Here is a 71,320-nt window from a genome sequence, read left to right as displayed (position 1 = left end):
CTCTCTGTCTCTCTCTCAAATAAATAAATAAAATTAAACCAAAAAAAAAAAAAAAGAAGAAAAGAAAGAAATTCACACCAAAACACACTATAATCACACTTCTGAAAACTAAAGACAAAAAATCTTGAGGGGTGCCTGGGTGGCTCAGTTGGTTAAACGTCTGCCTTTGGCTCAGGTCATGATTGAGGCCCTGGGATCAAGCCCCAAGTCAGGCTCCCAGGTCACCAGGGAGCCTGCTTCTCCCTCTCCCTCTGCCTGCCGCTCCCCCTACTTGTTCTCATTCTCTTTCTCTGTCAAATAAATTAAAAAAATCTTTTTTAAAAAAAAATCTTGACAGCAGTGAGAGAAATGACATATTATCTATAAGGGAAAATTTGAATGATACATATATATAATGTAATAACCACCAAAAAGAGCTACTCAAAAAGATACACTCAAAAATACTATAGGGTGCCTGGGTGGCTCAGTTGGTTAAGCGACTGCCTTCGGCTCAGGTCATGATCCCGGGGTCCTGGGATCGAGTCCCGCATCAGGCTCCCTGCTCTGCAGGGAGCCTGCTTCTCCCTCTCCCACTCCCCCTGCTTGTGTTCCCTCTCTCACTGTGTCTCTCTCTGTCAAATAAATAAATAAAATCTTTAAAAAAAAATACTATAAATAAGTCAAAATATAATTCAAAAAATGTTCAAGCCACCAACAGAAAGGAAAGGAGACAGAGAAACAAAAAACAGAGACAGCAACAGAAAATAAAAATAAGATGGCAGATTCAACCCTAGCATATCAATAATTACATTAAATGTAAATGATCTAAATATACCAATTAAAAGACAGAAATTGGTGGAGTGGATCAAGAAACATGACCCAACTATATGCTATCTACGAAAAACAAGAAACAAAAAACAAAAAAACTCATTTCAAATATGATACAGGCAGAATGTAAGAGAATGGGAACAGATACATCAAAAGCCTCTCCCCACCCCTCAAAGTTACACTGGAAATGGTTAAAGAAATGGTAGTACATCCATACCATGGAATACTACTAAGCATGAACTATTGGTACAATTAATAACCAGGATGAATCCCCATTGTGTGATTCCATTTATGATTCCATTGTTGAAATGACAAAATTATAGAAATGGGTTAAGAAAGGAATGGCTGCAAGAGGCAAGTGGGTGTGCTTCCAGTAGTGCTACTAGAGAGATCCTCCTGGTGATAGAAGTGTTCTGTATCTTTTTTTATTTTATTTTATTTATTTATTTGACAGAGAGAGAGAGAGAGCTCACAAGTAGGCAGACAGGCAGGCAGAGGGAGAAGCAGGCTCCCTGCTGAGCAGAGAGGCCTATGTGGGGCTCGATCCCAGGACCCAGGGGTCATGACCTGAGCCGAAGGCAGATGCTTAACCATCTGAGCCACCCAGGCGTCCTGAAGTGCTCTGTATCTTAACTGTAACAATCTCAATGTCCTGACTGTGGTGTTGTACTATAGTTTTGCAAGACATCACCAATAGAGAGAGGGATAAAGGGTACACAAGATCTATCTGTATTATTTCTTACAACTACATGTGCATTTAATTGAAAAAAAAAATCCAATAGAAGCATTAGAGGATGAAGTTGATGACATTATCCAAAAATAGAACAGCAACAAAAAATGATAACCTGGAAACCAGGAAAGAAAACATAAGAAAAATACAGCATTAATTGAGATGGTCTGACATCCAGCTAAGAAGAGTTCCAGAAAAAGAACAGAGAAAACAGTGGGGGGAGGAAATTATACAGTGAAACTACCAGAATGGAAGGAAGTGATTTTTTTATACTGAAAGATTCATATAGGGCACCTGGGTGGCTCAGTCGTTAAGCGTCTGCCTTTGGCTCAGGTCATGATCCCAGGGTACTGGGATCGAGTCCCACATCAGGCTCCCTGCTCAGCGGGAAGCCTGCTTCTCCCTCTCCCACTCCCCCCTGCTTGTGTTCCCTCTCTCGCTGTCTCTCTCTCTCTCTGTTGAAAAAGAAATAAAATCTTTAAAAAAAAAAAAAGAAAGATTCATATAAAGGTAAATCATCATGAAATGTCACAACTCTTGGGTCAAAGAACCCGGAGAGGAGAAAATAAAAGAGACTTTTGGGGGTTCTGTGGTGTAAGTCGTGTAACTTTCCACTTCCCCACTGCCTCCTGTCTGCTAAGTCCATCAACAACTCCTCCATTAGCCTTCCAGCTCCATTCTTTCCTCTTTGTTGAATTTTGTTTCCCTTTACTGTCATTTGAGCCAAGATTCAGGAGGGAGCCAAAACTGAATACCTGTGCTCAATCTACCCTCATTTCAGAAGTCAGATGCTAGAGTTTTACTTTATGTTTGAATCTAAAATCCAGATTCTTTCTTCTGTCTCTGGTCACCTCACAGGGGGCCCATATGCAACCAACCAACTAGTCCCTCTCCCAACCTCTCAGGCTACAACTGGGGCCAGGGTGCCATCTTTTTTATGGGAGTTTGCCCTTCATACTTACCATTCAATTCATATTGCACCTGCAGAGCAGAGCGGATGGTGTGTTCCTCTCTTGGGAGGGAGGGAAGAGTTCCCAACATTTGGTTTCCAGTGTAACTTTGAGGGGTGGGGAGAGGCTTTTGCTTGCCTTAGATCAACCTTGCCTAGATGTTAAATTTGTTTTAATTATGCAAGTAATATTTAAATGCATTATTTTCATAAAAATTAAAACATGACAGGGGCGCCTGGGTGGCTCAGTCAGTTAAGTGTCTGCCTTTGGCTAGGGTCGTGATCCCGGGATCCTGGGATTGAGCCCCACGAGCTCCACGAGCCCCACGAGCTTCATGAGCCCACACTTCGAGCTCCCTGCTCAGCGGAAAACCTGCTTCTCCCTCTCCCTCTGCTTGTGCTCTCTCTCTCTGTCAAATAAATAAATAAGATCTTAAAAAAAATTCAACCTTACAAAAGATTCCCCTCTACCCACCGTTCCCAATACCAGAGGCATGCATTTCCAGTCCCTTTCTATTATTTTCATTCATATTTATGTACCTATAGAAAATATAGAGTGTTAAAAATATAGAGAGAGTGTTGTTTGTTGTTGTCTTTTCCCACTCAATAATGTGTGTCAGCCACCTTTCCATGTCAAGTTTCATGTCTTTATATTTTACTATTACATGGATTTTACAGTATGGACATAAAATGTTTATGTATTGATAAATATTTAGGTTCTTTCTGATTTTGTTTGTTTTGCAAGCAACACAGCAGAACAGCCCTACCCAAAGACTAGCACGTGGTGCTGGCCCATGAGCTGTTTATTAGCAGTCTATGCTGGGATACAAATAGAAACTGAAGTTAAGCACTGAGAAACTTTTTTTTCTTAAGATTTTATTTATTTATTTGACAGAGAGAGACAGAACGAGAGAGAGGGAACACAAGTGGGAGAGGGAGAAGGAGGCTTCCCGCAGAGCAGGGAGCCCGATGTGGGGCTCGATCCCAGGACCCTGGGATACGACTGAGCCATCCAGGTGTCCCGAGAAACTTTTTTTGTTAAGATTTGGTTTATTTATTTAACCAAGAGAGAGAGCACAAGCAGGAGGAGAAGCAGAGGAAGAAGGACAGGGAGAAGCAGGCTCCCCGCTGAGCAGGGAGCCCAAAGTGGGGGCTCGCGAGGCTCGTGGAGTTTGTGGAGCTCGTGGGATTCGATCCCAGGACTCCACGATCACGACCTGGGCCGAAGGCAGATACTTAACCGACTGAGCCACCCAGGCGCCCCAAGCACTGAGAAACTTCTATCTGACAGAGTGATGTTATGTTGAATCCCACAATAAAAATTGCAGGGTTGTATTTTGTAAGTCTTGAATTTAGAATTTCATTCTCTAGTAATTCATTCTTACTGTAAAATAAAAAATGTACATGTTGGGGTGCCTGGGTGGTTCAGTTGGTTAAGCGACTGCCTTCGGCTCAGGTCATGATCCTGGAGTCCCGGGATGGAGTCCCACATCGGGCTCCCTGCTCAGCAGGGAGTCTGCTTCTCCCTCTGACCCTCCCCCCTCTCATGCTCTCTCTATCTCATTCTCTCTCAAATAAATAAATAAAATCTTTAATAAAAAAAAATGTACATGTTTGTAACTGATCGGAAATTAAAAGCCTACAGATGGTTGAGAAGCACTGCTTTGGTGAACAGCCTCATGCATACCTACTTCCTTATGCTTGTGTGCAAGGAAGGGTCTCTCTGCAGTAAATGTGACGAAGTGATTCTCTGGGTTTTGGATATGAACACTTTTTATTGTACGGGCATACCTCAAAGGTATTACTGGTTTGGTTCCAGATCCTGCAGTGAAGTGAGTCAAATGAATTTTTTGGTTTCCCAATATATATAAAAGTTATGTTTACAATATTCTGTAGTCTCTGAAGTGTGCAATAGCATTATGTCTAAAAACACAATGTGCCTAGTTTAATTTAAAAATATTTTATTGCTAAAAAGTGCTAACCATCAGGGAGTTGGGTGGGGGTATGGGTAAAATAGACGATGGGGATTAAGGAGTCCTCTTGTGATGAGGAGCACCGGGTGATGTATGGAAGTGTTGAATCACTATTGTACACCTGAAACTAATATAACACTGTATGATAACTAAAATGTCAACACTTAAAAAAAATTAATAAAAATCGGGTGCCTGGGTGGCTCAGTTGGTTAAGGGACTGCCTTCGGCTCACGTCATGATCCCGGAGTCCTGGGATCGAGTCCCATATTGGGCTCCCGGCTCAGCGGGGAGCCTGCTTCTCCTTCTGACCCTCTCCCCTCTCATGCTGTTTCTCTCTTGCTCGCTCGCTCGCTAATAAATAAATAAATAAATAAATAAATGAAATCTTTAAAAAAATAAAATAATAAAAATTAAAAAATTAATAAAAATAAAATAAAAAATGCTAACCATCATCTGAGCTTTCAGCAAGTCATAACCACTGATCACAGATCACCATAACAAATATCATAATAATGAAAAAGTTTAAAATACTGCTCAAATTACCACAATGTAATACAGAGACACCAAGTGAGCAAACGCTGTTGGAAAAATGGTAACCATAGCCTTGCTTGATGCAGGGTTGACACAAACCTTTGGTAAAAAATACACTATCTGCCAAGTGTCATAAAGCAAAGCACAATAAAATGAAATATGCCTGTAATACCTAGTGTCAGCTTACTAGCTAGACACCCTCCCCTCATCCCTAGCATCTTGCTTTAATTCCCGTGTTCCTGAATACCCATGAGGTGGAGCCTCTTTTTATACGCTTATTGTCTGTTTATAGGTCTCTTGGAGCCTCAAGCCCAGGAAGTCAGCCAGGCTCTGGGTGGTAAAGATCCTTTTGTAACCTCATTGGCTTTGATGTTCCAGGCATTCCTAAGGTGGGCTGGGGAAGGGTAATTTCCCCTGCAACACTGCGATTCCTCCCTAGGGGAATGGAGGCTGGTGCTCCACACGTGTATCTGTTGGCAGAGCCCAGGCCCCCTGGCCCAGATGTCCCTCTCCCGACTCAGAAAGACGGCCCTGGTGCAAAAGTTCACCAGGAGAACAGGCTGGGAATATACGGAGGGTGAGGGAGGGCCAGGGAGGGTCAGGGAGTCAGAATAAGAACCAAGAAGTAGACCTGGGCGGGGCAAGGGGGGGAGGTGGAAAAGCGGGGGGACAGTGAGAAACCGGGACACACCCCAGGGCATCCCAGTGCTGGGAAACTGCAGCTCCTGGAGGTGTCAGAGGAACCTGGGACTAGAGATTAAAAAGGTTCTCTGTCTGGCCAGCAGTCTAAGCAAACAAAGAAGCCAGGAGTTTCTTCCGCCTATTTGCCTAATCTTTTAACTCAGCTTCTTGGTGGGTTGACATAACTCGAGCTTCCTGAAACAGGATAGGAGCGAGTCCCCATCCAAGTCAAACAATGAATGTACAATTACCAAGACATTAGGCTGAACCATCACTCATTCTGATGGGATGTGACATTGTGCAAATATGCACCCATTTCCGAGCCAGTCCACCTTGTGGCAAGTGAGCAGGCAGCGGAGGAGGAACTCGCCATGAGAAGCAGAGGCAAAGGGAGAAGATTTCAGGGTCGGATGGAGACTTAGAACCATTTAACGCAATCCTTACCCGAATCATAGCACTCAGTACCGTTTCGGTGAACCTGTTTCTTCATCTGTAAAATGGAGATATGCCTGTAGTGGGCGCTATTGGTGCCCCACCTGTGTCCTGTAGAAGACCCTTATCATCTCCAAGCACAACTTTGCCTGAGGACTTTCTCTAGTAGCAAAAGCCCACTCTTGCCTGCATGCTTAGAAGTGCTAGAGAATTAACATGCCCAGAAGGAACCCTCAACCGAAAACTGACAGGAGTTGGTATATAAATACCCCAGCTCATGAGGGACAGGAAAACTATTACATACGTGTTCTATACGGTCTCCCTCGAGGTTATCCAGCAGGATTGAGCTCCAGGGGCACGTAGTGATAATGTGCTTGATAATACGACAGCTGCCCTCCACTCCCTGTCTCACTTCCCCATTCCCCATTGAGATCACGTCCCAAAGCAAATACTTGCACTTGAATCCTTGTAACAAGGTCAGCTTCTAGGAGAACCCAAACTAAAAAACTTCCCAGCTTTCTCAGTTGTTGGTAAGATCAGGTGAAGCTCTTGGACAAGGGTCAAGGTTATCATCATGAAATCTTGGTGCTATTCTGTATGCCAGGCAAAGGGAGCTAAGGTGAATATGAGCTGGATATTCTGGGGCTTTTGAACTCTAGGTTTTCACTGAACAGACACTAAGGTAGAAGGAACATAATTTGTAGAAGACAGTAGACGTGGAGCCTACTGGGTTCTGCCTCGTTTTACCAGCTCCCAACACAACAATCATAACATCCAAACTCCAAATGGCGGGAATTTCTTCCAAAGAACCAGGTCTGCCAACACACCAGTCAACGAAGGAGTAGGTTTGGAGCACAATCTGGCCCATAATTGATATCAAACAGAAGATGCAATCTGTGACCACAATAGATCACAATCTATGCAGAACACAAAGGATACCTAACAGGGGCGCCTGGGTAGGGCAGTCGGTTAAGCACCAGACTCTTGGTTTCGGCTCAGGTCGTGATCTCAGGGTTGTGAGAATGACCCCCAAGCAGGGCTCCGCACTCCGTGCTCAGGGTTGTCAGAGATCACTTGACCACAAATCTAGGCCATCAGTGTGGAGTCTGATTAAAAGATTCTCTCTCCTGGGGCACCTGGGTGGCTCAGTCATTAAACATCTGCCTTCAGCTCAGGTCATGATCCCACGGTCCTGGGATCGAGCCCCACATCAGGCTCCCTGCTCCGCCGGGAGCCTGCTTCTCCCTCTCCCACTCCCCCTGCTTGTGTTCCCTCTCTCGCTGTGCCTCTCTCTGTCAAATAAATTAATTAAATATTAAAAAAATAAAATAAAAAATAAAAGATTCTCTCTCCCTCTCCTTCTGCCCCTCCCCCCACCCTGCACTCGTGCTCTCTCTCAAATAAAGTCTTAAAAAAAAAAAGGGGGGGGTATCTAACAGTTAGCTGAGTGAGGCCAGCAGCAAATTCTGGAACTTCATGTGAAACCATAAAAAGGGGGGGCCTGTTGAAAGAACATAGGAGCTCTGAGCAGCCAGGGTTGGAATCATCTGAACAATAAAATAAATAATGATGGTATTAGAGTATAACCCACAGAATAAAATATCCATGAGTCCACACTGATGTAAATAACTACTTGATTAAATAAATCGATGGAGCAGAAGTGACAGGTCTTTCTTGCAATGGAAATTCAGTGAATAAATGTGGAAGGAAGGAGAGAAGGAGAAAATCAGCACTGGGCAAACAGACACCTGCTATGGACCAGATCTGCTGATAGATGCTAGAATCTGTGGAAGGTTTAAGAAGAAAAGGGATTTGCATAGCCTCAAGGCATCTCTCCCAGTTTGTTAACTAGTCAGGGGGTAGTGAGTAGATATAATCCTACAGAAGAAAAACCCCTCAGAGACCACCTGACCACAGATCCAGGCCATCAGTGCAGAAGTAAGAGGCATCAATGCCATGACCCCGCAGCATGGCGCCTTGAGCAGTACGCTGCCCTTGCCTGCGATGCACGACCTCCACCCAGTCGTGAGAAGCCCCACACAGGCCTGCACTGAGGGGCATTCAGCAAAGTAACTGCTCAATAACTCTCTGTGGGCATCCAGGCCCTGAAAGACAAGGAATGACCCTTGCAGACAACAGCACACCAGAGAGAAAAAACCAAGTACATGCCAACATGGGGTCCCGAGGCTTTCCTGGAGCAAAAGAAGGATATTAGTGCAAAATCATGGGAGGTTCTTACAGGGGCTTTGGTTTGAGTAAGATGTTAATACCAAGGTTCATATCCCAGTTTTAATCACTATGCTATGGTTTTGTAAGATTGGGGGAGGTTGTGGGAAGGACAGAGGGAAACTTGGATTTTTTTTTTTAAGATTTTATTTATTTATTTGAGAGAGAGAGAAAGAGCACCAGCAGGGGAAGGGGAGGGGCAGAGGGAGAAGCAGACTCCACAATGAGCAGGGAGCTTGACTTAGGGCTCGATCTCAGGACCCTGGGATTGAGCCCCACATCGGGCTACTTGCTCAGTGGGGAGCCTGCTTCTCCCTCTGCCTGCCTCTCTCTCTCTCTGACAAATAAATAAATAAAATCTTAAAAAAAACAAAAAAAAGAATACAGTATATTATACATATAACCTACAAAATATGTGTTAATCGACTATGTATGTTATTGGTAAGGCTTCCAGTCAACAGTAAGCTATGAGTGGTTAAATTTTGGGGGAATCAAAAGTTATACGTGGTTTTTGACTGCACGGGGGTTGGAGCTCCTAATCCGCCACCTTGTCCAAGGGTCAACTGTATTTCAAAATCCAGGAGTGGGGAGGAAAGAGCCAAGGCATTCTCCCTCTGAAACATTCCCCTAAGGTTCGAAGGAGACAAAAATTAGATCTCAGCTGAACAGATTTGGAAAAAATAAATGTTCAGTGACCTGTGTGAGGGCTTCACACGTTTATCCATGGCTCTGTGGCTCCGTGGCTCCGTGGCTCCGTGGCTCCAGCTCGGGTCTTCCTGGCCTCTGCCAACACTGGGATCTGATTTCACAGAAAATGATGCTCACATCTGTCTCAAAGCACACAACCTTTCACCACAACAACCTCCCCAGGGCTTGTTCAGACTTGGATCTGGAGCCGTGCTGCAGCTAGGAGATTTGGGGAACATTTAGAATGTTCTGAGTTCTAGGCCCGTAGTGCAGACACGACGCGTATGAAACCAGAGGACAGGTTTGGGGGGGGTCTCTGAGGGGAAGTGGAGTCAAGGGTGATATGAGAAAGCTCTCCTCAGGCCTGGAGCCCCGTGCTGGAGCCAGGGGCAGAGGCGGGCTGCCCGGTGAGCGGAACGTGCCGAGGACCAGGCAACCCGCACAGAAACGCCAGGAAGTAGAGCGCAAGGTGTGCCGCGTCTGTTCCTGCCCTTTAAGCAAATACCGGGCTGTTGGAGGCTGGGGAAGAAGTAAATATTGACAAAGGTGAGGCCCGAGGCCTGGGGGCTGAGGCCGCAGAGAGAAGGTGGCCTAGAGAGGGTCCCCTGGAGGGAGCTCCCAGAAATCCCCAGGCCACTGAGCTCCCCTCCCCCTCCCTGAGGTCCCTGATGCCTTTCAGCTGATGCTCCAGGACCCTAGCAGACTCTGCATCAGGCCTCCAGGATGGGGAGCCGTGCCAGGGGCTCAGCAGCTTGTGTTTGGCAAAGGTGTAGCCTCAAGGGGCCACCTGTAATCTCTGGCAAGCGCCAGGGCTGGGAGGTCCTGGGCAAACGGTGCCCCTGCTGCAGCAGGGTACTTGGTGGATCCCGGGTCCAGAGGGCAGCTAGCAACCTCAGTGAGTCGGGAGGAGCTTCTCAAAGTGTGGGTACAGTGCTCTCATAGACGCCTCTGGGGTGCTAGGTAAGCAGGCACATTCCTAGGCTGCTTCTACCCCACATCATCCCTTGAGACAGTCAGGGATGAAGCCCAGGAATGTGCATTTTTAGCACCTTCCCTGGTGATTCTGATGCCCATTCAGCTGTGAGGCCCACCAGACCCATTTGACAGAAGAGTAAGCCAAGGCCCCGAGAGGGGGTGCAACTTTCTTTGGCCACACAGGGAGTGAGGGGCAGTGAGGGAGGACAGCCCCAGTGTCCTGGCTTCTTCCTCTCTCCACAGCCCCACCGAATGGAACAGTCAGACCTGCTTTTGTCACTTTGGCTGGGAATGCTTGCCCCTCCCTCCCACCCAAATTGTCCAGTAATCACCACCAAATAACCACTCCAAGCCATGAAAGTCTCAGCCCCTTCCCATAGGAAGGCTTCCCTGATCTGCTCCCCCCGCAACCCCTGGGCTTCCCTCTCTCGCTGGAGTGTGACAAGCCACCGACCCTTGGCTGCCCCACAGCAGCATGGTGCCTGGCAAGTGGACACAGGGGCAGAGGCGAGGTCACCAGGGTTCTCTCTGCAGTGGCCCACAGGAAAATCTGGGGTAAGGAGGTTTACTTGGGGTGGGAGGCGCATGGCCCGAAAGAGAGATGGCAGCTGGTAGGCAAAGCCCAGCACATATCCGCATCCAGCCCCACCTCCCCTCCTCCTCTCCTCCCCTCCCCCCACCAGGGAGCCTCATCATGAGAGCTGTGCTGGTGATCAAAATTCTTCAGGATTGAGTCCACTCCTGTCCCCCTGTCTCTCTTACTTCCTTCTGCCTTTTTAGGGCTGCCCAGAACAGCCTTTCCCTTTGTTGGCCTAATGGCCCTTCAAGGGTTTGCTGACAGCTCTCAAGTCTTCCACCAACCACCCAAATGTACTCCCCTCACATGGGTGATTCCCTGGCCCTGCACTCCCACTTCCTCTGCCCAAAATTCCAGACCCTTCCCATGCCAGCTGCCTGCCCAACCCTGGACACTTGCTGTTCATCACACACGGACCACTCCCCCTGCTCCAACCCTCAACGGTACCCCATTCCCTGCCATTCCAACCTTCACTCTAAAATCCATCTAAACCTGGCCCCCCCAAATAGAACTGGCAGTTAGTCATTATCCCATAAGCCTGTTCTGATTATTTATAATGAAAAAGGTAAATATCTCCAAATTCTCTGACCCTCCTGGAGATTGGACCCACTCATGGGCACTCTCTTCTTGGGCGAGCTCCCAAGATGGCAAGTGGAAGGTCCTGGGAGCTTGCCTGTCTGCTGAGAGCACAAGCCTGCTCAAGCCCGCTGGGGGGGGCAGGGGATCACATGGAGCCCGAGTGAGCCATCCCAGGTGGGACCATTCTAAACCATCAGCCCCAACCCACCTGGCAGGTGACCTCAGACAACCAAGGGACCCCAGCTACCAGGACTGCCCAGCTGGGCCCACCCATTCAAAATACACAGTGCTATTTTAAGCACTAGGATAGTTTGTTATGTAGCAATAGCTAACTGAGAGCACACTGGAAATGTTGGTCTATGGCATTGCCCCAAGGTCTCTGCTCAGTGAGGTCATCCTGGCAGGTCCATATAAACCACCCCCATTCACTCTCTCTAATAGATACCTCTTTGATAGCCCGCATTACTTCACCTCTTATATTGGCCTATTGTTTATTGTCTCTCCCGCCCCAGCACTCACAGTAGAGTCTAAGCTCCATGAGAGGAAAGATACGGTCTATCTTCTCTAGGCTAGCCCTGGTGCCCAGCACATAGCAGGGGCTCAGCTGCTTGTGGAATGAACGAAGGAGTTCGTCTCATACCCTGGTGATTCCTATCCCGCTGGGCACGGACCACCATTCTGGGCATCCCTGCACCTGCCCGCCTTGCTCTGGGCCCTCAGCTCCCCCCGAATCACAGTGGTCCTTGCATTTAGATAACCCTGTTAGCATGTAAAAGGGCCCTCCGCACTTATCTGTTTGGTTCCCCCTTTCCCTCAGTCTGCCAGTGGGGGACACTCTCACTCCTACGTCTCAGGTGAGAAACCAGAGGCTGAGTGGCTTGCATAAGGAATATTCTGAGGCCCATCTTGCCTGGAGCTCCCTCAGATCACCAGACAGAGGTACCTCCTGCTACCACCCCGGCGCCCCCACAAGACTCTCCACTCAGGAGACCTCGCTCTGAGCCTCTCTCCTCCTCCCAGCCTGTGCTGGGCCCTGGCCTGGCCCTCCAGTGCAGATGAAAGCCCGCCCCGGCCCACCGGCCCCGCCAGTAAGAAGCCGCTGACAACCCCAGCCCCTGATTAAATGGACTCTCTTGTTGTTTAATGCGAAGCAAGCAAAAGAAAAGGGAACAGCGGGCTACCAGGTCTTGGCTGTGGGCCCCTCCACTCAGAGCTTGACGGACTAAGAGAGAGGGGAAAGGAGGGGGCTCTCCTGCAGCCTCAGGCTGCTCCCACCTGCATCTCAACCTCCCTCACTCCCTTGTGGGCGCCTCGGGGAGAATGCTGGGAATTTGGGAGGGAAGCCAAGAGAGCAAGCGTCTGGAGTTTGCTGGTAACGTTTGCCTTAGTCTGGGCTCTTTCCAGAGCGGACACTTTGCTTGGGAGGTAGCCCCAGGAAGTCCTGGCAGCGGGGAGGGACTGTGGAGAATCCACGGCCAATTCATCCCACCGAAGGGCGGGGCGAGGACCCACCAGCTCCCGCCTCCAGCCAGGTGGGGTCGCTCCCGGGCGCTGCAGGCAGGCGTGCCCTGGGACAGAGAGCCGGGACCTGAGGTAGGGCCAGGCTGCGTGTGCAGCGACAGCTGAGGTGGCCGAGGTGGCCAAGGCCCGGGGGTGGGGGGTGGGGGCGACTGAAAACCCCGCTAATGTATCAAAGAATGGCTCCCTAGGGGTCTTTCTGCAGAGAAGGCCAAGGCTTAGCCTGGGAGGACTGGGGCAGGTGACTCTGCACCCTCAGGCTGGGTAGTAGTGCATTGTCCAAGCCCACCGGCCCACAGAGGCACGTGCGGGGTCCCGGCTGCTGCAGGAGCTGCCTGCCCAGCCATAGGAAGCCATGACCTGTTGCCTCCGGTTATATTCTGGAAACTCTTCTTGGGCAGAGCTGAAATTCCTAGAATTAGCCCCCAGGTAAATGGCTCCAAACCAATGGTATGAACAGCACTGAGTGAGAGTCTGCCTGAGCACAGCCTGCACCGCCCACAGCCAGGAGAGGGGCAGGGACCAATCGTAAGACAACAGTCCCATTTATTAAGCACTGACTGTATGCCGAGCACTGTGCTTAGAAGGCTTTGCGTGGACTCCCCCCCACTTTTGATCTCACAGCCCCTCAGACTCGTCTGAATTATTCATCACAGAGGGAACCGATGTTGCAAATGCCTCTTAGGTGCCGGCGAGGGGGCTAAAAACGTCACCAGAGACCCTCTGCTTGTGCTCAGAGTAAAGTTCCCCCACGTTACGGATGCCGAAAGGAGTGTGTCCCCGGGCACCGCTGCCGGGAAGGGAGACAGCAACCCACCCCTGCAAGGCCTGGATGATTACAAAATGCCACAGAATCCTTTGCCGCGGGAGCCACGGTTCGGTGGGGAAAACAAAACCCAGAGGAGAGCGCACAAGAGAAGTTAAACCCCAACACCGAGCCTTCACACAGGGACGGTGGGTGCCCAGGTGTCCTAGCCGCTTCTCCCCTGGTGGGGGGCCCCCTGGTCTCTTTACATATTCTGGGAAGTTTCTAAAAAGGTTTCTGAAAGACTACTCCCGAGTGGCACTCGGTGGACGGAAGGGGTTGTGGCTTTCTACTCTGAAACATTTGCCACCGGATTTTGCCACACCCCCTGTAGGGCTCTAGAGCTGCTGCCTCTCCCCTCCCCCCAGCCCCCCTGCCCCCCCCCCAGGACAGGCAGCCAGCTGTAGGAAAGCAGCCCCTTTCATTAAGTCAGGGAGGGGCCTCCCGCTGGAAACAGAGCCCCCAGGTCCTAGGAAACTGCTGAGGAGGCAATAAAATTAGAGGGAAGGGCGGAGAGCAAATTACAGAGGGGGAGTGAGCGGGGCCAGAGAGCCTCTCATTAGCCTGATTAGCTAAGGGTGAGGGCCCGGATGGAGGGAGGGCCGGCCCTGGGTGAGGAGGTTATCTGCCTCCTGTGGGAATAGAGGGCTTTTCCAAAGAGCTTGGGGCCCTAGCCCCAGGCCTCTGCCTTCTGGTCAGACCCTGTCCTCTCACTGCAGCAGGAGGACCAAGAGACTCCCAGATGCATTATTTCTCACCCTTGGCCTCCGGGTACGCGGCAGAGCCTCTGAGCCCCATTGTCCTCATCTGTAGAATGAGGTTCTACTCTATTGCCTCACCGGCAATAACCAGGATTCAGGTAAACAAGTGGTTTTATTTATTTTTTTAGTAGGCTCCACCTCCACGCTGGGCTTGAACTCACGACCCTGAGATCAAGAGTCGGATTCTTAACCGACTGAGCCACCCAGGCACCCCTAAACATGTGGTTCTTCTAATCCTGCCTGAACGTTGGAACAATCAGGTAAATTTTGTAAACTGCCAACATTTGGGCTGTACCCTGTACCATCGAAATCGGAAACTATGGAGGTGGGCCCAGGCACCAGCTTTTTTAAAAAAAATCTTCCATGGTGACAGGCTAGGACAAGACCATGCCTAGGAAAGTGGCTAAGATGCCTGCATTCATGTCACCAAGTTAAACCGCAATTCACCCTCTGGGAACCTCACCCTCTTAGAGGAGAGACTACTTGAGGACAGGGCCGTCCCCTGTCATGGGCACCTCTGTATCCCCAGGTCCTGGGACAGTACCTGGCATGGAGTGTTTGTTGAATGAATACTCTTAACAGGGAATCTAGGGACAATGAACAGCACAGCCATACCTGAGGGGCATCTGGGAAAATGTCACCCCCTCATCCACTTAACATTCGTTCATTCCACAAGTATCTACCGAGTATCCATTGTGTGAAGGGCACTCTTCTCGGCATCTGGGGCATATCAGAAAACAGGAAAGGTGGAGAGCCCTGCCTACCCTCCTTGATCTTATGGTTGAACAGAAATAGATGGAAAATAAGCTATATGTACAGAGTCAGGATGGAGAGGTTTGTGAACATTTTTTATATAGAGTAAGGTAAAGTGAATCAGGAATTAAATAGGGTGGTCAGGGAAGGCCTTACTGAAAAGTGAGCTTTGAGCAAAGATTGGAAAAAGGTGAGGGAATGAGCCAATATAAGGGAGAACATTCTAGCACAGGGAGTGGGTGAAGCAAAGGGCCTGAGGCAGAAGTGTGCCTGGAGTTCCCTAGAGTAGAATGAGGGAGGGGTCTAAGGAGAAAAGGTCAGAGAGGTCAGAGGAGTTCAGCCGCTATTGCTGAGAGCAAACCACCACTATGTCATTGCTTGAAACCACCTCTATGTCATGCTTCAAGACAGGGTTTAGTGGTTACACAAAGTCTGAGGCTTCAGCTAGGGAGATGTGATTGTCTTGGGGTGACAGGAGTGACTGGATCTGGAATTCTCTAGAGTGCTCTGTCCAATGCAGTAGCCACCAGGCACATGTGGCAAATCAAATTAAAATTTAAGGGGCGCCTGGGTGGCTCAGTCGTTAAGCGTCTGCCTTCGGCTCAGGTCATGATCCCAGGGTCCTGGGATCGAGCCCCACATCGGGCTCCCTGCTCCACGGGAAGCCTGCTTCTCCCTCTCCCACTCCCCCTGCTTGTGTTCCTCCTCTCACTATCTCTCTCTCTGTCAAATAAAAATTTTAAAAATATATTTTTTAAAAAATTTAAATTAAACAAAATGTAAAGTCACTTCCTCAGTGGCACTAGTCACATTCCAGGTGTCAGACTTAGCCAATCACCATGCAGGATGCCCAGGTAATTTGGATTTCAGATACACAATGAATAATTGTTCTTAATGTAAGTATATTCCAAATAGTGCACGGGACATACTTATACTACAGAAGTATTTACTGTTTAACTCAAATTCAAACTGAACAGGGTGTTCTGTGTTCTCTCTACACCTTAGCTAACATGCGGCTAATGGCCACCGTATTGGACAGCACAGATATAGAACATTTCCATCACACATGAAGGGGACACTGCTGATCTAGAGACTTCTAGAGACTTGTCTGGTTCCTGGACTGGGATGACTGGAAGGCTGGCGTTAGCTGAGACACATGGCCTCTCCCAAATGAGGCTTGGCTTCTCGTAGCATAGCAGCTGGATTGAGAGAGACAGAGAGAGACAGAAACAGAGGCCCTGGGGGAACAAGGGTCATCCAGAAAGCGAGGCTTCCTCTGGTCTATATTGGAAAGGTACCTCCCCACATCACTTCTGTCCCATTCTATGGCTTACACATGTGTCACTAAAGCCAGCTCAGATTCAAGGGGGCAGGGAGAGGAGATTCACTTCCTGTGACGGGGAAGCGGCAAGGTCCCATAACAGAACATATGGGATTGGAAATATCATCTTGGACAGCTTTGGAAAACACCTCCGCAGGGCAGGGGCAGCAAATCAGGCAGGGCCTTGTCATTGGAAGGACTTGGGCTTTTCTGTTGCATCAAATGGAGAGTCACGGAAGGTAGAGAAGGCCATAATCAGACTTAGGTTTTAAAATACAGCGTAAGGGGTGAAGGTAGGTGCGGGGGCTTATCTGGAATGGAGCTAGGCTGCCATGCCAGGACCCGAGATGCAGGCACTGCGGACCGTCCCACACCCGCACCCCCACACCCCTCCCCCTTCCCCGCAAGGACCCTTGCAGCCCACCACAGGGCATCTCCATCTCCTGTCCCCAACTCTGAGGCAAGTCACATCTGGCCAGCCCCGTGTCCCCTGCCCCTCCTAGGGGGATGAGCACTTTAACAGACAGTGCAAGAGGGGTCCAAAGCGCTGCAGACACAAACCAGACCTTGGAAAAACACTGCAAACCCCATAGGGACCCAGCAGGCATTTCCAGCGTTTCCCTCACAACCGCCCAGACGGGATTTCCTGTCTTCTGGGGCATTCGCTGAGCAGGCCAAGATCAGCTTCACGGAAGGAAGGAAGGAATGGGGCTTTATCCATCGCCTATCTGCACACGCTCCCTGGCTCCTTCTCCTCTGCCCCCGAGGATCCTTTCCCTGTATTCTTCCTCCTCCTGCTGCCCCTTTTTCTGCCCCTGAACACAGGCTCGGCCACCTACCTCCCAGCAAGACTGGATTAGGGGCTCGTGTGATACCAGCAGCTGCTCCAAGGGAGCCAGCTGCAATCCCAAAGGCTGCCTCTGGCTGGAAGCTTCCACACTGAGCAAACGGCTTTGCAGAAACCTCCCTTGCGCTGGCAGGACGGGGCAATGGGGAGTCGCAGCTCCACCAGCTATGTCAGAATGACCGTGTGTATCGGGCCGGAATCAGGACTCACTGGTACCAGCCCAACGCCCCCAGTAGCCCTTTCTATTTGCTATTCTGGAATCTTGCCTCATCTTGGGTTCATCATCCAGAGCATGAAAAGTTCCTTCTGTGGCTTTGCGGTGTGGAGGGGACATGGCAAAGAAAGGACAAGCAATCTCCATTCCATCTGCAAACAACTCTAAAGTGACCGGAGAGATCCACGACGTGGCAGCTAAAAAAAATATGACCGGTCACGGACAGTTCCTGAAACACAAGCAGCCCACCAGCCTCCCACCACGCCCCCAGCGCCCAGATCCCTCCCCTCCGACCGAGGCTAAAAATCCCCCCCACCCCCACTCCCGTGGCTGAGGGTGCACCCCATGAATTAATGCAAGGGCTGGAAGGCAACTGTCAGAAAGAAAAATGGCTGTGGGCTGGGATTATGGGTCTCCTTTCCCTGAGTGTTTTGAATATTACAGGTCCCACAGTTTAACAAGCTTTAAAGTTTTGTAAAGCATAAAAATAAGACCCAATTAAAATTAAAACCCTCCTAAAATGACCACAGACTTCATTCACAGTCTCAGTAATGAAGCCTTTGCAGGAGGGGGGATGTCTGCTGACAGAGGGCTGGGGGCAGGGGGATGGGCAGTGGAAAGACAAGATGCCAAAGAGATGTTCAGGGCCATGGAGATCATTCCAGAGAGATACTCAACAGCTAGGAACCCCCAAAAACCACCCCAACTCTGGCATCCCTAAATTGCTTTCCGTAAACCACACTACACATATGGCTAGGGGGCAAAAAAAATCAGAAACGTATTTAATAACTGACTTTTTTAAAAAGTTTTTAGTTTTTAGTAACCTCTGTACCCAACGTGGGCCTTAAACTCACAACCCCGAGTCGCACACCAGGTGCCCCTAATAATGGACTTTTATGGGATTCGTAAACTAGAGGACTTCTACTTTCTAGTTTATACGTATTTGTATTGTTTGGATTGCTTCTAAGTATGTATTGCTTTTATAGTCAGAAACAAATTAAAATCAAAAAGTAAATGCCTTTGGATGGCGACCAAACAAACCTCTGATAAGGAATCTGCTCTGCCCACCCAGGCAGGGGGAGCCATGTGTTCAGGGGACAGGATGGGGAAGGGTTCTCCCGGACTTCCTTCCGGCGAGGTCACATTACCTCATGGCTGTTTGACACCAGTCCCAGAGGCGAGTCCCCAGAAGGAGCAGCCTCAGCAAGACATTGTGTCGTGGGTCACCAGGGATCAGGGGCCCACATGAATCCTGGAAAGGAATGCCGGTCTGGGAACACACCATCTGGAGTCACTGGATTATCTCGGGTCCCGAGACATTTCTCTTCCTGCCTCAAGATGATCCTTTGAGGGGCGCCTGGGGGGGGCTCAGTCGGTTAAGCATCTGCTCAGCAGGGAGTCTGCCTCTCCCCCTGCTTGTTCTGTCAAAGTAAATAAAACCTTAAAAAAAAAAAAAATTAAAAGGGCTCCTGGGTGGCTCAGTCGGTTGAGCGTTTGCCTTTGGCTCAGGTCATGGTCCCAGGGTCCTGGGATCGAACCCGTCGGGCTCCCAGCTCAGCGGGAGCCTGCTTCTCCCTCTCTCCCTGCCCGTGCTCTCTCAAATAAAATATTTTTAAAAGATTAATTTAAAAAAATGATCCTTTGAGCAACTGTGCAGAACCACCAGGCTTTCCCCCTCAGTTGCACCCAGAGAAGCCCCACAAGAGGGCGCGTGGCCGCCCTGGGAGCCTCTGCCGCCTACATAGGCGGAAGGCTGGTGGCGCAGAGAAGAGCTTCCAAGAGAAGATCCACCCCTTACAGGGCTGGGTCTAGGTCTTCTCTCAAATGAACCTCGCAACCCCAAAAGGTGGGCAAGGCAAATACTGACAAAAAAATGGGGGTGGGTCACGTGGGGAGTTAGCTGGCCCACAGCTTGTGCTAAGTGACCAGGGTGGTCTTCCCTCGTCTTGTCACCGCGGAACCGTGGCTGTGCAGGCTACAATGCAACACCCCCAGGGATGGCCAGTAGGCAGTCTCACGGAGGCTTTCCTGACACCCCCACACAGGATTCTGAAGCGACCCCAGGTCACCCAGTGGCCTTAAGCCATTCTGAAAGATTCTAAGCCCATTTTCACACTCAGAAGGTTCCTCAGCAGCTAGTTTGCCACTTGACTTTCCCCCTGCAGAGGCCCACACAGAAGCCGTCTTTGCTCTGCACCACGTGGGAGACACACCGGTGTCAGGCACACTGCCTTGCCTGCAGGTCCCAAGATGTTGGCTACCTCTCCGCGGGTCCGCCTGGTGCCTCAGGAAAACTGAGCACACAACAGCACAAAGGCAGGGATGATTCCGTTGACAGACACCAGTGAGAAAGGACTGGAAACATCCCTCACCCACTCAGAACCCCATGGTTTCATGGAAATGACTCAGACCCAGTTGTGACTAAATTATTCTTGAAACCAAGATAGCGCAGGTGCACACCTGGAAATGTGCCCCAGATTATAACTTAAAGTCACTGGTAGAAAATTGAGGGGTATACCAAAAGAATTGCTTCTCTCAGCATGCAGGGCCAGGACTCAGGACCCCAGCATCCTGGCTGCTTATTTGGCACCCAGCCAGACCTAGTCCAAAGTGCAACAAGGCCCCAGCTGAGCCTTGAAGCATGGGGTGCAAGCAGCCGGAGCACCTTAGACCAGTTGTGACCCAGGGACACTAAGTTACCCACCCCAACCACACCTAACATTCGTGCTACTACGGATAGTATGGTATGGGGCTGTCAGGTAAGCAGGAGAGAAATATGGTCAGGAACCCAGACTGGAGTTTCAACTGTTTAAATTCATTTTGTGCACCATGCTTCCTAAATATGTAACATGGAGAAGCAAGCTGCTGTGTCTGGCCCGTTTAGTAAATTTAGGTACCTAGCTCATTTTATTAACTGGCTGGGTGGGGAAGCTAGACTTCAATGCCAGTTTAATAGAAGAAAAACTGCTCCCTGTGGTGTTCAGACATCAATTATTTTTCAACTCTTGTACCAGTTACAGCTAATCCAAGAACGGGATGAAAATGGTGGGTAAACATCTTTTACAGTCTCAAAGGATCTTCCCAATAGTTACCTATAAAGGGTAAGATGTAAAACTTCACAGGGGAACCCCTGGCAGGTACTAGTCATCACCAACAACAGGATCGATGCAGCCCTTCTGAGGACATAGCATCACTTACGCTAAGCCTGTCAAAAATGCAAACCCGAATTGAACCCATGAGCAAGCCAGGCAAACCCGATCTGGAGACCTTCTAAAAAAACTGGCCGTCAGTCGTCTCAAAAGACGTTAGGATTAGAGCAGAGGCTAGGACTGTGGGCAGAGAGACCTTGAAGCCCTCAGCATCAGAGGGTAGCACCAACTGCAGTCTTGGGGCACACTTGGGCCTTGTTTTCCACAAAAATACTCCGTATGGTAACATGATTTATTATTTTATTATACAAAGTACACACACACACACACACATATCTCCCCCTACGGTCAGGAAGGGGACTGCTCACATCTTAACGTAGACTGGCCATCCTCTAAAGTAGGCCATATTATTTGTTTTTATACCCTAAGATATTTCTCTCCCCTCAAATATTTATATCCCAACTACAAAAAATGGAGCTGCAAAGGGTATATAAATGAGATTTTCTCGTTCTTGTTATAGTACAATCACTTAAGGTGACTAAAGAACCATGAGTGTAAGGGGGGGGGAATCACATTAAGGAATGGAATGTATATGTTACCTGCAACAAGCCGCTGACTTATTTGTTGTCAGTGGCACCTACTCTAAATTAACTGGTTTGTAGGGACATGGGCACATGAAACTACGAGACAACATGCGCCAAGCCATTGCTTGTACTTGGTTCCAGAAGGCACGTTTCCTGCACTCTTTATAACTAAAGACAAATTACAGGAAAACTCAGCATGTAGATTCTGCCCACTTTGAGGTATTAAATGCATAAGGAAAAGATTAGTTACGTCCAATTAGCATGCAATAGAAATATTTTTAAACCAACATGGTTAAGTGTTAAGATTTTTAGAAATCAAAATATTTATTCACATAATTTTAAACTAAAGTCAAAGGTAATAAATCTTCTGTGGTGATGATTTAAGTGCAAGTGATGCTGGCTTTCTTTCACATTCGTGTCCTTCACTCAGAGAAAAGGCAGATCAGTTGTTCTTGAACAAGTCAATGCAGCTCTGCAGGAGGGAGACATTGTTCTGGAAGAAAGACAAAAGTCGAGGCAGACCAATGAATCTCTCTAGAGTCCAGACCTCCTACATATCTGTAAGAATTCAACTCAAACCCACAACTTAAACTTTCACAAGAGATTTAAAGCCAGCCAAATTGGGTTGGGTCCTTTTCTTCATTAATCTCAACTGAACCTCATACTACAACCTGCACCCCAATTTCATGTTGTGGAGTTCCTCTCCCTCTGAGGGTCCGGGACTGCCACCTGGAGAAGCTCACAGCTCCACTGCAGGTCTGCTCTCAGTGCAATCCTGCCCATTTTGCTTACTATGACGTAACCTAAATGCTATAGAAGAATTTTTCTTTGAAATTGAAGGCCCTGGAAAGACCAGATAAAAAAGTGCTAAAAATTCAGATTACAAATGATAAATATTCATAAAGAACTTAGCACAAACTGCTTTACAAAGAGGAACTGAGAAAACTCAGAACACTCAACATTACGCGTATGATTTACATATACAGGACACTCCAAAACCCCAATTTAAAAGGTCATACACAACAGGACCTGGACTTAATCAAAAAGTAAATAAATGTTGTAGTCAAAATAAAGAAATTCAAAATACACACATATGTTCAAAGTCTTCCTGTTTAACCAATGCTGATGGGCCAGACAGCACTTCTGGGACTCACACACAGATGCACCTAGGAACCACCGGAGGAGCCATGTCCAGAAACAGCCAATTGCTCTGGGCACCAAAAAGTCTTTAAAAGCTCCTTTAGGAGATTCTAATGTGTACCCAAAATTGAGAACCTTTTTCTCCGTCTTTTCTGTACCAAATTAAGCTACAGACATTAAATATACAAGGAAGTTCTTCCTTTCTAAACAAAAAAAGAAATTAATATTAAGACACTAATATGCTCTTCTCCAAAGCAGTATTTCATCATGATGTTGTAGAATTTTGGTTTGCAGCAGAAAAAATCCAACAAGTGACTCCCACCTACATCACAGGAGATTAATCGCACAGGAGATTAATACCACAAAACCAACCTCACCTGCCCAATGATACTGAGATAGTGAACTGGGAAATAACCTGAGAGGGGGAACCCTAAAAAGCTTCTGGAGGAAGCTTTGGAGGAAAACACTTACCCTGGCATGCTTTATTTCCAGTTCAGACATTTCAATTAGATTCTTTCTAAACGCTGCCACTCTCTTTCGTTTGAAATTGATTAGTTCTATAAAAGAATGTATACCAACAAAAGCTGAACAATTTCCATCTTTAACTTCTAAAGATCATTCTTACATATAATCTCCAAAACTGATACACACATTTTCTCATATTATTTCTGCAATTGGGACATATACCTGACATTGCCTTTATTTATTTAAAGATTTTATTTATTTGAGAGAGAGAGAGAGAGAACATGAGTGGGGAGGGAGTGAGAGAGGGAGAAGCAGACAGACTCCTCTGCTGAGCAGGGAACCCGATGCAGGGCTAGATCCCAGAACCCTGGGATCAAGACCTGAGCCGAAGGCAGACACTTAACCAACTGAGCTACCCAGGCGCCCACCTGTTTTTTTAAGATTTTATTTTTAAGCATCTCTACACCCAACATGGGGCTCGAACTTACAACCCTGAGATCAAGAGTCACATGCTCGACCTACTGAGCCAGCCAGGCACCCCTGCCATTGCCTTTAAAATGAGCACTAGCACTGCACCCTATTACTGAGCATCAAAATTCAGAGAATGCCACGGACTACTTGGGAGAATCTATGAAATGAGCAGTCTTGCCCTGAACTTCTAGTCACCAGTACTTGTGGAAAGAAGGCTGGGGAGGTGGTGAGCCACATATACATACCCGCACCAATGGCTATTTCTTTAATGATTATTTTTAAACTTGTGGTCAAACTACTGCTTATGTTCAGACTACTTCTCTGTAGATATGATCTATACAACATGCCACCTTTACATCTATTATTTTCTATCACCAAACACTATTCAGGATTAATGCCCCATTAGAAATTAGGGTAAACCAAAAATAAGTACTTCCTCCCTTGGATTCCTTTCATAAACGTGTAGTTCTGGTCATCACTCCGTTGGTCAAAGCCCTCCCCAGCTCAAGCTGGCCCTCTAGTCCTCAGGAGCAAACTTACCCTCCTGTACCAGGTCTACACAGCACCAACCAAAAGAAAGATGAAGCAGCCAACATTAAAAAGTAAAAACTTACAAATCTTATGAGGGTTAATGACATTACCTTGGATATACTAAATAGGTCTTCCCAGAGATCAGGATAAACTCCTTTCCTCTAGGCCTGCACCCAGGACCAGGACTCAACGCTAACCTGTCTCATTCTCCCGTGATGCCTGTCCACACCACCATCTTTTGTACTATGCTCCCATTCAATGCAGTATTCTACACAATGCTGTACTTTTAAATATAGCATAACCAGGCTTATTTTGAATAAAAAGGATAAAATCTAACACAGGAGCAAACCTTAGGTAAGAACAGGCCTAAATTGGCACCATTTTAAAGCTTTGTGGTTTTTCTTTAATCCCCTCAGAAGTTGTCAGGGCTAGTAAACTCTGGCCTATGTAATAACTTAAGATTTCAACTCAGGAGTTTTGAAGTTTGTTCTTTTCCTTATAAATTTAAAGTAGCTAATTAAAAACAAAAGGCAAAAATTTATTTTACCATGGCGGCAAGGAGATTCCTTTGAAAAGAATCCAAAAGACAGCCAAGCGAGCATATGTGCATGCCCCTTTCAAGATTTTTGTACAGAGAAGCTCTGTCTCTTACAGCTAAGGAATTATAGTACTGAAAACAATGAGCCAACACAAAGGCTCACTATTATCAGAACGTTTTCAAATAATGCTTAGATTCCGGAACCACAGGGGAGGGGGAAAAAGTTCTGAGAAAACAAAGTCTTTAAAATGAGATAGGGATTTCTCACAGAAACTCAAGTTTGGGGGTGAATTCAGTACAGACTATCAGTATAATTACATTCACATTCAGGAAAATACATTCTTTACTTTCTGGCATGTTCCACTGTCCCCTGAGAACTGCCAGGTAGTGAGACCCCCTAAAGAGAAGACTACAATTTACACTCCTGTTCTGTGGAAATGGAACTCTATCTCCTGAATTAAGTTAAGCCATATTCCCCCCTACTCTGGAATTGGGTAGGCAAGAAAGAACCCCAAGGCTATAGATTGGAACTGAGTCACCACCATGGACTCATGATTTCTGAAAAGAGTTACACACCCCTCCATTTCCTGGCTCTGTCTCCTGAAGGGCCTAGAAGCAAACATACCCCAGGAGGAATGAGCACTTAGCACCCAAATCTTGTCACAATTCTGTAAATAGAAACCCAGGGGCGCCTGGGTGGCTCAGTTGGTTAAGTGTCTGCCTTCGGCTCAGGTCATGATCCTTCCTGCTCAGCAGGGAGCTTGCTTCTCCCTCTCCCTCTGTTGTTCCCCCTGCTTGTGCTCACTCACATGCTCTGTCAAATAAATAAGATCTTAAAAAACAGAAACAAAAACCCATGTCTCTTATAATGACAAGGAAGGAAATGTGGGAAAGAAGGGAAGGCTTGTGTTTAAAGGATGATGGTGGCCAAGGGCTTGGAAAGAGAATGCTAGAACTGGGGGAGGGGAATTGCCTTTCTGCAACCATCACAGTAAAGGCTGGCTCAGACAAGAATCAACACAGACTAAATTTAGGGAGAAAGTATGATGAAGAGCAGGCTATCTGCAAGGTCTTAAACTGTCTCCCCACACACTGCTGATTAGTGGGATGGGGGGGGGGGGGGGGGGGGAGATTAACTATACAGTGGAGAAATTGGGCAACACCCTGATTGGGTCATCAAACACCACAAATGAGGGGGAAATGGGACATAAGGTGCCCTCAGATCAGACACCTGAAAGACACATTACTCAGATAGTATTCTCCTGGAAATGCATAACCAGAACCTATTCATAAGGAAATAAACATTCCAAAAATGAAGAACACTATTTGCAGAGACTGTGGTCCCCCAAAAGGCAAATGTCATTTTATTTTTTATAGTTTTTTTTTTTTTTTTAACATTTTATTTATTAACTTTTCAGAGAGAGAGAGGGAGAGAGCACAAGCAGGGAGAGTGGCAGGCAGAGAAAGAAGGAGGTTCCCCGCTGAGCAAGGAGCATGATGTGGGACTTGATCCCAGGATCCTGGGATCATGACCTGAGCCGAAGGCAGACGCTTAACTGACTGAGCCACCCAGGCATCCCTGCAAATTCATTTTAAAAAAAAGGCAGGGGCAGGGGTCCCTGAGAAGGGTTACTTCCAAATTAAAGGAGACATAAGAGCTATGGTAACCTAATGGCAACCCTAGAGAGGAGGACGTTATTGGGACAAACAACAAAATGGGAATAAAGACAACAGGCTGGAATGTACTGCATCAAAGTTTGCCAAAGTCAGTAAGTATACTATAGGGATATAAGAGAAATACACCACAAAGTTTTTTTAGGGATAAAAGGACAGTAGATACAACTTAATCTCAAATGGTTGAAAAAGGAAAAGAAAATTCCATCCCGTGTGCGTTTATAAACATACACATGCCACTACGTGTGTGTGCAAGTGACGAAGCAGAAGAGGCAAAATGGACAGCTAGGGAACTCCAAGTAAACAATGGACAGGTGTTCTCTGCATTATCCGTGCAACTTTTTTTCTATAAGCTTGAAATTATTTCCAAATAAAAAGCAAAAAGTAAATAGCCCTGCTCAACCTTCTTTTGCAGATTCAGAAAGCTGTTCAAATTTCTGGCAGCATTCCTGCTGGTGTGCCTCAGCCAACTTAACATCTTTGCTTTTCAACCGGGCCTTATCCAAAGCTTTGTTTGAGTTCTCATAGTCAGTGAGGGCTTTGGTGCGTCTGTATAAGAGATCCTGAGAAAAAAATTAACAGACAGCAAATGGTAGTTAAAGTTATCCTGAAAAATGGCTAGAGAACAAAACAGGAGGAGTAAGTATCTAAACTACTCTAAAATTAAAAAAAAAAAAAAAAAAGGCCCAAGTATCACAGTGCCAATGCACTGTCTGAAATGTCAGAAGGCAACAATCTAGTCCATTTCTACCTCCCCCGCTTCCATTATGTTTTTTTTTTGTTTCAAGATTATCCTAGGAATAGCAATTCTTGCAGCACTGTTGAGAGCTTTTGGAAATTCTTTATATGGATCCAAAAAAAAACCAAAAAACCCAGAACAAAACAAAAACAAAAAGACACCCAACAGTGAAAACTAAAGGATCGAATCATTTCCATAATTCACTCATGGAAAGCAGTTTCAGAAAATTAATCACTTCTACCAAAACAGCAGGCACTGCTGGGCGGGTCAAGTGATGCTACTAGAACACAAGTGAGGCAGCAGGAAGAACGTTCTTCTGACCTTACCCCACCACAAGCCCTGCCTCAAGTCCAACAGAGGCTCTCACATCCGAAATAATGACTATTTGCAATCTCCAGCAATGTACAAGTTACCACCATATTTAAAGCAGAATAGATACAGGAGGCTCAACATACATGTTTTTGTGTACACTCAAAAAACTTGGGTTTATATCAGCTCTCAAGTCCATTAAAATACAAAATAAGAAATATAGTCTGAAGTATATAAAAATATATCCAAATATAAGACTAAGGGAACATGCCAAAAGACAAGTTAACTAAAAATGAAACTATGAGGAAAATCATGAATTTCTACTTCCTAATGACATTTCAGGGCAGTGTTATGCCCAGTGAAAGCATGTTTCATTCCCAAAGGTCATTCTGCTTATCACTTAGTCTTGGTTTTGGTGAGTAATGGTTTATAGACTCAAAAACTGCAATTCAATAAAAAACTCACAAAACCCCAAAACCTGTTCTCCCTCAGAGCCCTCCTGGAATGTGTTCGGTTACACCCGCATCCAATAACCTATAATCCCCCGAATTACTATCTGTCCACTCAGCACCACTCCTACTGCTCCTGATACAAACTAAGGACACAATGCCACAAAAAGGTATGTTACTGTAAAAAGATTTCAATCTAAAATGGAACCAGAGGCTATGAAATGGAGAGTCTCACACACGTGCCCTCAAAAGAATGGAACCTAAGAACTAAGGGACTGATTTCAAATGCCCAATTTATAGAAGACCCAGAAGATAAGAGACTTATCTCCTGTCTGATCAACTCACTTCCTGGCACAAACATCCTCAAGCTAATGAACTTAACTGCTTGGATGTCCCTCTCTTCACACTCCTACTAAATACAAGCCCAGCCCAAATGCTTAATGCACTTGCCTATAGCTTGCTACAGCGTCTGTTTCCTGAACTGCAATTCTTCTGCTATTCCCAAATCAACTCAATTTCTGGTCAAACTTGTCTCAGTTTACCTCTTTATTTAGTATTACTTACACAAACAATCCTGACAAACTCCCACCTTCTTTCATTTTCAACAACAAAAACAAGAACAAAATAATACATCTCTAACAGGAGACCTCTTCTGGGTCATGGCAAGGTGGTCTTGTATTGTTCTGACGAGTTAAACACCTGCTGCCTTACCTTAGCAGCCTCTATGTTGAGCATGTAGTATCGGAGAAGCTCTGTCAGCTTTAAGTCTTCATCTGAGGAGACTCGACTTTCTACTTTCTATTAAAAAAAAGTAAAGGTCACCATCATCTAAGCAAAAATCTACAGATTATAAAATATATAATGAAGACCAACATAAAAATCCTTACCCTAAGTTTTTCAAATAGCTCAGCAACTTTCAATAGGTACCTGAAAAGATACACATGATTTTGGCTTAAGGTCTTAAAATCATGTATGAAACAGGACCTTCTCAGTAAGACATGAATGAGTAAATGCAAGAATCTGAGCGTTTGGTGCTTTAGAATTAATTTAGCAAACTAGTACTTTCATCACCAACTGGCCCAATCTAGTAGAGAAGATGGTTACAGAACTGAGCACATCTACAGTGCCACACTCGTGGCTATCAACCCCTCTCTCAGTGCCCCTCAGCCACCTTGCCATGCCGATACTGTGTCCCTAGATAGTCTTTAACCAATGTCAACGCTGTGTTAACCAAGGGCAGGTTCTAATGAGCTGCCACCATGGGTGTCCCAAAACCATAAATATGCTATTTAAATAAAAAAAAATAAAATAAAATTTTTAAAAAGCTATTGTTTCATTTTGACATTAGCCTGACTTCCATCTTCAAATCAGAAATACCACCACCACCTATTATACCAAGCCCTAACTGTTAGAGTGCAGTCTCACACCAGAAATACCCAGGATGGAGGAACTGTGAATTCATATAAAAAAGCTCAAACCAGACTGGGGTCATTGCATTTCCCTTAAGACCACCTTAACCAAAACAAATTTCTTAATTCCATGGCTTTACCAGGTGAAACACCACTTGCCAGAGAACATATAAGGCAAACTTCATTCAAAGACAACTCCAGAATTAAATCAAAAAAAGGGGACAGTTTGACAACAGCTACCATGTTTGGTATAGAAGTGCCCTCTGAGTACCCTACAAACATCTTAAACTGTGTCTATGTTCACATGGTGTATAAAGATTTGAGTGCTACAGACTATACTATCCTCTACTCTTGATGAGCTGGTACTCAAAAGCAGAAGTGAAACTATACAGTCATTCCTCATTACACCACTCAGGGCTTTTCAATTAGGGGAGGAGGGAAAATGCTTTTCCAACAAAAACTTACTTTTTGATGACCGTGGGCTCTTCTAAAGCCAGGCTATGCAGGCAGGCTGCAGTGTGGATATAGTCATCTGCAACATCTGCAGAAACAAGGACAGCCCTTTTTATATGAACAGAGCTAGCACATGAGCAAAGCTAAGTGGCTAGTGGGTGAATGGTATTTACTTTTATGAGATCGGGTCATTTTGTCAGCTTTTGCACATGAATCCTTGATCCTATTATAATAGTTAATGAGGAAATTCTTCTCTTGCTCAAAGAAGTCATCTACCTCCTAAAAGGGGAAAAAAGAAATTTAAGAAGCAAAACTCTTAAAAATACGAATATTATGCATTAGAAGAAACATTAAGAAAATAACCTCATGCATTAAGAACTTTAACCTTTATGGACCAAGGAAAGCCAAACTGACAAGACAGCATTTCATGCCCAAGATCAGCAAAACTCAAGCGCTGGCAGGAAATGTCAACAGAAAAAACAATTTAAGAGTCATTCAACAATGCCCAGGAAAACTCTGGTATCCTCTCTAACATCCAGCAATCCTGGCAGAGAAGTGGTTCTGGCTGGCAGGTTACAACTCAGCAGTGGATACCCACATCTGTTTGTATGGGGGGGTATATTTGGTGCGCACCAGTCAGGGATGCCAAACATCCTGTGATATGTGAGTACAGGACAGCCCCATACACCTTAAAATGCACCAAAGAGAAATTCCTAGAGTTTCCAAATTCCTGACAATGCCCTCTACTCAGCACCTACACTCTGGGCCCCTTGCTCAAGCCCTCAACAAGTGGCAAAGTTAAACACAAGACAGTAACTCAGTTAAAAAATGGAAGGGGCTGAGGAGTGAGATAAAGATCACCCATGAGGGTAATGAGAGACCTGTTTGTTAGTCTTTTAAAACAGCTCTGTCCAACAGAAATATGTGAACTACATGTGCTATTTAAAATTTTTCTAGTAGCCACATTATAAAAAAACAAAAACAAAACACAGGTGAAACTACTTTTAATATTTTACATTCTTTTCTTCACATCAGATCCTTGAAATCTGGACATGCAAATAAAATTAAAAATCTGGTGTGGCTGGGACTACCAAAATGGACAGTAGTCCTGGCGAATTGCATGAAATACTAATCCTGTAGCTTATTTTCTTTTTAAAAAATAAATTGAGTAACCGCTCTCTGTACAGAAAAGGAGAAAAAGAAGAACAAAGTGTGAGACTGTTCTTATCCCCTCACTTAAGAGAACAGGATATTTTAGGAATATAAGTGAAAATTCAATGAGTAGATAAAAATAACCAAAATTTAAAAAATTTTTAGGTGAGGTTAATACCATTTGTTTTACAAATATCTCTTATGAAGAAATAAAAGCAGCAGCAGAAATAAAATGTAACATGAAGAGTTTTCTACAAACAGCTAAAAGCCCTTACCTTAACTCCAGAAAAAAGGACCTCATCAGCACTTTTCACCACACTTTTGAAAAAGCCACCAAACATCTCTTTGGTATTTTTCCGCCTAACACTTAGCTGGAAAAAAAGAAAGAAAATCATGAAAAAATAGTTTATGGTATACATATTTCTCTAAGTACTTTAAGCTCTTAAGTATCTTCCAAGTGATACTGTGTACTAGCATAGGAACACACATAAGACACCTTTTAATTCCATCTTAGCCACCAAGTCTAAATAGGAATAAACAGCAAAACCTAAACACAGGTCACAGTTCTAGAAGCGTGACCTAAGGGCGCCTGGGTGGCTCAGTCGTTAAGCATCTGCCTGCTCCTCGGGAAGCCTGCTTCTCCCTCTCCCACTCCCCCTGCTTGTGTTCCCTCTCTCGCTGTCAAATAAATAAAATCTTAAATAAAATAAAAGCGTGACCTAAAGATATTTTGGAAAAAATACCTGGCACTAAGTCTCAGTGGCTTTTATTTTATACTTTATTTTTAAGTAGGCTCTACACTCAATATGAGGCCTAAACTCACGGACCCAAGATCAAGAGTTGCATGCTCTTCCAACTAAGCCAGCCAGGCATGTGTTAGTGGCCTTTAAATCCTTGGCTGAATTACTGTACTGTTGTTCTATGTTGTTCACTGAACTTCACTGGTTAGACGATACTGAGGAACTTAAGTCAGGGCTTGCCTCAAACATATTAAGTAATTAAAAATAAATAAATAAAAGAAAAAAAAAAGGCCAACAGGGCACCTGGGTGGCAGAGATGGTTAAGCGTCTGCCTTCAGCTCAGGTCACTATCTCCAGGTCCTGGGATGGAGCCCCACGTTGGGTTCCTAGCTCAGCGAGGAGGCTGCTTCTCCTTATCCCTCTTCCCTAAGCTTGTGTGCGCACGCACGCTCTCTCTCAAACAGATAAAATCTTTTTTTTTTTTTTTTTTTCTTGGAGGACACGAGATTTATTTAACGCCGACAGGGTCAGAGAACAGTGGTCTCCAAAGATCGGAGCCCCAAGCACAAAGGGGGCAATTTATACACTTCTACTTCCGCATACTTGGCACTTTCGGCGCCTGCCTCAAACAGATAAAATCTTAAAAATAAGGCAAAACATACAACTCCTTCCAACAAACAGGTAACCAGAAACAAATGTGAACTGAAATTCCTCTTAATCCCAAAATTGGGGTGCCTGAGTGGCTCAGTCAGTTGGGTGTCTGACTTTAGCTCAGGGCATGATCCCTGCACATCAGGCTCCCCGCTCAGTGTGGAGTCTGTTTCTCCCTCTCCCTCTGCGCCCACACCCGCTTGTTCTCTCTCTCTCAAATAAAACCTTTCAAAACAAACAATCCCAAAATTAACTGAAGGCAAAAACTGGTCCTTTATTAAAAGGGGAGAAAAGTAATCTTGATGCATTTTATAAAAATGTCTTGAAATGGATCTACGGGGGAGGTGGAAACAGTATCTAAAAAAAAAGATTCCATTGTCCCATTAAAAAATTCAGTACTTTAAAAATCAATTTTTCAGAAAATATATCAGGCCATCAAGTATATTTATTTTTTTAAAGCAATCTCTACACCCAAACATGGGGCTCAAATTCATGACCCCAAGATCAAGAGCTGCATGCTTTCCCGACTGAGCCAGCATGGTGCTCCTCAAGCGTATTTTTTTTAAAAAATACAGTCACATGGGGGCTCCTGGGTGGCTCAGACAGTTAAGCATCCATATCTAACTCTTGATTTCAGCTCAGGTCTTGATCTCAGGGTTGTGGGATCAAGCCCCGCATCGGGCTCTGTGCCCTATAGGCATGGAGCTTGTTCCGGATTCTCTCGCTCTCCCCCTGCCCCTCCCCCCCCTCCTTCCCTAAGTGGGGGGGGGGGGCTGGGGAATAGGAAGAAATACTGTCATGTGCATTTTCACTGGATCATGGAAATGGAACAAAAATGCCTTACATCCTGATCATATTCCAGGAACACATGGAAGTTGCGATCTTTACTGAGAACAGGGTGAGAAGAGAGCCGCTGTAGAAAGACTTCATGGGAGGATACAGTCTTCTTAAAGACTGCAAGATACTCACTGGAAGAGAAGCACACAAGGCATTCATCTGGCACCGCTCGACTAAACGACCAGTATTGGTCCTGGTTATCACCACTGTTCTGCTCATGCCACTAAGGGAAAAAACCTGAACTGGACCAAAACATTTTGGTATAACCTTTTATCTAATTAGTAATAAGGCATTTGCCATTTGGGAACCTGTGGAATAAACCAAAGAAAGGGGAAAGTAATATTATAACAGGAGTTAAGAGAGCAAGTCTACAAAGTCCAAACCTACATGCAATTACTGCTAGTATTTAGCAGCCACAGAACACTGGTTTCTGTCAAACAACGAAGAAAATGCCTTAGTCCTGCACCCACATACATAGCACTGAAGTCTAATAAGGCTTGGAATTATCACACATTATAAAGGGACTTTATCTCAACCTAGGTATTACAGATCACTCTAAACTTCTCAATGGTAGGACTTCAGTCTGTTGTGCTCAGTATCTTATTCTCAGAACAGGCCATGACAGGTACTCCAGCATGTGCGGAATGACTCAGTACCTGAGGTGTGTGAACACTGGCCCTAGAGAATATGGCCGTGGGGCAGAGCACAGAGGACAACTGCTGAGATGGGCACCACACTGACGGTGGAAGTGGTGGAGGGAGCCAAGTTAGAGGTGCAAGGATAATTTCGTAACTAACTTTAATGCAAATCCCCAACTGTGATACGGTTTTGTTTGAAACAATTACAACCAAATTAAACATGCTTCCTGTGAACCTAGGACTTCTTTCAAACCATCAATGTGATTATTATTCAGAGTGCTTCTCTGCAACCGCGTCAGTGCAGTCTAGTTTCAGCTATACTTCAGTCAGCGAACTTCAGGGAATAAGATTTAGTACATTATCAGCAGCCTGAAGAGTTCTTATCTATAAAGACACAAAGGCTTACTTCTTCACTATGCCCCACCAGCATTCTAGAACAAGTAGTCCACATGGGGGAAAACAATCAATCTATCCAGTGTCCATCCCCCCCCCCCCCCCCCCCCAACGCCCTCAACCGCAAAACATAGTTCTACAGGACAGCGCACTAGGCAACTAATTAGCTGCCATACTTTTAGAAAACGGCCAGCTTCTCCTGGTTTCTGTACACTTCACCACTTTGGTTCTTCTCAAAAGATACAGCCCCATCAAGAAAACCCACTTACGCTTCCAGCTCTTGCTTCATCTTAGCAAATTCTTCTTTGGTCATAGACCCTTCACCCTCTCCCAATTTCTGCATCTTTTCTCGAGGGCCATCGAAGTCAGGCTTTGTAGGAGCAGGCGGAATCTGTAGGAGAGGCAGGTTAACTCGCAAGCATCCTTGTCCCGGCAGTGATGTTCCACTCAGTGCCTATGCACAAGGAGGCAGCCAGCCCAGTGGGACTAACAGGTCAACCACTGTTTTTCTCTTAACCTTATTCCTTTTGGCCATATAAAAGAAGTCTCCTCCCCACAACTGGGCACTCAGACTGTAATCATTTGTTCAGGTTATCCATTACGGATGATTTGTAGGGGATAATAGTGTTTAGCCTGCTTCAATGTCAGTTTAAAATGTATATATGACAATCAGTGCTAAAATGAAGTCTGTGAAGCACCATCAAAATTAGTCTCTAGACATCAAAGGCAATTTTTAATTCCACAGGATAATTAGAGATTCCAATTTTGAGTGAACAGAATATTCTCAAACACAAGCTTCAACACTACTTTTATTAGCACAAAGACAACTGCTTCCTCTACTCCTTGAGCGGAGGACACTTTTTGAGAAATTTATTGTACACCATTACCATTCTGAGGTTTTCCTAGAAATCAATTCTACTTGATGCCTGGAAGTACCAGAGAAATACCAAACCCAAAGGTAGAGAAGATTCAAACCATGAAACCATTTAGTCTATTATGCAGGTCTTAAGAGTGTATGTATGCTTCACCTCACAGCTATAACACGATTCTCATGTAGTTTAGCCTTACCAATAGTACATGGTCTAGTTGGTAGATGAAATCAGTTTTCACAATCCATTATAAAAAATGGGTAAAAGTCTCTTTAAACAAAATGAGTAAGAAGGTAGAAGAAACTGGCTTCAGTGATTATTTGATTTTCCAAAATGCACTTACAATAAGCCCAGCATAGTCTGCAGTTTCAGTAAGAGTGTCATGGAGCCACACAAAGTCTTCATGTTGCCTTGTAACAGAAAACTCTGGGCTCTGAAACGTGGGCAGCGTGGTCTGTGAAGAACAGAGTAAAAAGTTAACTGGTAACCACCACTTTCTGATAAAGCGGTTTGGGTTTCCTGGGCTGTGCTATGGGAAAATTCTGTGTAACAAAACATCTCAGTGAGACCCAGTCAAGAACAAAAGCAGCAACACATGATCTCCTCACTATAAAAGTCATCGCTGAAGATTCAACATGTTCTTTAAGGAATTCTTTTCACATAACTCCACCTCTCAGGTCTACTCAGGCAGATATAATCACATAGTCGTCACATTGTCTCCTGAGTGAGGTATGCTAATCAAGCCACCAAGGTATTAAAAGAAAACCACATGGGGGAGGACTGTACAGATAGCGTGTCTGTATGCGGGAGATGGCATGTAACCCAAAAGCTTTGTATAGAATCAAACTGCCCAATTCAAACTGTGCTTCAGCCATTTATTTCACTTAAACCTGTGGCTCAGTTTCCTCACCTGTATAAGGGGATAATACAATACTATCATAAGGTTATTATAGAGAGAAAATTAAATCCATATAAACCCTTTACAATGCCTGGTGTTAAGACAAGCATTCAATACATTTTAACTAGTATGGAAGGAGAAAGGACACTGAAAATATTCCTGAAAGGATGGATTCTGAAACATTATGTTTACTCTCCACATTTTTCAGATAGGCATTATTGCCTTTGTCAAATTAAAAATTTGTACATGAGGCATCAGGGTGGGTCAGACTGACTCGATTTTTGGCTCAGATCATGTTCTCAGGGTTGGAGATTGAGCCCTGCATCAGGCTCCAGGCTCAGCGGGGAGTATGCTGAAGATTCTCTCTCTCCCTGCTCATGCTCTCTTTCTCTAAAATAAAATCTTTTAGGGCGCCTGGGTGGCTCAGTCATTAAGCGTCTGCCTTTGGCCCAGGTCATGATCCCAGGGTCCTGGGATTGAGTCCCACGTCAGGCTCCCTCCTCAGGGGAAGGCCTGCTCTCCCTCTCCCCTCCCGCTGCTTGTGTTCTGCTCTCGCTATCTCTGTCTCTGTCAAATAAATAAATAAAATCTTTAAAATAAATAAATTAAAATCTTTTTTAAAAAATTGGATAAGGAAAAAAGTGCTTTGAATCACAAGGAGCAGGAGGGGCTAAGGCCAATAACTTACTAAATATGGGAAAAAGCAAGCACTTCTCACTCATGCAAATAAAAACAAAGGTGGAAGATTTGAGCTGTGTAGGTAGTGGCTCCACACATCACTATGCCTGGTTTGCTTCCTCATAAAGCGGAGTATAAGCCACACGAACATCAGCAATACCCACAGCCCTAAGGCTCCACCACAGTGGAAAATGCTGAAGCAAGAGCACTTATCTGATGCTCACTACAAGCAAGATGAGGGATGTTCTCACTCAGTAGTAGTGCTACACTGCAAACAAACAGCAACCATTTTGGTTCAGGATCATCTCTTCTTGCCCACTGTGAATCACAAAGCTACAACATAGCACTGCTTTGATTACTGAAGTCACTCTGTCACTTACCTTGGTGTGCACTGTAAATTTGACCTTATCTCTCTCACTGAGTGCATCGGGTATGTCAATCTGAAGCGAGGGATCAACATTCAGGTCCACAGATACAGATCTCAGCTGAAATACATTTTTTGGCTATTAGTTTCAATTTCACTGTAGTGTTAAAAAGTATCCTTCCAAAAATGGAAGCTAGGAATTAAAAAGCATTCTATACAAGATCATTTATAACAAAGTCAGTTTAGATATCTCCTAAGTTTATTTGAAATTGTGGGGAAACCTGCTCTTTAGATGAATGGGTAGGTCCAAAATATTCCTGTATTTCTGAACAAAGCAACCACATGATTTTAGGTCTACAAGAAAAATACACTTAACCAAATATTTCAACTAAAGCAGCTTTGAAGTAGACAGAATGAGATCTTGAACTTCTCACATAAATACCCCAACTACAAAGAAGCATTACCAGATAGTACACAGAACTGAAAGAAGTTAGAAACTAAGAAAAAGAGAAGACACAGAGAACAGGCATGCGGTATAGGGTTCCTAAGTAGAAGGAGAAGAAAGAAGGATAAGAAAAATCAGCTCGAGAGAACAATTTATAGTCAGGGATTGTTTCAAAGAGATGAGAAATCTAGACACAAGATGTGATCTATTATAAAAACAAAGGCTTCAATTAGGAGAATCCCACTGTGGTGACACATAAGGACAAAGTGTGAACACTGCCCTGGAAGCAAAAGTAACCGATTTTGTGATCTGGAAATTCAGAGGAAAAGAATATTCAATTTCCTTTTCCCAGTTTAAGAAGAATTTTGGAAGAACTAGATTGTTGGGGGGATGTGGTTAAAATGGCTTTCCTATTAAATTTAAAACGTGATAAATTTCCTAATTCTGAAAGCAGACAATGATGGTCAATCTGAAGATCTGACACAAACACAGCATGACAGTGTATGTGGAATAAGCAGCTCATCCCCCTCTCACCCAACTAGTAATCTAGCGCTGAAGCGTCACAACACTGATTACTGAACCCAGCGAATGCCAAGTGAAGACTGGCATTAAGAGGAGTGACAGAGCAAATTCCCTCTGAATTTCCTTTTGGATTCTTTGCTTCAAAATTTGAAGTTCAACACCAAGGTTTAACTTCTGAAACTAGAAAGTCTGGTTCAATCAGTTCTATAAAGATTAAATATATTCACATACAAAAAATGGATTATTTCTCTCCCCTTTCTATCTTAGAAGCAATCAGTACTCTCCTTTCCCAGTGAGCACTGCAACTAAAAATTTTAAACAAAACCAGTCAGCCCTAGAACAATGGCTCTCCTCTAAGAAAGAAGCTTCAAATAATAAAGTTATTATACAAACAAAGGCTTCAGGTATTAATACAGTATACTTAACAGTCCCTGAAATCTCAACCCAATACTTCTTCCAAATGGATTCTTGATGACTCCTATGAAATATTTGCTTCTTTGGTTCAATTTTCACATGTCCATTTATGAGATCTCTGCAAACAGAGATAAAGCTTCAAGGTCAGGGATACTTCATTTTATCACAACTGTGACTCTAGCTCTGACATTTCTGATAAAAGCTTCCTTCCTTCTGTTCATTTACCACTGGGCAAATACAGTGTTGGAAAAGACCTCAAAATACACACAAAATTTGATTGCAGAGAATACTGGCCATGCCAACTATCTTATGTTTATATCTGGTAGTCCAGGAAATAAATAGGCCAGGTATAAAAGAAACAAGAGATACTGCTGGAAAGACAGGGTAGCTCATGGGACAGGTCTAAGGTGCTCTTTCCTAAGATTCCAGCTCCCAAGTCACAAATCCTGGTTTCTAGCCAGCTCTCAATTTCTGAACACTGACAATTCCATTTTGGCCCACTACAAGTGAAGCAAACTCCATGAGTCTACAAACTCCACATGGACTACATTCTGAATTAAGATTGAAAGACCCAAGGGGAACATAATCTAGTAAATGGGTTCATTTAAGCACCTCAGTCAAAGCTACAATGGACTTTCCCAACTGCTTTTTGTTCCACTCAACAAATTATTCTGGTTTCCTCTCTTCCCATACTTTCACCCATAGAGAGGTAAAACCCCAGACTACTTACTATATTACCACCTTCCTTTTTTGTCAGCATAGAAATATCAGGTTTTGGTTTTTGTTTTTTGCAACGAGGACACAAAGAAATAGCAAAAACCAATGGAGGTTTCAAAAGACTTTCCATAAGATACCAAGCATCCAAGTTTCTTCAGCACATTATCATTTTTTGCCGGGACACATCACCCTAGAAAGGGATTCAAACAAAAATCCAACCACCTGACATAGTCTTAACCACCAAAAAAACCCCAGATAACACAGTAAGTCTGCATTTGAGCCTTAAAGAATTGTCTGGAAAAAAGATACTAGCAAAATTCTAAGCATTCAGGCCATCACCAACTCAAGAGTCCTCATTCACAAGTTAAATGAACTTTCTTGTACTGAAGAAGCATATAACCCTCCAGATAATGAAGCAGATACATCATCAAGGAGTAAAAAATTGTGAAATCTTCAAAGCTTCTAAGTCAGCACTGTATCCTGACTCCGGAAGCACAAGTGTGATTAAAAGGTCAGCATTTCTTCTGCTTAGTCAACAAAAACAACACCAGATAGCCCCATGCCACAGTACTTGCTAAATAAATCACCAGGATGGAGGGTATAAGGATAACACCCCTCCATGTATTTCTCCCATTCACACACCTCCATCCCCTATCCTAAATAAGTATTCAGAGTACTGCTTAGCACTGCAGGCCAACACTGTCAGTCTGACTTGGGCCACAGAGGTCAAAAATGCCTAGAATGACTGTTTAAATCAGCAAGGAAGCCAACTTCAAAACTATCTGACCTTAGGCATATTAATTTTTCTGTTTCCCAGTTCCCTTAGGTACCTCCTGAGAATCGAATTCAAAACGTTATCTACTCTCAAACAACGAAGTTTTAAAACTTTCTTCTGGGGCGCCTGAGTGGCTCAGTAGTTAGGCGTCTGCCTTCTGCTCGGGTCACGGTCCTTGAGTCCTGGGAACCTGCTTTGCCCTCTCTCTCTGCCCCTTCCCCCTGCTCATACTCTCTTTCAAATAAATAAATAAAATCTTTTAAAAAAAAAGTGAATGCTTGGTAAGAGAACCTGAAAAGGAAAAAACTTGATACAGAATCCCTGTGCATTTCCTCACCTGTTTATCACCTTTACAGCTGAGACATCTGATACTGCTTGCGGAGCTCTGAGCCGCTAAGGACCACTTTTGGTCCAAATCTTACTTATGACTCACCCTGGTACAAGACAATACCACTGCAAAGCTCTCTCTTCAAATGGCTTAATGGCTTACAGATGGCAAAGGGTACCTACCTCTGTGACTGGACAACACAGAAGGCTAGATTCTGAAATTCAGAATCAACAAGAGGAACAGAGAAAATACTTACATAAGGTATATGTTATGGTGACTACAGACTCCAATTTACACTAGCACCATACAACCAAAATGACAAAACACAACACAATGGGAAGAAATTATCTCACAGTAACTGTTCTGCTAGAATGGGGGCTAGCTGAATAGCCATTTACATCAAACTTTTAGGGCAGGGGATGGGCTAAATAAATTGATGCGTATTAAGGAGGGCACTTTTGATGAGCACTGGGTGTTACACTAAGTGATGAATCACTAGATTCTGCTCCTGAAACCAATGTTACACTGTATGTTAACTACAATTTAAATAAAAATTTGAAAATAAAAAATAAAACCAGTTTTGCACACAGGAAGAAGTTGGATATGCTAGCACATGTGACACCAATGAGTCTTCCCTTTAAACTGTTTCTATCTCCTAAGGATTTTGCTTTGTTATCCTTCCTACTGCCTAGGAACTAAGACCCCTTTCAGGGAGATGGGCAATATGACATGTCATCCATGAATGGTCTGTTAACAACATGAGCCAAAACAGGCAAGAAGCCTGCCTTGTAAAACAGATTTTCAATTTGATCACAAGAACCAAGAAACGGGATTTCAGCTAGAAAAGTATGTACACCTTGCTCAGCCCAATACTCATTATTGAGGAAATTAAAAAAAAAAAATGCTCAGCTGCAGACTTACTCTAAATTTGTATTAGTTCTGAAAATAAGACTCACATGACCCTACTTATGAAACACACTTTGCCGTTACAATTCGTAAGACGTGCTCTATTAGAAATTCTAATACCATACCCTCCTCCAAACCCCTCTTTATGGTTCAAGTATTGCTACCCCAAGTGTTTGTTATGTTTTCCTCCATCCTGAACGGTAACCACAAGCTATCTATTATCTGCATTCAATTCCAGCGTTTCATCATAGCATTGGTGCATGAGAAACAATTCAATCAACTATAAGCAATGTATGAGCTCTGCTTTTACAGATATTTGTCCTCATCTCCTGCCTCCCTCCTCCCACACCAACTGGATCTCCCCTTCCTATAATTCAGGCCTGCCAATATCATCTTAGTTCTCAAAGATAACAGAACCAAAGACTTCTGGAAAATTTCAATCTACAAACACAGGTAATAGCTATGGAAGTCATATGCTTTTAAAACTAGATAAAGGGATGCAGCAAGTGATCAGATTTCCACCACTCATCTTGGTGAGATGGGACCCAGAGGGACCCATCCCTGCTGACACCAACCATTCTAACCGGTAGTCTACCAACACACGAGCTGCCCACGGTAGAACACCGCAGACTGCAGGGCATTTGGAGGCTACGTAGCCCCAAGTTCCTAGAACAGGAACCGAGGCTTGGAAGAAGGTCAGCGCAGCGCACTCAGCGAATGGATAAACTGAATCATCACTTCACAAAGCTGCAAGCCTATGAACTAGTCAAATTCCAACAAGGAACCAGAAAGATTAAGTTGAATTACTGGCTTAAATACATTAATTTCAAGAAATCCATCTATATGCCAGATACCTGAAGTATTTTCAAATAAGCTCACAAAACAAATAGGTTTAACTATATGATCTGTAATGATCTTGTAGCACAGAACTTTTACCAGGAAGCAATAAACCAACACTACATAGGAAGCAGCTCCAACAAATCCATTCAGAGCTCAAGTCCTTTGCCTCCCCACCAAGGCTGCTCCCAGCAGTTTCCTGGTCTATCAAGTCCAAGGCCCTCTGAAACAAACCTATTTTACACACTAGTTATGTTGATGAGGGTGTTTAGAAACATTAACCACCATGCTCGCTTAGGCAGCACATATACTAGAAATATTCACCGCCTGATCCTCATGAACTTATTTTATGATCAACCCAAGATGAAATACACATAGGTTTGAGAATAAAATTTACCTTTACCACCAATGAAGTGGTTCAGCAACATGTACAGAGAACTGTCTGAAGTTAAGCTTGTGTCATCTAAATTTGAGACACAAATGGTAGCATACAAAGAGAAGGCAGCCTGCTTCGTGGTGGTATTTCTTCTGCTTTGAGTCAGAGGTAAGGCACATTTCCCAGATCATTCAGATGCAAAGATTGCAATACCAGCTTTTTAAAATTTTATCATTTACCAGCTCTCTGTATCCATCAGCACAATGTTCAAGCTTTGTAGTGCTCTCCGTGAAAGGCCAAGCCAAAGCCTTGGAAGTTGGTGACATCTGCATTTGTACTCTTCACAATTTACACGGACTAGAATGAAAACTTACGAGTCTGCCCCATCAAAACAAGTAAACCATAAGCTCTTCGGGCAGAAAATGCACACCCCAGGTTAACGTAAGCAATTATCTTGAGAAAATTACCCTTTCTCTCCAGACCATAGTAGTACTTTAAAAAATTACACCAAATTTGTGAAAGGAAAAGCAGGAGGGAATCAAGCCAAGGACCCAATTTCTAAAGTGAAGAAGTTCAGTCATTTCTCTGCTCCTCCAACTACAACTTACACACTCCCCCCTGTGGTATTTATGGTTTGCATTTGGGGTGTGAAACAGCTGATGATTTCCACATTCCTCTTTTGGGGGAAGATCTCTTTTTAAGAGTTAACTCATTGGCCAATTATAAATAGGTGTTAAGAGGTAAAGAAATAGCTTTTTGGAAAGCTAGATCATGCAGAAAAACTTCAATTTATACTTGTGAGAAGTTTGCCACATTCATGTGAGACAAGATGTCCTGCAGCTGTCTTCCTGCCGTTTCAAAAAGTAAAGGCAGAATTTTACAAAGCTCTGAAATACTTTCCTCAAAAGAACTGGGTTCATTAGAAGTTAGGTCGTTTCCTTAAATACTGCCTAACTTCACTGTATGAGCTTTTCACCACTGGTTATTTGAAGCATTTGGAGTACTAACCTAAAGAACTACTCTTGCCTAATTTCCTCAAGCACTCAGGCCCTGACAAAGCAAGATGTTCAAAAAGCAGGATTTTACACCAGTTCTACCCACAGCACGCTTCTCCGTGAGCTTGCATCTCGGCCCACAATGCTCCGTGAGTGCTGTGTCAGAGCCTCAGCAGCCTCAGGTTTCCGAAGTGGCACTGAACTCCACCATGGTAAACACAGCTGCCCCTGTAACCTTCAATTGCCCAGAACCTGCTGAAGAAAACCATCTTTTACCATCTTTTGATATGGTTCCTCAATACTGGTAAGAAAGCTAATTCCAAAGATGGTCAACAATGCTTATGTTTTTATACAGCATATTATTTCCTTAGGATTTATCAATCCTAGATCTGACAAAATCTGAAATGGGCTTACTATATATTAACCTCTGTAACACAACCTGACCCACACATACCACACATTTTAGGGAGAAAAGTTACGAAGTGATTCTCAAGGGACCTTTGACAATGCGTAATTTTACTCTCACTACTGGAGGGAAGGGAGCGATCACCTAATAGAGGCCAGGAATACTGATGAACACGCTACAATGCACAGGACAGTTCACCGCAACAAAAAATTATCAAGCAAAAAATGTCCACAGTATTTAGATTGAGAAATCCTGCTTTAAACTAAAGCTCTAGGGCGCCTGGGTGGCTCAGTCATTAAGCGTCTGCTTCGGCTCAGGTCATGATCCCAGGGTCCTGGGATCGAGTCCCACATCGGGCTCCCTGCTCAGCGGGAAGCCTGCTTCTCCCTCTCCCACTCCCCCTGCTTGTGTTCCTGCTCTCGCTGTCTCTCTCTCTGTCAAATAAATAAATAAAATCTTTAAATAAAATAAAATAAAATAAAGCTCTATATTAGATGGTTAGGTCTCACCAAATGAGAATCTCAAAGTGTAGAAAATTCTCCCCTGGCCACTTTTTCCTCACAGCCAAAAACAAAATGTGAGCAGATTATGACCTGCCAAAGTAGTATTCACAAATAAGGATCCTCAGACACAGTGTACAAGTTACTGATCCAGAACTAAGGTTTGGGCAGCTCTGATTAAGTCACACTTCTGGCATGTAGAAAATTAGGAGAAAAATGAAGTCAACCATTTAGTATAAACTTCAGTCCACAAAAATTAGTAAATTTGGACTTGCTGTAGTATTGTTAAAAGTTCAAGATTGTTCCTATAACAAATTGTAGGTCACTCTTCATTCAAGCTGAAAGAGAATAGTGTCCCCACAACTTCCACAAACAAATAAAATCTTTAAAAAACAACCAAAACACACAGGGCGCCTGGGTAGCAGTCTGTTAAGCATCTGACTCTTGGTTTCAGCTCAGGTCATGATCTCAGGGTCCTGGGATTGCACCCCCCAGTCAGGCTCCACTCAGGTTCCACGTTGCGTGGAGCCTGCTAAGGTTCTATCTCTACCTTCCCCTCTGCCCCTCCCACTCGTGCTGTCTCCAAAATAAATAAAATCCTTAAATAAGTAAAATAAAAACAACTAGTTGCAAACCAGCACCATAAACATTAATGACTGGCTGAGGAGACCCCATTCAACCAAATTCCACATAACCAACTAGTTAAGGGCCAAGCTGTAATGGCGGTAGACGGGGAGGAGTATCACCTCACAGCTTTTATGTGTTAAACTTAACTACACTCTAGTAGCAATTTATCATTTAAAAAAAAGTCCAAGAGGCAATCAGGACCCACAATTCAATTTACCATAGGTTTGCTAGACTAACAGGAATGAGACTCATCAACTTAGAGATACACAATGACACTCTAAGTAGAAACTCAAAAACATGCTGCCCACCTATTTTAATGACTTTTTGGCAAAGGGAAGGCCCAGAAAGCCTAGAAAAGCACAAAATGACTGAAGGCCAGGGTAACTAATTTGCAAAAACAAGGTCCTGCATAATCTCCAATTAGTTTCGCCTACCCATGAAAAACGCCAAGACACCAGAGAACTCTGGAGGAATGGGGAATCTCAGTACTAGTTTATCATGACGATAAGGCCTAAAATGGGTTAATATTTTAACCCTTTGAGGAGCTAGACTTGGTAAAACCTTACTTTTCTAAAGATCAAAATACAATCTTTCCTACCACTAAAGTGGAGTTAAAAAAACAAAATTATTCATGTATCTCTTTTCCTCAACTGCTTTCTGGGAAAGGAGACAAATCCCAACACCCTCAACTAACGGATGTAACTAAACGGAAATATCAGGCTACCAGATACAAACCAATACTCCTTTTAGTTTTGCTGACCAAGCTGAAAAAAGTACTTGCTGCATGAGCATTCAAAATCCTCAAGAGTCAATTACATTCCCTACTTTATTAGTGGATCTAAACCCCATGAACCCCATCCTCATGTAAATCCGTAAGTATATGGGAGGTTTACACTTAAAACATTTTCTGTAAAAATGTAAAATACTTCACTTGACTATAAAAGCTGTATTATGGCAAGAAAATAGTTTGCCCAAGATTTGACTTTCTGTTATTTCACATTTGTCCCAAACTCCCTTTTGCTTAACAGTGAAAACCACCTAGACTCAATCCACAGCACAGGGCTAGCATCACAGACATAAGAAAGCAAAATGAGGGTGCCTGGGTGGCTCAGCCGGTTAAGCGTCTGCCTTCGGCTCAGGTCATGATCCCAGGGTCCCAGCGAGTCCCACATCGGGCTCCCTGCTCAGCGGAGGGCCTGTTCACTTTCTCCCTCTGCCCCCCCCCCTTGCCTGTGGCTTCCTCAAATAAAAATCTTAAAAAAAAAAGGGGGGGGGGGAGTAAAACAAAGCCATGAGTAAGAGTACTATTTTATTAAGTTTTTTTATTTCCTGATTTCTGTAACTTAATAATGCTGTATAATCCTTTCCTGTATCCACTAAAACTGGCAGGGAATAGCCTTTATAATCCTCCAATTCTACTGGAGCTCAGAGTGGTGGGAAAATTACTTTAAAAGCCCGCTACAATATAGTGCAGTAACATAAGGTCAGTTGAAGGAGTTAAGTCCTTTTAAATAGCTGTATAAAACAGATTCTGGATCAAGAGAGGAGGTACCAGATTGGGGGGAGGGGGTCGTCAAATTGCTGTCAAAATTCCTATTCAGCATCTAAACTTCTTCAGAGAAAACTATGTCTATAGTATTCTAAAAAGAATCATGACCAAGCTCCCACTTTGTTTAGTTAAATAAAACACTTCAACTCTCAAAAAAAAAAAAAAATACCCCAATCAAGAACCCTACCTCACACACAAAGTTGCATTTCAATAACTAACGTAGCAATGATACCCTTGTTGGAAGAATCCAGCTAGCTGTGTGTTAACTTCTGTACTTCCTAGATGAAGAAAAGTCTCTCCACACGTGCTGTGTGTGGATCAAAGGATGCCTTTGACTTCTAAGTAGATGGAACTCTGTAAGATGCCCTCCAGGTTACTTACATTTGAGAGAGCTTTGTATTCTTAAATTTTTTTAATTTTCTGTCAGAAAAACTTTCACGATGATGATTCTGCACATAATCTTGTGGCTCGTACCCACCTCTATGAATTGCGAAACTAACAAGTGTAAACGACCAATGAAAGATAACCTGAACTTACTACATTAGTTTTCTTTTAGACCTCAAGATTTAAGGGGCATAGGGCTAGCTTACATAAACACAAAAGTTTTTGGAAGGAAAAACTAAGTTTAACAAGTATTTGAGTACCTACTAAAAAATGACAAAATTCCCGCAGTGACGCATTTGGCGTTTACAAAGTTCTAAAGAACATGCTTCAGATTTGACTTGATGGAATTTCCCCAGTATATGGGCCAAAAAGCTTTCCCAAAAGGGGGGGGGGTGCAGTTCGAAGGCAACAAAACCAAAATATGCCATTTACTGCATAAGTGGGTGTCACATTCACCGTCAAATCTTTACAAAGCCAGAGGAGTTTTCACAACTTTTCACGTGAGAGTACTTTTCGAGTCTCCAGAGAGAAGCTCCAGAGACTCGCCGCGCGCCCTCGGTACCGGACACCCGGACGCGTGCTACCAGGACCGGTCCCGCGATGCTCGCTCTCGCCTCGGGTCCGCGGCCCTCAAAGAGGAGGGAGCAAAGGGCGCGCGGGGTCCGGCGGGTGCCTCCGCGTGGCGGGGGGGGGGGTGGATTTTGCGGGGAAACAGAGCTGCAGGAGCGGCCCCCGAGGAATAGGGGAAGGAATGTGGGGCTCCGGGAGGTCGGCGGGGCCTCCCGTCCTGGAGCATGAGGGCGAGGAGGGCCTCACCTTGCTGCAGTCCTCCTCCTGCTGCTGCAGCAACTCGGGAACCGCGGCCATGGCGACGCGGGCCTCGAGCGGGGGCCTTCCGGCTGTGCGGGGAAAGAAGAGGCTGGGCCGCCACCGCCTCCGGGGCGCCTCTCAGGGGCGGCCGCGGCCCCGCCTCCGCCAGCCTCCCTGCCCGACGGCGGCGGGAGGCCTCCGGACTCCGCCACCATCCCAGCAGCCCCGGGAAAGGCCAGCGGCGCGCCACGTGCTCCCCCAGAGCGGCCTCCCCCGTCCCCGCTGCCGTCCATCTTGGAGCCGGGCAAAAAAGCTACGCGTGGCCTACCCTCGCTCCGGGCCACGCGGAAACGGCCGACCGCAGGGCCGCGACAAGGACTCGGAGCAACGGGTACTCTCAGCAACGCGCGTCTCAAGAAATCACACGCTCTTGCGCGGGGCAATTTATTACTCAGCCAGAGTCCAAGATGGCGACAGGCTGTGACGTAAACAAGATATCGTGAGAGCGTAAGGGCGCGATTTGGAGGAGCCCGCGCTAACGCCTGAGGGGAGGGACTCCCCAAGGATCTCGGGAGTGTCTGTAGCAGTGAAGGAGAGGCTAGCTGCGCCGCAGTGCATGCCGGTACCACCGCCCCTTAGGCGGAGCCTAACTCGAGATCAGAGCGCGGGACCGAGGAAAGTACGGGTCCCGAGAGGTTGTCGGCGCTCTGGAAGTTAAGTGCAGTCTGGTGGCTCCTGAGGTACCTATCCGGGCCGTGAGCTGGGCTTCTATTTAAGCCATCTCTTCCTAATCCTGACTCCCACACCAGGGGCCCCAGCCGTTCTGTCCTCACCGTGGTTCCCCACGTATGGCGGAGCGGGAGGCCCCGTTCTGGGGATCACGATGATGCGCCTCGCTGACCACCGCTTACCCGCTCTTTCCTGGTGGGACCCTTCAGTCTGTAAAACGATGTCGCAGAAGTAACCACCTTAAAGGGTGTGAGAGTTTAGTGAGAAGTCTTCTCCTGGAATACTTAGCAGGGAGCCTGGTATCTAGGGATCAGTGGTTCACCGTGACCGTCGTGGCCGGTATAGGACGAGCTGTAGCGTTCTTTCTCCGTCTCACACATGCCTCCCCTCCTAGGCTTCCCAGTTATTCGGATTGAATATTGGGGACGTCTTGCCCCAAGCTGTACTATTTCACACTTAACAAGTGCTGGTCGTTCTGGCTATTAAAGAGAGTCTTTCTTTGGAAATAGCTTTGTCCAAACATGTCGAAAAAGCTTAACGGAATGCAGGTTAATGCGCCTTATCGTACTGATGCAGCTTGCATTTCAGCCGTTCAAATATTTAATACATTGGTATCTAACTCCACTTTTCTCTTTACTAGGAGTGCAAAAATAAAAGGCCCTCAACATTGCAAGTAGCCTAGAGGGAAGTAAAAAAGCATCTAAAGATGAAGGCGTTTCACACCATCTGCAGACAGCTCAGAAGTTCAAAGGGGTTTTCTCTAGAACCAACCGCCCGTGTGGATTTTTCCACTTCCTCTTATTCTTGTAGCCGGAAGAAAAAAGTGAACCCTTATAAAGAAGTAGACCAAGAAAAGTACTCTGATTTAGTACAGTCTGTCTTGTCATCCAGAGGCCTTGCTCAGACTCCAGAATCATTGTTTGAGGAAGATAATTTACTCTATGGACCTGTGAGTAAGTGTAAGCCCCCAAAGCAAGATGAGGAAGCAAAAGCTCCACGAAACTGGTGTCCTCTCTTAATCCCAGAGAGAAGTGTAAAACCAAATGCAACAAGTACTCCTACAGTTCCTTTGAGAATCCCTTTGCAAAGAAATACCATACCAAGTGTGACCAGGATCCTTCAGCAGACCATGACATCAGAACAGATTTTCTACTTGGAGAGGTGGAAACAGCGGATGATTCTGGAACTGGGAGAGGATGGCTTTGCCGAATATTCTTCAAGTAATTTTTTCAATCCTGGTTCTGTATGGTGACTGTGTTTTCTAGAATATAGAGCAGTGTCAAAAGAGTGAGGGTGTTTTTGACCTGAACTAGTGAGGCACTGCTTTCAAGTGATAATTAGCATCAAATAGCAGTTTGTGTATTAACTCAATCATCATAACAACCCTATGCAGCATATATACTATTATTCTCATTTCACAGATGAAACTGAAGCACAGAGAGCAAGTAGTTTGGCTAAATGATGTAGAAAATTCTTTCATAAGCTACAAACTTAAGTATTAAAGTTGCCTGTTTTCTTTGATTAAGGAAAAGAATCAGTCACCTGATAATGGAATTCTATTTGTTTGCTAGGCATTCTATTCAGAATGTAGTAAATACCCCTTGCTCTACTTATCCTTATTGACATGTAAATTTAAAGACTTGGAGTAAACCGGAACACGTGATTTGTATTTAGATTTTGGTAAATTGAGATAATCTGATGCTCTTGATTGGTAACAGAATAAATAAACTTTAGCTTTCAACTCCTAATTTACTGACTTCTTAGACAGGTGAGGAGAATAGCTTCCTTAAAACAGGCTCCATTCAGAAGCAAGGTGAAAGACCATTGGCACAGGTGAATTAGCTGGTCCCCATCAGGATCATATAGTTGTCTTTTATTAAAGCTAGGTTTTTTGTTGATCATTCCTTAGCCCGTGCTTCCCTAGTGGTTGGTAGAGAGCACTTTTAATTTTAAGAGTAATGCACTTATTTTGTGGCATCTTAGAAAAAACTGTGTGTGGGTAACACATTAAACGTGTCACATATATTAAGTATATAGACAGCACCTGGATATGGCAAAAAAAGGTCAAGGTCCTCGTCCTTTAGAACATTCCTCGGCTGTGTGGGGGGAGGAATAGATGTGGGAGCTGCCTTTAGGTAATAAGTAACAACACTAATAAGCTATTTGCTTTCTAAATAAGCAACATAAAATGAAATTTTTTAATGGCATCTTATGTTTTTTATTTGTACCACTAGGATTTAGAATAGACACTGTTTCCTCAGGGGAAGTTGTTTTTTATCTTCCTTAAACGTGGAATGTCATAGTTTGTGGGAATCCTGAAATCACTAAGAAAAGTAAAGGCAAAAACCTGCTAGGAGTTTGGGAATCTAGGACTTGTAGCCCTTGGCACAAAGTAAAAAAGTACTCTGGAGGCCTCCTTGATAAAGGAAAGGAATTTCTGTTGGGAATGTGAAGGTGCTCCACTATCCCAAGCAGAGATAAAACTATGGTTGTTTTCCATATAATCAGCATTGTTGATCTAGATTATTACTCTGATGTGTTTCTCAGTTAACTCAGGATCAATTTTAAGAAACAGGCAGAATCACTTTTTTTCATAAGGGGCAATCACAGGATTAGTGTCATGCTCCCCCCTACCACCAAAAAGGAAGGGAAGAAAAGAATGAAAAAGCATGTCATTGCCCACTAAATTGATTAATGGGTCAGGAGAGGCAGTTTTTTAAAATACTGTACTGAGGGGCGCCTGGGTGGCTCAGTCGTTAAGCGTCTGCCTTCGGCTCAGGTCATGATCCCAGGGTCCTGGGATCGAGCCCCGCATCGGGCTCCCTGCTCCGCGGGAAGCCTGCTTCTCCCTCTCCCACTCCCCCTGCTTGTGTTCCCTCTCTCACTGTCTCTCTCTCTGTCAAATAAATAAATAAAATCTTTATTAAAAAAATAAATAAATAAATAAATAAATAAATAAATAAATAAAATACTGTACTGATAAATTCCTTTCTGCCTGCTCTTCCAAAGGCTAGAGCATAGAGATGTGCCCAGAGCTGGCATTCTCAACTTGGTCAATTTCTCAAGCATCAGTTTACCTTTTGAAGATTGCCAAGGATAAGAAAGTCTGACTTGGATTTATATTTAAGTGTTGATCATAGTGAAAAGGGATGGGGTTTATTTTTTCCAGTTTATTGCTGCAGTGACTTTTTAATCTTAAAATATTATCCATCCTGCCAGTTTATCAGTCAGAATCTTGGAGACTCATGGATTTTTTTTAAATGCACTTTACATACTGGGACTTGAAAACATTTCACTTTCATTGGTCAATTTAATTTACTGAATGAATATTCTGACTTGATGCTATCTGCAATTAATCTTGTGCTTTTTAAAATTTACTTAGATAGGGGTGCCTAGGTGGCTCAGTCAGTTAAGGGTCTACCTTTGGCTCAGGTCATGATCCCAGAATCCTGGAATCAAGTCCCGTATCAGGCTCCCTCCTCAGTGGGGAGTGTACTTCTCCCTCTCCCTCTGCCCCTTCCCCCTGCTCATGCTTGCTCTCTCAAATAAATAAAACCCCAAAAAAATAATAAAAATAAAATTTACTTAGACAAATTCAGTCATATTTAATGTTCTGAGCCTTACAATCTAGGGGATCCTATAATCTAGATTCCCATGTTTGCTGCCTCTTTTTAATTTTTTTAATTTTTAAAATTTTTTTGTTTGCTTGCTGCCTCTTTTATGTGAAGAACCCAGCCAAGGGTTAAGTCCGCAGTGGAAAATGAATTGTTTATTTGCTTGGAAATTGATAAAGCAGTTTGTTTTCTTCCTGTTTTGACCATGTTTGTGTTCTGCTTCATTAAGCTTGTCTATAGATGAATGCTGTACTTTTACCTAGATTTTAATTCCATCTGTTCTAAAAATCTTGTAGGCCTTTCATATGCTAATAAGTCCAATTGAACCGAGTAAATTTGGAGTGTAATAGCTCAGTTCTTCAGTTGAATTTCATTTAACTCTCCCAAGTAATTTCCCAGAAGTGATTCCATTTTTTGACAGTGGTAGAACTGACCTTTCAAAATCCTGGTAAAATAGTATTTGACAAATGTAAAATATGGTTTAAAATTACCTTATTAGATCAAATTTTCCTCATTTTCTATGGGTCTATCTCTATGCATGTATATTTCCTACTGTGCTTCTGTGTATATCTAAATGATGGTCCCTGATTTTGCCTTACTCACTCTGTTGTATGATGGACTGGAATTGAACATGGACTCTGGTGCCAGGCTGCTAGTCTACCTTTTTTGCCTTGGGGCAAATTAACAGCATTGTGTAGGCCTCATTCATTAAATTGGGGGTAATGATTCTTGCTGGGTTGTTGTGTTTGAAAGTTAAATAATACTTTGAAAGCGCCAAGGCCGCTGCTTAGCACAATGCCTCCTCTTTGTTTCCTTCCCTTATCAAGGATGAAGTGAATTTGTACAATTTCTTGGATTTGTTTGTTTTCTTAACTTAAAAGTGTGTGAGGATATACAGATATCAAATCATTATGTTGTATATCTGAAACGAATACAATCTCCATTATACATCAAATTTTTCTTAAGCACATGAGGAAAATTTTCAGGACAGAGCAACTGTCTTAAGCTGTTCTAGCCCCCCCAAAAAGTGCAGAAGAGTGTTAGATATTTCCTCTTGCCCCCAAGCCCCAAAACATCCAATTTGTTTTTGATTTGTATATGCCTTGATTTTCATTCCTTACCATTCATTAAGCCTGTTAGTAAAAGGATTCTCCCACCTATATTCATTAATTCAGTGTTGGTTGTAAAAAAAAAAAAAAAACTGAACAGAAGTTACTAAAATGGATACTTAAAATCACAGTATGGTACACTAGGTGTGGTCCTATTGCCCCCAGATCTTCAATTGTAGCTTTGGCCTAATTCTACTAGAAATTCTTTATTTTAATTCATTTTATTGTTCAAACTGTTTTCGTCCCTTTGCTTTTCAAAGTGCATTTTTAGATTTCACAGGAGGCTAAAATGTGGTATCTTAGCAGTTGTCACTTAAAGGTAACTTAATATAATTTCTAATTTTATTGTCCAGAGGTTTTTTAGTACTAGCTTTGTTCTTATTTGTTTTTCTTTTTCCCCTGATTTTCTTTTCAGATATATTTTTACAAGGGAAACGGTTCCATAAAGCCTTGGAAAGGATACTTACACCCCAAAGAGACTTGAAAGAGAGTGATGAGAATCTTGAATCTGGATATATCGAAAGTGTCCAGCATATCCTGAAAGATGTCAGTGGAGTGCGAGCTCTTGAAAGCGCTGTTCAGCATGATACCTTAAAGTATGTAGGTCTACTGGACTGTGTGGCTGAATATCAGTAAGTATTAGATTTTTTTTTTTTTCCTATCAAAGTGTGGAGATAAAGTAATGCAGGTCTGTCAAACACTATTTTTTCCTCTGAACTCCTGCTTCAAGGTACAGCCCTGTGAAGTCAAAACCTCTATGATACATAAAAGAATTAGGTATGGGGCAGGAGGTAAGGACAGATATAGGAGGAAGAGCCTCATAATTCTTGTAAATCTGTGTTCCAGAATCAAAGTGTTTGGTGGAGAAAAGGTATCATTTTTCAATATCCAGCATGTTCCCCCTTCCCTACCCCCAAGCAAGCTACTAACCACTAGATCCAATTTGATGGGGCACCCAAATGGCTCAGTCGGTTAAGCGTCCAACTCTTGTTTTTGGCTCAGGTCCTGATCTCAGGGTCATGAGATCGAGCACTGGGTCAGGCTGTGCTGAGTGTGGAGTCAGCTTAAGACTCTCTCCCTCTCCCTCTGTCCTTCCCCCCCCCACCCCCGCAACTTACATGCATGCTCCCTCCCCCTCTCTCTGAAAAAAATAACTTTTAAAAAAAAAAAAAAAATCCACTTTGATTCCTGCATTTTCTTTCCCATTTCCCTAAAAATAGCACCTCGACCTGTTTGCCCTGAAAATAATTTCTTTTTCTGACTTCCAGGCCGTGTTTGACATGGATAGGAACTCTGAGCTTACTAAAGCTTCCTGTGGTTTTTAAATTGCTGCTCTGTTAACCGTTTTCCCCACTTACTCCAGATTCCCCTGCAGATACCCCTATTCCAAAAAAAGGATGTGGGCGACCCACAAGGATAGGTAAAAACCTGTAACTCTTGGGGCACCTGGGTGGCTCAGTTGGTTAAGCGTCTGCCTTCGGCTTGGGTCATGATCCTGGAGTCCTGGGATGGAGTCCCGCATCGGGCTCCCTCCTCAGCAGGGAGTATGCTTCTCCCTCTGACCCAACCCCCTCTCATGCTCTCTCTATCTCATTCTCTCTCTCAAATAAATAAAATCTTTAAAAAAAAAAAACCTGTAACTCTTGGAACTCTAGTCAAAATTTAAATTTTAAAAAATTGACAGAATATTCATTAGTCTGGAAAGTGTTCAGGCCACCCAACAGTTTTGTGCCATAATTGCCTCATATCTGAGAAGAGCCCTGGGTGCCTAGAAATTTAATAGGCTGTTTTTAGCTGCCCTTTAGTTAACCGAGGTAGCCATACAATCAATTCTGCCCAAGGCCTTCCAGAAGTTTCTGACACCAAGGGTTCCTGGGTGGCTCAGTTGGTTGGGCATCTGCCTTCAGCTCAGGTCATGATCCCAGAGTCCCTAGATAGAATCCTGAGTCGGGCTCCCTGCTTAGCAGGGAGTCTGCTTCTCCCTCTAACCCTCCCCTCTCTCGTGCTTTCTCTCTCTCTCTCTCTCTCTCTCTCTCAAATAAATAAGTAAAATCTTAAAAAAAAAAAAAAAAAAAAGTTCCTGACACCAAACACTTCACAGTGATGTCCACAGTACTGATGTTTGTTTTCTGCTCTTTAGGTGGAAAGCATCAACCATGAGAATATGCGCATTGAATATTTTTGAAAATTAAGGTTTTAGAAATTTTAAAAACATTTTTAATAGGTAATATATGTGTTTGGTTAACCCAAGCTACTAAAATAAGTCTCCCATCTCCACTTTTTCTTTAAAAAAGGTTTTTAATGTGGTAAAATATACGTAACATAAAATTTACCATAAACTTCACCATTTTTAAGTATACAGTTGAGTATCATTAAATACAGTCATAATGTTGTACAGCCGTCAACACCATCCATCTCCAGGACATGTCATCTTATAAAACTGAAATGCTGTGCCCATTAAACAGTAATCACTGTACTCTCCCCTACTTCCAGCCCCTGGCAACCACATTCTACTTTCTGTCTCTATGAATTTAACTATTCTTTCATACCTCATGTGGGTAGAATCAAAGTATTTGTCTTTTCGTGACTGACTTATCTTTATCCTTGCACTTTACACAATTTTTTTAAAGTTTTTCCTGTAAGCCAATTTGTTTATTTTGTTGTTGTTACCTGTGCCTTTGGTGTCACATCCAGTAAATCACCACCGAATCCAGTGTCATTAAGCTTGGACCCTATGTTTCTTCTAAGAGCTTTATGTAGTTTTAAATCTTACCTTTAGGTCATGGATCCATTTTGAGTTAATTTCTGTATATGGTGTTGGGTAAAAGTCCAACTTCATTCTTTTGCATGTGGATGTCCAGTTTCCCCAGTACCATTTGTTGAAAAGACTGTCCTTTCCTCATTGAATAGACTTGGCACCTTTGTCAAAAATCATGTGTATGTGAGGGTTTATTTCTGGGCTGTCTATTCATTTCCATCGGTCTGTGTGTCTGTCTTTATACAAGTACCATACTATTTTAATTATTAGAGCTTTGTAGTAAGCTTTGAAATAAGCAAGTGTGAGTCCTCCAGTTTTGTTCTTTTTCAAGGTTGTTTTGGCTTTTCAGAGTCCCTTGAGATTCCATGTGGATCCATTTAGGATGGGTTTTCAATTTGTCCAAAAATCGTCACTGAGATTTTTATAGATTGTATTAAATTTGTAGATCACTTTGGGTAAAATGAACATCTTAACAATATTAAATCTTCCAATCTGTGAACATGGGCATATTTCCATTTGGGTCTTTAATTTCTTTCAGTAATGATTTGCAGTTTTCATTGTGCAAGTCTTTAGTCTCCTTGGTTAATTCCCAAGTATTTTATTCATTTTGATATTATTATATGGAATTGTTTTTGTCATTTCCTTTCCATATTGTTCATTGTTTATGTATAAAATGCTCTTGAATTGTGTGTTGACTTTGTATCCTGCTACTTTGCTGAATTTATTTATATAGTCCTACCAGTTTTTGTGTGGATTCTTTAGAGTTTTTAACATAAAAGATCATTCATCTGTGAACAGAGATAATTTTACTTCTTCCTTTCTAGTTTGGTTGCTTTTTTATTTGTTTGTCTTGCCTAATTGCTCTGGCTAGAACATCCAGATCTGTTGAATAGAAGTGGTGAAAGCAGGCAGCCTTGCCTTGTTCCTGATCTTAGAGGAAAACCTTCCAGTCTTTCAACATTGAGTATGATGTTTGCTGTGGGCTTTTCATATATGGCTTTTACTATTTTGAGGTAGTTTTTTTTTTTTTCTATCCCTAGCTTGTTGAGTATCTTTTTCATAAAGGGTATTTCATTTTGTCAAATGCTTTTTCTTCATCAATTAAGATGATTAAGTGGTTTCCTTCATTCTGTTAATAAGGTATATCACATTGGTTGATTTTTGTGTGTTAAACCATCCTTGCATTCCAGGAATAAAGCCCACTTTGTAATGGTGTATAATTCTTTTAATATGTTGCTGAATTTGATTTGCTACTATTTTGTTGAGGATTTTTGCATCCATGTTCATAAGGATTATTATTCTGTAGTTTTCTTGTAGTGTCTTTGTCTAGCTTTGGTATCAGGGTAATGTTAGATTCATAGAATGAGTTAAGAAGAGTTCCCTACTTTTCAATTTCTTTGGAAAAGTTTTTAGCATTGGTATTAGTTATGTAAATATTTGGTGGCATTCACCCATGATGTTATCGGATCTAGAGCTTTTAGTTGCCAGGAGATTTTTGATTACTGATGAAATCTCCTTTCTAATTATAGAGCTGTTCAGATATTCTATTTCTTCAAGATTTAGTCCTGGTAGGTTTTGTGTTGTTAGGAATTTATTTCATCTAGGTTATCCAACTTTTTGGCATATGATTTTTCATAGTGCTCTCATCCTTTTTATTTCTGTAGAATTAGTAGTGATGTCCCAGTTTCATTTCTGATTTATGCAATTTGAGTCATCTTTCTTTTTTTCTAAGTCCATTTAGCTAAAGGTTGTCAATTTTGTTGATCCTTTCAAAAAACCAATGTTTATTTTCATTGATTTTTTTCCTATTGGTTTTCTATTCTGAATTTCATTTGTCTTTTCTCTAATCTCTTTTATCTCCTTCTATAAAGGTTTACTTTGGGTTTTTTTTTTTTGGCTCCTTAAGTTGTAAGGTTGGGATGTTGATTTGATTCTTCCTTGTCTTTTAATATAAGTATTTATTGTTGAATAGCTTCCTTAATACTGTTTTCACTGTGTCCTGTAAATTTTGGTATGCTGTGTTTTCATTTTTATTCACCTCTAAGTATCTTCTAATTTCCCCTGTGATTTCTTCTTCGGTTGATTATGTTAATTTCCACAAATTAGTGATTTTTTTTCCAATTTTACTTCTTTTATTGATTTCTAACTTCATCTTGTGATTGGAGAAGATACTTTGTGTGATGTCTATCTTTTTAAATATATTGAGACTTAATTTATGGCCTAATATATGGTTTGTCCTGGAAAGTGTCCTGCGTGTGCTTGAAAAGGTGTGTGTTCTGTTGTTGGGTAGAGAGTACTATATGTCCATTAGATCTAGTTGGTTTATTGTGTTGTTTTAAGTCCATTATTTCCTCACTTCCTTCTGTCTGGTTCTGCCCATTATTAAAAATAGGTATTGAAGTCTCCAACTATTATTATAGAACTGTATTTCTGGAGCACCTGGCTGGCTCATTTGGAAGAGCATGTGACTCTTGATCTCAGGGTCAGAGCCCCGTGTTGGATGTAGAGAATACTTAAATAAAAGTTAAAAAAAAAAAAGAAACAACTGTATTTCTCCCTTCAATTTTGTCAGTTTTTGCTTCATATATTTTGCTAGTCTGTTACTAGATGCATAAATGTCTATAATTGTTATATCTTCTTGATGTATCGAACCTTTTATTAATATGTAATGTCTTTCTTTGTCTTTTCTTTTTCTATTTAAAGACTATTTTATCTGCTATTAGAGCCACCTTTGCTCTCTTTTGGTTATTATTTGCATGGAATATCTTTTTCTATCTTTTCACATTCAGCCTATTTGTGTCTTTGAGTATACAGTGAGTCTCTTGTAGACTGCATATAATTGAATCATGTGTTTTATCCATTCTGCCAGTCTCTGTCTTTTGATTGGACAGTTTAATCCATTTACATTTAAATTAGTTACTGATAAGGGGAGACTGCTGTCATTTTATTTATTTTCTATAGGCATTGTAGCTTTTTTGTCTTATTTCCTGTATGTTACTGTCTTTTTTGTGTTTTGTTTTCCTTTTTTGTAGTGAAACATTTCAATTTCTCATTCCCTTTTGTGTATATTCTATAGCTATTTTCCTTGTGATTACCATAGGGATTACATTTAACATCCCAGTTATAACACTCTAATTTGAATTTGTACCAACTTAACTACAATGACATACGAAGACTGCTCCTTCACAACTCTATCCCTGTCCCTTTCAGTTGTTGATGTCACAAAATTGTCTTTATATATTATGTGCCTCAAAACATAAACTAATAATTTTTTTTAGGTTTAGGTTTATTAATCTCTTAAATTATGTAGAAAACAACCCACTCACCCATCCATGGGCCCCTCCCTCTTTGCTGCATGCAGTCTCTGGCACCTGAGGTGCATGGCTCATTGCCAGCAACAGGATGCTACTGGCAGGTTAAGGTTAAGAGTTAGAAAGGGAGTCAGTATATCTTTAAAAGTCTTGCAGAAGTGGCAGGATTGCTTGGTGGATCCAATAGAATGTGTAGTATTGTGGATTTACAAATAGAAGGAAATGTGACTGTGGAGCAACTGAGACAAAAGGAAATGGCCAACTTGGAGCATGAATGAGAACTAGCTCTGATGGGGCAGGAAATGATGGAGAGACCCAAGTCAGAGGAGCTCCCGTTTCAACAGCAACAGCTAATATTCCAGCTAGAGTTGGAAATGCAAGAAAAAGGTTAGGAGAACTGCAGAGAGCTCAAGAACAATCAGAGAATGAGATGAGTGGGGCAACTGGGTGGCTCAGCCAGTTAAGCGTCTACCTTCCACTTAGGTCATGATCTTAGGGTTCTAGGATCGAGCCAGCATCTGGCTCCCTGCTCCTCCGGGGAGTCTGCTTCTCCCTCTCCCTCTACCCTTCCCACACACATCCCCATCCCATCTCCCCCCCCCCCCCCCCCCCCCTTTTGTCCTAACCTTGTCTAAAAAAAAAAAAATCTTTAAAAAAAAAAAAGGGGGGGGAGATGAGAATGAGTATAAGAAATAAGGGTGAAGATGTTTCCCATTCAGAGGATACAGCAGCAGACTCAGGCAAGACACTAGTTGAAATTAGTGCTCTGTATGGGGCAGCTCACTTGAGCAGAGTGGAAGAACATGATGAACCAGTGCTATCTGATGTTTCATTAAACATTGATCAAGATTTGTATGATCAACCAACCTAAGAGCAATAATTTTTTATGCTTGTTTCAAGTTTACAAAAAAAAAAAAACTGTAGAAGACAAAAAGTGGAGTTACAAATCATTGTTATAAGAATGCTTGCTTTTGGGCGCCTGGGTGGCTCAGTTGTTTAAGCAACTGCCTTCGGCTCAGGTCATGATCCTGGAGTCCCAGGATCAGTCCCATATCAAGCTCCCTGCTGAGCAGGGAGTCTGCTTCTCCCTCTGACCCTCTTCCCTCTCGTGCTCTCTCTCTCATTCTCTCTCTCTCAAATAAATAAATAAAATCTAAAAAAAAAAAAAGAATGCTTGCTTTTATAATCGCCCATGTATTTACCTTTATTGAGGTCTTTGGGCATCTTTAAGACTAAAAAAGTCTTTGTCTAGTAGAACTGCCATCACATCTTTTTCAGGGACAGTTTCTGTTTATTTTTTTCCTTTGAATGGGCCATATTCTCCTGTTTCTTTGTATACCTTGTGATTTTTGTTGTTCTTGAAAACTGGATATCTGAATCTAACATGTAACTCTGGAAATCAGGTTCTCCCTCTACCACAGGGTTTGTTGGACTTTGTTCATTGTGGGATTTTTTTGGGGGTTTTGTGGGTTTTTTAAATTTTCTTTTTTTAAAAGATTTTATTTATTTATTTCACAGGGGGGCGCGGAGAGAACAAGCAGGGGGAGTGGCAGGCAGAGGAAGAAGCAGACTCCCTGCAAAGCAGGAAGCCCAATGTGGGGCTAGATCCCAGAACCCTGAGATCATGACCTGAGCCTAAGGCAGACACTTAACTGACTGAGCCACCCAGGCGCCCCTGTTCATTGTTTTTGTTTGGGGTTTTGTTACTGTTCTTGTAGGCTATCTCTGTGCTAAGGATCAGCCTGAAGTATAAACTTAAGGTCTTCTCAAGTCTTTTCTGAGCCTGTGCCCTTCCCTGGACATGCACAGTCACTTTCTAATTTTCCCCATAGATGCAGTTGCTTTGGGATGTTGTAGTCTTTAGTATCTAATTCCCAAAAGGGGAAAAAGAGAAGAATGAGGGGTTGGAAAAAATGGGCATCGGCCCTTTAAGTCCTCTGGAAGTCATTCAGTTGGAGGGTGAGGGGCTTGTGGCAGTGGGGGGAGGTGCAGTAACAATGGCCACCCTGCTCTTGTCTTCACCTCTGTGACCAGTGATCAGTGATGAGAGCACAGATCCCTGACATTTGGAGAATGGGGCCCTTTTTGTCCACTCATTCCCACAAGCTGTGTACCGTGCTATTCCAAGATCATGTGTATAGCTGCCTGCCCCATGAGAAGGAGTGGGGGGATGGGTAGCTGTTAAGAGCCGAAATTGACCAAAATTAACCAGTTTACCATCTAAGCCTTCAGTAGGCTCTAGATATCCAATAATTATATCAGACAGATTCTGCCATTGCAATTGTTGTCTAGGTGGGCCTACAGATTTCTGGTGCTTCCTACTCTTCCATTTTCCCAGAATCCTCCACCCCCACTCTGGTTTTAAGCTCTTGTGACCCTGGGGCGCCTGGGTAGCTCAGTTGGTTAAGCATCTGGCTCTTGATTTTGGCTCAGGTCTCGATGTCAGGGTCGTGAGATCAAGCATGGGGCTCCATGCTGGTCCCATCTAAAGCAGGCTCTTAGATTTCCTCTCTCTCTCTCTCTCTCTCTCTCTCCCTGCCCCCCCACCCATTCCTCCCTCCCTCCCTCCCTTCCTCTCTCTTTCCCTCCCTCTCCCTCTCTAAAGATAGATAAAGTTCTTGTGGTCCTGAGGTATTTTATGACTGTATTTATAATCATTTGTCTCCACCCCCACTTACTAACACAAAGTGCCAATCCCTGCTCTTTTTCATTCTGAAAATATTTTAGAGATCTTCCCTTATTAGTTTATGTAGATCTGCAACATCCTTTTCTCTTTTAATAATTCTCCACCACTCAGAATTAACAGTTATTAACACTTTGTCACATCTGCTTCCGATTTTTTTTTTAAATATACCATAAATTAAGCTCACATCACCTGTAACCACATCTTCCCTCCTCTCAGTCCCCTGGCCAAAGACAATCACTGTGAGACGTTTGCTACTGTGTCCTAGGCTACTTCCACTACTACTTAACACACCCACCATACTGGATAGTGCATATCCAACACATTGCCAGTGTGCTTTCTACATACATACACAACACTGTGTATAGTACACATACACAGAATACCATGTATTGTTACCTCCATGTCTGTGAGAGTCACAATATATAGAAATTTCTACGTACATAGTATCACAAAGCTGGTAAGATATTAGGCTCTGGAGCCAGGCTGGCTGGGTTTGGTTTCTGGCTTTTCATCTTAACCTTAGGCTAGTTAGCCTCTCTGTACTTCTATTTGTTCATCTGTAAAATAAGACAAAAGGACTTACCTTATAGAGTTGTTATAGAGATTAAATGAGACATTCTCTGTATAGTACTTAAAATGCAAACTACTCAATAAATGTTAGCATGATGATTTTGATCTTGTTCTCTCTTTTAACTGTTGTTTGGTATTCCTTTGTATTTTTTTTTTTTAAAGATTTTATTTATTTATTTGACAGAGAGACACAGCGAGAGAGGGAACACAAGCAGGGGGAGTGGGAGAGGGAGAAGCAGGCTTCCCGCAGAGCAGAGAGCCCAATGTGGGGCTCGACCCAAGGACCCTGGAATCATGACCTGAGCCAAAGGTAGACGCTTAATGACTGAGCCACCCAGGCGCCCCTGGTAGTCCTTTGTATTAATGAAGCACATCCATTTCCCTTTTGGGAACATTCAGGTTATTTCTAGTTTTTCATAATTACAAATTGCAGCAGTGTACGGGTCTCCTTGTATACGGCTGTGAGGTTCACTTGTTGGTTTGTTTTCATGGATCATATATATAGTTTGAATAAATTCAGTTGGTCTGAAGTAGGCCTGGATATGAATATTTAGATTTTCCAGGCACTTGTCACTCGCACCCAGGGTATCAAACCATTGCTCTCCAGTGCATACCGAAAAGGGAAATTGCTGGCTTAAAGGGTACAGGCATTTTCAGTTGTCCCAGGTGTGAGTGTGCTTTGTGCACACCTTTAATGACACAGTATTAGACACAATTGATTAACATTGTCTCTCGTGGTTTCAGTCTGCATTTCACTTAAGTTAGGCTGAGCATCTTTTCATTTGTTGTGAACTGTCTTCGTGTAGTTTTAATTTAGGTTTATACTACTAAAAATCTCTTTTCCACATTATTAAGTTCTGCAAGTTATAGTATGTTGCAAGAAACAGTGGTCCATGTCGGAAATCTTTATTTTAGGGTATTTTGATTTATTCCAGGTTGAGAACTGGGAAGCCCCCTGGCGATACTGGGGCCCTCTCTTCATTTGCATAGATTATAATTGTTTTGTAATATTGCAAAGTTTGACAGAGGCAGTAAAACTACCTCTAGACCTGCACTGTCCAAGAGAGTACCCACTAGCCACATATGACCATTAAATACTTGAGTGTGGCCAATCTAAAGTGAGGTATGCTATAAATATACTACTAAGTAGGTTTCAGTGACTTAGTACAAAACAGAATGTAAAGTATCCCATTAATAACTTCTTTATATTACATAATGAAATGATAATATTTTGGGTATGTTTGGGTTAAATAAAATATTAAAATTTCACCTGTATTTTCTTTTTTGATATGGTTACTAGAAAATTTGAAATAACATATATAGCTTGCATTTTATTTCTTTTAGTGCTACCCTAGGTTGACTTTATGAGTACCTTGCATAAGTTATAACTCTAGAGCTATGGCAACGGGTGGGTAACATGCATACTTTGTACAAAATCTCCCTCTAAACTGCTGGTCTTGAAATTGAAGTTCATGAAAGACAGAATGAACCAGTTATCAGTCTGCTCACCCTGTGATCCTTCTGATATCTGCACTTGGCAAGTATAAAATCCCATCAGGAGAGGAGTGATAGGAAGGAATGTACTGGTTATTTGACTTTTTTAAAGTGGCAGGAATTTTTTTATTTTTCCAATATCCCTAATAGTAAGACACCTACCCTGTGTGTAAACTTTCAGGGTAGGGACCAAGTCTTATTTGTATTTCTGCATATAATTGGTGCCTATTAAATACTGATAGATCTGAACCCCAGCTTTGGTTTCTGAGCAAGAGAATTTCTGGAGCACCATGATGCTTTTGTCATTTATGACGGGGACTTTGCTTCTGGTCTGTTGTGGTTCATCCTGATAGATATTTGAAATAAGATCAACTAAGATAGTGATAGACATAGTTTCAATTCCCGTGTCAACTGTTAAACAAGGCCATGGAGGTCCAAAGGACTTTGGAGAAAGTTTAGAAACTGGAACTGTGGGAAAGTTCCCCAGCACTTCTGTATGGGTCTGCACCTGTAACTCTCACCAGTGTGCTTCCGGAAGCATTTCCCATCATGCCCCTGACAGGCCTGTTACTGACCTGAACGTAGGAATCAAAGGAAAGAGAACATCACACTTCTCTGATTCCCAGAAGTAAAGCTCAGAGGAGCCGTCTTTTTGGAAAGTGGAGAATAGAAGCAACAATCATTGAGTGATAAGGAGTAAACCATACCTAAGAAGAGGCTCAACCTCTTACAGTTTCTCAGTTTGAACTATTAACTACGAAGACTTCCTTTGGTTTCTCTTTAGGGGCAAGCTGTGTGTGATTGATTGGAAGACATCGGAGAAACCGAAACCTTATATTCGAAATACATTTGACAACCCGCTGCAGGTTGTGGCCTATGTTGGTGCCATAAATAATGATGTCAACTATAGCTTTCAGGTTCAGTGTGGCTTAATTGTGGTGGCCTACAAAGATGGATCCCCTGCCCATCCACATTTCATGGACACTGAGCTCTGTTCCCAGTACTGGGCCAAGTGGCTTCTTCGACTAGAAGAATATACAAAGAAGGAAAAGAACCAGAATATTCAGAAACCAGACTAGGGGACAGAATGATGTCTGGGAACACTCACTAGTTCCTCACAGTTTGGGAAGATCTATTGCTGTTTACGGTAGAGATGCCACAGGATCTGAGCTACATAACCCAAGTGGAAGTATTTGTTGAAATGTATTACAACTAAAAAGATCAAAAAGCCAGAAAAGTTTAGATTTTAAGGGTTGGACTTGAGCACATAAAAGAAGCACAAGTAAGCATGGTCTATCATTTACCTGCAAAAGGGAAGCAGGATTCACACAGCATTGGTGGCTCTTGGGGTCCCCTGTAGAACTTTCTGTATCCCGAGCAGGATGCCCAGTCCTTGAATTAAGATTGGTGGGCGTGGTGCTTGGTGTGCGGGAAGTTCCCCAGGGTACCCCAGGAGGGAAGGGGTCACATGCCCCCACGGTGTGTGTGGTGGGAGAAATCGCATCGGCCAACTCCTACTGCCAACATGGTTTCCTAAAACTGGTTTTATATATAAGTTGAGGTTTTCTATATATTTCACTTGGGGGAAAAATCTTCCATTTAACATTTCTGAAAAAATTTATTTTTTTCATATTTAATGTGATTCCTTAGCCTCAAGTAAACATTGCTCTCTGGAAAGATGGAGCATTTTCACATGGTTGATAATCCCCCTTAGCATACCAGTAAATAACCCCCAGGAGTAGCCAGACCCCAGTCTGAGATTCATAACCATGGATATTTTAGTAGCTCTGTTCTGGTTTGAGTCAATGAACCATGCACATAAAGAAAAAGTATCATTTGTGAGATTCTTCAGCTAGGGGGAACAGTAATTTTTGTGTGTTTGATAAGTAATAAAAAGTACTAGCTTTCAATGGGATCGGGAAACTTAAATGCCCGCTATAGCTTTGGGGGAAGGCTCCTTATTTTATGGAATGGGATAGCATTTAAGTTACAATTGTGGTCTTAAAATAGTAAGGTGCTACAATTAGTTTTTTTCTTTACTTAGCCATTAATTATAAGAAATAAAATATAATATGTGAGTAAAGTAATGAGACTGTTGGTTCTGTTTCTTTTTATTTAGATTTATGTGTTTATAGAGAATTTTGTAAACCTGGAAATTGTTTAGATTTTGTATTTAGAAGTTCAGAATTCACAGTATTGCCACTGGCCCAGTAGCTTTGGTGTGAGTTCTACGTAAGTGCGAACAAGAAGGAGGCGTCCTTTGCCATGGTCACCTGGCAAGGAAAGTAAGCTTCAGGTAGGAAGGAGCAGGATTGCAGGGGACCTTTCACTGATTACACCTCTCCATTCTCTTCAAGCAGCAGATATTCACGTAGCCTGTCATTTCCAAACTCAAAAATCAAGTGAGATCATTCAAAGTTGTAAGAGCAGATTTTTCCACACTGCTTTAATAAGCCTCCCTCCAGAACTTAGGAGACTAGGCCCAGCAAGACTGCATTTTAATACAGTTCTCTAGCGTTCATAGAAATATACCTTGGACCTGTCTTGCACCGACTTGCCCAAGCTAATGGCATGCAAGACCCTCAGAGTCTGACCAGGCAGACGTTGTACGAGAACAACCAAAGTTAATCCCTGGGCAGGCTTCCCAGAAAGACAAGAACACACCGGTTTCTCACTACAATCCTGATATTCCTCAGATCTCACCAATTAAAGAAGTCTCAATCCTCTTGAGAGGGAAATGTCAATGAAAAGTTTTTTCCCTGCTAAGGCATAGAAGGAGAAAGCCAAGTCTGAGTTTCTAAATGAGACAACTTTTCAAGAATTAGCATGTATGTTACTAAATTGTGGGTACCACGTGTTCTTCTAAGTGATATGGCATATTAAACTCCAGTGAAATGAAACAAGATTTGTGATGAGGGATTCTCTAAATGAGGATAATTAAAATATTTTTTTAAATTTTTATTTATTTGAGGGATGCCTGGGTGGCTCAGTTAAGCGTCTGCCTTTGGCTCAGGTCATGATCCCGGGTCCTGGGATCAAGTCCTGCATCGGGCGCCTTGCTCAGCGGGAGCCTGCTGCTTCTGCCTGCCACTCTCTCTGCTATGTGCGCTCTCTCTCTCTCTCTGGCAAATAAATAACCTTTAAAATAAAATTTTTAATTATTTATTTGAGAGAGAGAGCACGGGGAGGGAGAGGGAGCCCAATGTGGGGCTCGATCCCAGGACTCCAGGATCAAGACCTGAGCCCAAGGTAGATGTTTGACTGAGGCACTCAGATGCCCCTAAAATTTTTTTAAAGGAGGTAGAAATTGCCCTTGTGAGGAGTCTCCCTCATAGTACAGGACATAGTGTTACAGTCTTTTGGGCTTTGAGACAATCCATTAGGTTCAATGCTATCCACCACATACCCTTTTCCTCTGCAGTTCTACACATTCTCAGTGCATTCAGCAGCTGACAAAAGCTCCATGCTGGCTGGCACTAAAAACCAATTTTCAATTTTATACAAAAAAGTTATGCCTTCCCCCTTCCCATCCTCACCCCCCAGACCTGATCTCTTGCTCAGAGCCATTATCCCCTTTTAATCGGAGAGCATTAACCTCTATACACCTATTATAGTTCTAGGAAAACCTGTCACCATATGACCTGTGGTTTCATATGTGCTGACTCTGGTAAATAAAGGAAGATGATTAGTTGTAAATCATTGTGTTTCTAGGTAACCAATTTGCCTACCGGCTTTAAATGGAGTTAGGGGTAATTTGTTTGAATCACTGTGTCTTTCCACCTGAGCAATTAAACATTTGATTATAACCTGCCTTCCCCTCCCGCCTCCCAAAAATGAAGCAAGGGAATAGTTGGAACTTTACTTGAAACACTTCAGTTTGAAGCTGGGGCCCTAAAGAGAACCACTGTCTTAAATCAGTAGCTAAGTACAAGGCAGAAGGCTCCCTGTCCCCATCCTCTCTCCCTTCTTTCCAACCTCAGAGGCCTACAGGTTTGTGCTGCTGCAGGAAGTCTAAGGTGTGGAACCTCAGGTGATTTACACTATAGAAGGGAGCTTGAGAAAAGCTCTCTGGGGAGATGCCCCTGATGGAGCAAAAGGTTTGTGTGGTTGCTTGACAATAACAGTTGTCAGGTTTGAGGAATGGAGTTATTTGAGACGATCCAATCATAAAATGATATTCTGGATTAGAGTAGGATTTGAGCTTTTGCCTCTTGGCTCAAGAGACAGGTAGTTAGAAAGAAAGAGAAAATAATAGCACATTACAGATAATCTTAAAAGCCCTTGTCTTTTGTTTCCGGAGTCCTATTTCCCTCACCCCTGACACACCATCATAAATTTGGTATGTATCTTTGCAGTGTATCCTTTTACAGTTTTACTCTCCACGCTGGGCTCCATGAATAATATGCAGTTTTGCTTCCTGTCTTTTTGATATTTGCTTGCTTTATCTCAACATTAGTTTCTGCCGGGTTGACCACTTCTAGATCTAGTTGCATGGCTTTAACGCTCTGCAGTATTCCCTCAGGCTTTCTTGTCTCACTGACGCGGTTAGGCTAATGCACTGCTGCAGTGAACACCCTCCTCTGTGTGTGTGTGCATGCGTGTGTTCCTGGTGTACAGGGGGCACGTGCAGTGTACTAGAAGCAGGGTGAGTACTGGAGCTCTGCCACTTACTAGCTCTGACCTTTGTGTGCCTGGATTCCTCCTTTGCAAATTGGGAGGGAAATACTGGTACCTGCCTGCATGGAGTTGGGAGGACTGGATGAGGTAAGCACTTAGGGCAGGTTCTGGCACAGAGTCGGGACAAAATAATCTGAGCCGTCATCATCCTTCTCAAATGATCAAATCCAGACGTGTCGGGGCTGGGTCACATGGTATGCGCAGCGTCAACGTGAGTCTCAAATTCCTCCAAGATAGTGCTATCCACTTACGCTTCCACCAGTGCTTTCTGAAATTTGCTGCTTTCCCACATATTCACTAACACAAGAGTTTTAAGACTTTTTTTTTTTTTTTGCCAACATCATGGGGTGAAAACAGTTACTTTTTATCTTTAGCAGCATTATTGCTTGAATAAAATTTGCTTTAAAACGGGATTGCCATCTAGTGGTGGGAAAAGTAGACTGCACTTACACGGCACAAGCCAAATCTGGGTGGACCTACACGTAGCTTGGGGTACTTTGGGCATTCGAGTCACTACCACGGGTCTGGTTGCTTTAATTCCACTGTGTGAGGGTTCTTCTATTATTCTCCCCCCATTTTTAAGCAGCTCATGATTTTCTCCTCATTTTTTCCGTCACGGCAACATGGAGATCCGTCTGCACCACCCTGTGCGTGCAGCCTCCCAGCCCAACGAATCTGGGTCACTGGCTCAGAAAAGAGGAGTGAGATAAATTAGGAACGAGGCTATTTACAAACTGGCAGGAGACTGTGGCTCCCAGCAGAGCAGGCTTTCCTTGAGCGATCCCAACTCCCCAGTGGAGAGGTGGTCAAGTGCCTGCATTAGCTTCATTCCCTCAAACCGCCACAGAGGGCTGAGCAGGGTCCCAATTACCATCCTTCCAAATCCGGGACTTGGACTGTCTGTTGTGAAGACTTTTCGAATCATCGTCTGCAAAGATTTAAAAGTTTCTGACAATGTTAGATATTAATCATCAAAGACATAGGTACATTTTTTTTGAGATTTTATTTATTAGAGCGATGGAGTGAGCACGAGTGGGGGAGGGGCAGCAGGCAGCGGGAGAAGCAGGCTTCCCGCTGCGCAGGGAGCTAGATGTCGGGCTTGATCCCAGGACCCTGGGACCATGACCTGAGCCGGCTTAACCGACTGAGCCACCCAGGCGCCCCACATAAGTACATTTTTAAAGATCTGTACAAAAATGTTCCATGAAAGATAAAGGTATAAATAAAGCAGTGTTGCTGAAAAGCTTACACAACATGCATTGAATTAAGTACTGTTACTAAAATAATGGGATATTAAAAGTTAAAGAAAACAGTCTCAACAACAACAAGCAAAGGTCAGCTGTGGTTAGAAACACCCAGTCAGGCGGATCTAGACCATCCCTCAGCTCCAGGCTCCTGCCCATTTCTAAGCTGTTATTCGTGTGGATGCCTTTGCTAAAATAACTTCCCTCCCTCGTTCGGCCAGATCTTTGTTTTCCAAGTGCTCGGGCCTAAACCCCAATCCGCCCTCAAGTCGTACCAACGCTACCAGGGAAGGAGATGGTGTAGCGTAGATGGCATGAGCCTTAGAATCAGGCAGACGCTGAATCCGGCCTGCTGCCTGTTTCTGTACGGTCTGTGAGCTAACAATTGTTTTCACATTTTGAAACAGTTGAAAAAAATCAGAAGTAGACAATTTAGTGACACAAGAAAATTATAAAAATTCTAATTTCAGTGTCTAAAAATAAAGTGTTCTTGGAACACAGCGACACCCACTTGTTTAACATATTGTCTACGGCTACAGAGTTAAGTATGTCCAGCAAAGGCTCTATGACCCGCAAAGCCTAAAATATTTGCTATCTGGACCTGTAGAGAAGAAGTTGGCTGACTCCTGGCCTGGATGAGAGCTGATGGTGACGTGGGCAAGGGAGGTGGCAGGAGATGCTGGGCAAGAGCCAGATCTGAGATGTACTTTGGGAGGCTTGCCTGGCCGTTTGGATGAGTGAGGTTGAGGGAGAGGTATAAAGGTGACTCCTTGGTTCAGGGCTTGGGCAGGTGAATGTTACTTGCTGGAATGGGAAAGACGAGAGTGAAAGAACAAACCAGGTGAAATCCTAGCTCTTCCCCCATTGTCAGTGCCATCAGCTAGCTCTGCTGTGTTACGGATCACCCCGACGTTAGGGGCTTCCCAAACTTATTTCTCATGAGTCCGAGGACAGGCTCTGGTGTGGGGACTCAGCCGGGGCAGGACGATCTAGGATGGCCCATGGTTAGCTCAGCACCAGCTGGGGCCATGGAGCTGCCTGGCCCTGCGTCTGCTGTCCTCCAGCAGGCTAGCCTGGCTCGCTCAGAAGGCAGCGGTGGAAGGGTTCCCAGGCCGCAAAAGAACAAGTCCCAGTGCACTGTGCTTTTCAAGCCTGTCCAGGGCATGTTCGCTGATGCCCCAATGCCCAAAGCAAGTCATGTGACCAAGATTTCGGAGGCGGGCAGGGGGTGGTGGGCAGGGGAACTGTTAATTACACTTATCACCTCTTGATGAGAGAAGCCAAAAAGTCACCTTGCAAGGGAGGGTGGGGGTGGATCCAGGGAAGGGAAGACCTGGGGGCATTTTTACAATGTACCATGCTGACAGCGTGACTCAGGCAAGTTACCCAACGTCTTTGAGCTTCGGTTTTCTCATCTGTAAATGGGCAAGACAACAACAACTTCATAGAATTTTTATAGGGATTAGAAATAGCAGATTTAAAGTCCCTGGCATAGAACAGATACCCAATAGTAGCTGTTTTATTGTGATGATGAACAATGATCAAGTTTAATCTCTATTGGGTACTAGCATTTCCTAAACTTCAGTCCCTCCCCACCACCACCAGGATTTTTGCCATCTTTGAGGACCACTTAGACTCTTATTTACACAATATTTTTCTTTAAACAGGTTCACTCTTTTTATTTAAAGAATTTTAGGGACGCCTGGGTGGTGCAGTGGGTTAAGCATCTGCCTTCGGCTCAGGTCATGATCTAAGGGTCCTGGGATCGAGTCCCGAAAAGGCTCTCAGCTCAGCGGGGGCCTGCTTCTCTCTCTCCCCGCCCCACCCCCTGTTCATTCTCTCTCGCTCGAATAAATAAATAAAATCTTTAAAAAAAAGAATTTTATAATGATGTAATGTATGGGGATTAACATAAGAATAAAAAAAAAAAAGAATTTTATTTCAAAAGCAAACTTTATCTCACTACCACAATAAAAACAGGCCACGGCTTGCCATAAATAGAAGGCAACTATAAAATAAATACAATAAAAACAAAGCAGT

The 71,320-nt window shown here is 43.5% G+C and overlaps 2 protein-coding genes and 1 non-coding gene across 4 annotated transcripts; 1 reads left to right on the top strand and 2 right to left on the bottom strand.

Annotated features, from left to right (window-relative positions):
• Nucleotides 1-21,463: 21,463 nt before the first annotated feature.
• Nucleotides 21,464-47,554, bottom strand: SNX5 (sorting nexin 5). Of its 2 annotated transcripts, none has more exons than XM_021700681.2 (14): nt 47,417-47,554; nt 47,095-47,177; nt 36,514-36,618; nt 34,901-35,011; nt 33,958-34,079; nt 32,665-32,788; nt 30,705-30,800; nt 29,451-29,556; nt 29,290-29,365; nt 28,303-28,342; nt 28,127-28,213; nt 26,322-26,481; nt 22,711-22,796; nt 21,464-21,592 (listed from the first exon to the last, which is right to left on the bottom strand). In XM_021700681.2, exons 2-14 carry the CDS (start codon nt 47,143-47,145, stop codon nt 21,542-21,544), a joined length of 1,215 nt encoding a protein of 404 aa, XP_021556356.1. In that variant the 5' UTR covers nt 47,146-47,177; nt 47,417-47,554; the 3' UTR covers nt 21,464-21,541. The 2 variants fall into 2 exon arrangements, with proteins under 2 accessions (XP_021556356.1, XP_021556357.1); XM_021700682.2 differs by lacking the exon at nt 47,417-47,554 and adding an exon at nt 47,257-47,404 and having other exon boundaries at nt 47,095-47,208.
• On the bottom strand, nt 41,111-41,347 carry LOC123326122. Its single transcript, XR_006540901.1, has one exon. It is a non-coding gene; the product is annotated as a small nucleolar RNA SNORD17 (small nucleolar RNA).
• On the top strand, nt 47,144-64,438 carry MGME1 (mitochondrial genome maintenance exonuclease 1). The gene is made up of 5 exons (XM_044919028.1): nt 47,144-47,479; nt 48,500-49,037; nt 51,535-51,558; nt 52,956-53,172; nt 64,144-64,438. Exons 1-5 carry the CDS (start codon nt 47,144-47,146, stop codon nt 64,436-64,438), a joined length of 1,410 nt encoding a protein of 469 aa, XP_044774963.1.
• Nucleotides 64,439-71,320: the final 6,882 nt, after the last annotated feature.

The sequence above is a fragment of the Neomonachus schauinslandi genome, chromosome 10 (assembly GCF_002201575.2).
Source record: "Neomonachus schauinslandi chromosome 10, ASM220157v2, whole genome shotgun sequence".
Classification (NCBI taxonomy): domain Eukaryota; kingdom Metazoa; phylum Chordata; class Mammalia; order Carnivora; family Phocidae; genus Neomonachus; species Neomonachus schauinslandi.
This window is presented reverse-complemented; position numbering and strand designations above follow the sequence as displayed.

Excerpts from the sequence above, each read along its gene's own strand:
- MGME1 (XM_044919028.1), top strand. The coding sequence starts at position 47,144 with ATGGCGACGCGGGCCTCGAGCGGGGGCCTTCCGGCTGTGCGGGGAAAG. Across the intron at positions 49,038-51,534 it reads CTTTGCCGAATATTCTTCAA|TTTATGTGAAGAACCCAGCC; the intron begins GTAATTTTTTCA and ends CTTGCTGCCTCT. Across the intron at positions 53,173-64,143 it reads GACTGTGTGGCTGAATATCA|GGGCAAGCTGTGTGTGATTG; the intron begins GTAAGTATTAGA and ends GTTTCTCTTTAG.
- SNX5 (XM_021700681.2), bottom strand. The coding sequence starts at position 47,145 with ATGGCCGCGGTTCCCGAGTTGCTGCAGCAGCAGGAGGAGGACTGCAGC. Across the intron at positions 30,801-32,664 it reads TCCTGGAATATGATCAGGAT|CTAAGTGTTAGGCGGAAAAA; the intron begins GTAAGGCATTTT and ends CTTTTTTTCCAG. Across the intron at positions 21,593-22,710 it reads TGGAAATAAAGCATGCCAGG|AACAATGTCTCCCTCCTGCA; the intron begins GTAAGTGTTTTC and ends TCTTTCTTCCAG.